We start from the raw sequence: 71,717 nt of genomic DNA, 5'->3' as shown, positions 1-71,717 counted from the left end.
TGTTGGCTAAACGTAACCACGTGTGTGTGTGTGTTGGCTAAACGTAACCACGTGTGTGTGTGTTGGCTAAACGTAACCACGTGTGTGTGTTGGCTAAATGTAACCACGTGTGTGTGTTGGCTAAACGTAACCACGTGTGTGTGTTGGCTAAATGTAACCACGTGTGTGTGTGTTGGCTAAACGTAACCACGTGTGTGTGTGTTGGCTAAACGTAACCACGTGTGTGTGTGTGTTGGCTAAACGTAACCACGTGTGTGTGTGTGTGTGTGTGTGTGTGTTGGCTAAACGTAACCACGTGTGAGTGTGTTGGCTAAACGTAACCACGTCTGAGTGTGTTGGCTAAACGTAACCACGTGTGTGTGTGTGTGTGTGTGTGTGTGTTGGCTAAACGTAACCACGTGTGTGTGTTGGCTAAATGTAACCACGTGTGTGTGTTGGCTAAACGTAACCACGTGTGAGTGTGTTGGCTAAACGTAACCACGTGTGTGTGTGTTGGCTAAACGTAACCACGTGTGTGTGTGTTGGCTAAATGTAACCACGTGTGAGTGTGTTGGCTAAACGTAACCACGTGATAAATGGTATAATTTAGGTGATTTTTAAAGAAACCTGACTTCTCTCGGTGATGATCTTATCTAGCAGATAACAACAAGCGAGAAAATAAGAAACAAACATCTGGTCTCATTCTTGAAATGTCAGTGAATCTGTGAGTACATTTGCATATATAAAAAAACTTCGGTACTAAAAACTCACACTGGATTCATGAATGCAGCCATACGTGCTTTGCTGGGTTTTGATAGCAGGCACGTGTGTATGTTCATGAATGCCAATCAATCGCCAATTGAGCAAACGAAGAGAAAGAGAGTGAAAGAAAAACTTTTCTGACTCTGAGACTGAAGTTGTTTTAGGTGAAGTGGAGTTGACAAAAACATTTAATTTTCTCCTGTTCGCAGTGGTGTGACAGGGACAGGTGAATCAGAGGCCTGGAGGGAGGTATAGGAAGATTAATGAAAAGACACGACAATGAGTCTCAGTTTGTGCTGCAGCATTCAGACGCTGAGGTCAGAACGTGGTGTGAACAACATGAACTCATAGATCCTCCGGCCTCGTATCAACAGTTCAGCTGATGATGGTGTGAAGGTGTGGGGGGATTTATTCTTGGCTCTTCGTCTCCTCGTCCCCTCTGATACCATTTTATGTCCCTCCATGAACCCTGACGTCCTCCACGGCTGCTCTTTGAACTCTTCCTCATGTCTCTGCCTGTGGGGACGCCTCTTTCAGTTCTTGCACCCTAAACATATGAAACACCCCGCCCTTAAACATCAGACCTGCTGCTCAGTGGACGACTCTTAACATATCTTTTTAACAAAGCCTGTAACTAGCTGCTGTCTGCTTTAATATTTAATGTTTTTTCTTTTCAGAGTTAATTTATTATTATTATTATTTTTAACTTCTCCTTGTAGAATGTTATATAACTTTATGGTTTGATCTCTTTGCTGTGTTTGTATCTGCCGCTGCATTGTGAAACACTTTGTGCTGCATTCTGTGCATGAAAGTCGCTTTATGAATCGGCGATACCAGCCGACAGCTACATCAGAAGGAAGGAACATGGAAAGGTGGAGAAGTATCAAGGGTTGAAAGAACAGCTGGAACAGATGTGGAAGGTCAAAGTTGACCCCTGTGGTAGAAGGAGCACTCGGGGCAGTGACCCCCAAACTGGGAGAGTGGCTCCGGCAGATTCCAGGAACAACATGACACTACGACACTGTTAATTAGGAAGTACTCGTTTGAAGACATCAGGGACTTGATTATTGTTGACAATGTTTAGTTTTTTAATATTCATCAGATCCTACTGATCACACATGAGTAGGAGAAATTAAAAATGTCAACCAAACAAAAGTTCAGGTCTCAGGAGAACATTGGACTTTTGCAGATTTCCAATATGCTGATATTTTCAACTCATTTTGGCCGATTGCCGAAACCAATATATGTGCTTATTCTCTGAAGTGGACCTGACATATTATCATTAAGCCTGCTCGTATTGTGACGACCCTGCTGGCAGACACAGACAAAAAATACAGCTTTTTAAAATGTCTGCTGGGCAGAACAAGAAAATACTACTTTACTTTCTGTGTAAGACGCACCATCATTATTTCACTGTTACATTTTTAACCTCTCTAACTCCGCCAGGACACCGACGTCCTCACTCCCCCCCTCCTCTGTTAAATGGTATCTCCCAGGCGCACTACGTCATCAAACCATGTGATGTTTGGTATTGCCGGATTCAGGAAGCTCTCGACTTTTCAAAAATAACATTGTTTTTCTTTTATTTATTATGTATTTGGCACCAGAGCAGCCTAAACACACAAAGTCCAACATCACGATGAGTGGTGACAAGTCATGTCATGCCGTTTTTCGAAGGGAAAAGTTAAAGGATTACTCACGATCTTATGTGGAGCTGTTAGCAGGGACTTAGCTGGTTTATAAAAGGTAAGAGTCTCACTCCTACCACTATTTTTGGCTGAGATACACCGTCTAGAAAGTGGGATCATAACTTTCACGTTTCATATGGCTTTATTTGGTGATATTTTATGGTGTTTCTGTGTCATAAACAACATCAGCTATCATAATCACACCTGATTTCAATAAGGTACAATGTTTGAAGCTGGCTGAGTGTTGTTTGATCACTGATAGTACTGTTTTGAAGCAGAGTGACCCACTTGTCATTTGGAGCTCCGCCTGGATCTTTGCATGGTAAAAACACTGTAGAATGGTCATACTTTGAGCAGTCTTCTTCAAATTTGAAACAAGTGTTCATTGATAGTGTGCCTACAGCCCCACAGTGTCATTTACCTGCTCAGATGAAGCCACAGACAGTTATTCATCCTGAAACACATTTTTTATTTTATTTTAGGCAAAATCTTCAATTTTTTACTGACTTCAGAGGCCCATTACTCTGTCTCTGTATCACCTAGAGTGTTTCTGACACTTTCACAAGAAACTTCAGGGAGTTTTCTTTCTGACAAGACCTCGTGCATGCATGTAGTCAGAGCGGTTCAGAAGCTACAGTCATTTTAATTTGGGTATGTCATTTTAGGCGTTTTTGCAACAAAATAAAGGAAACAGTAAAATTCATCCGTCTCTAACGGGCTCTGATGATGGTCCAGTCCTGTCAGTCGCCAACACCAAGAAAAATCTGACCTGTCCCAGTAAATTAAAGTCACATAATTAAAGCGGCGTCTTATCGGCCGGTCATATCAGCAGAAATGTTCATTTCAGGCCAATGTCCATATTTCATTTTAAAGCTGTTATCAGGTGATACAGATGGCGTGTCAATATCACAATCAGAATCAAAATCAGAAATACTTGATTGATCTCCAGGGGAAATTGCTATTACAGTTGCTCCAATGTAAAGAATTAAGGATTATAAGAAGGACGAAGATGAAATAGAAGTCTGTAAATGTAAAGTAATACAATAAATTAAAATAGAAATAAAAATGTGCATCATGCTTCAGTGTTTAACACGAGTACTGAAGGTATTAAGAATTAATATATTTTCACACAACACACAGATATGTGTATTACATTTAACACTGTAAAACCTAGACTTAAATTCAGAAATGTTAATATGCTATTATGTTCACTACATCAATAGAATCATACTATAAATAAGAATAACACAAGAAATACGCAGTTATGTGCATTATATGTTGAATAAATGTGCATCCAAGAGGTGTTGGTGAGAATAAAGTCATACTGAGGAATACTGCAGCAGCTGAAGTATTGCACAGTAAAAAAAATGTTTACTTTTGTACAAAAAAGTGTTCAGTATGAAAGAGATGATGACAGAAGGTGGTTAATTTGTAAGCTCTCACCACTCGGTCTGCAGCCTTTCAAAATAAGAGTGGAGCTCAAACAAGTTCAGATCCTGGTTTTGATGATCTCGATCTGAAGTGTTTCCTGTCGGCTGAGATGTGAAAGTTTGTAGATCAGGAAGTTCAAACACTCACCTGCTGTCAGAGAGTCTTCATCAGCACAGACAGACAGATGGACATGTAAGTGCAGGTAGGTAGACAGATGGACAGGTGGACAGACGGGTGGAGAGACAGACGGGTCATCAGCTGAGAGAAGAGGGGAGAAAACAGTAAATGAGCAGTTTGGAGGGACCTGACTAACACCTGGAAGTGACTGCTGTAGTGCTCTGATAAATGATGTAGGGTCATGACTAACACCTGGACAGCCTTAATACCTGTTTGGCCCCTGACTAAAACCTGACAGGGAATGAAGAGTTCTGATACTTTGCAATGATTGCATGGTTCAGACTAATACCTGAGAGCCCAGACTTCTGAGCAGTTCTTTTTAACATGTGATCCAGGTCCCAACTAACACCTGGAAATGAATATGAGGAATTGTCTGGAGGGCTGGAGCTAATACCTGGAAGTACCTGGACAGCCCTATGTGTGGATCTGGTTAATGTCTGGTGTTATGTGGAGGGCAGGAGTTTACAGGTGGGTGCTGACTAATACCTGGGAATGAACAGGAGCCCTGACTGCAACTAAAATCTGATGAATGGTTTTAGCTTACACTTGGGATTGTGTGGAAGGTGCTGACTAATACCTGGCGAGATGAAAACTTTGAGCTCCTTGTTGTTTCTTCTTCAGGTGTTTTAAGGAGTTTACAGTGACAGTTCTGACACATGCAGGACTCTGTGATGATCATCTGTGTTTCCATTCCCACCTCTTCCTGATCTGACCTGGGATCAGATCTTCTTCTAGTTAGTTTATTGGCGGGTGGCAACCAACGTAATCGGTGCATTACTGCCACCTACTATGCTGGAGTGTGGGCCAGAGTAACTACCTCCCCCAAAATTACAACACAAAACTAAACTAAAAAAAAAACCCTAATAATAATAAAACTAAATTATTTTCACTAATCCAGAGTTCACTTAAAGCTTAAATAATGCGTAACATATATCCTCCTGATTAACGTTACTCAGTATGCATTTTCTTCCACCCCACATTCCCTGATTTCCCTGATCAACTGTTCTCTATTTATTTCATATCTTTCACAGCTGTACAGTTTCCATATCCTGACCACATTGACATAAACCAGCTGGGTGCTTCCCCATTAACTGTAATGTTTAATGTCCCAGTTGCAGTCTTGCTAGGATAATTTGTTCCCTCTTGTTCTTGTTCCCAACCAGTTTCATTCCTCCTACTCTGTTGGATATGATATAAATGGCGTGACTTGTGTCCCTCATCCTAGAGTTTCTGCCGATTATCCATGATTTTATTTTTGATTATCGCTATTGCGATACTTCTAATATATTTTCTCTCTTTAGGGCCTGTTTGGCTGTTTCATTTCCTTCTACTCCCCCATGGGCAGGTACCCACATTAATCTGTAATAGGTCTCATATATTTCAAACAAAATATCTGGCCTGCTTTATCATGACATGAGATGGATAGATACAAAGGCTGATAATGGGTCTGTACAGACTCCGACCTTTTTGACTTTATTCTCTTCTATCCACTGCAGTGCCGTCATGATTGCCAACGTTTCAACAGTTGCTGAAAAGATGATCCGGAGTTCTTTCTTCTTTTTTTAAACATAAACAGTACAGGCCAAAAGTTTGGACACACCTTCTCATTCAATGCGTTTTCTTTATTTTCATGACTATTTACATTGTAGATTCTCACTGAAGGCATCAAAACTATGAATGAACACATGTGGAGTTATGTACTTAACAAAAAAAGGTGAAATAACTGAAAACATGTTTTATATTCTAGTTTCTTCAAAATAGCCACCCTTTGCTCTGATTACTGCTTTGCACACTCTTGGCATTCTCTCCATGAGCTTCAAGAGGTAGTCACCTGAAATGGTTTTCCAACAGTCTTGAAGGAGTTCCCAGAGGTGTTTAGCACTTGTTGGCCCCTTTGCCTTCACTCTGCGGTCCAGCTCACCCCAAACCATCTCCATTGGGTTCAGGTCCGGTGACTGTGGAGGCCAGGTCATCTGCCGCAGCACTCCATCACTCTCCTTCTTGGTCAAATAGCCCTTACACAGCCTGGAGGTGTGTTTGGGGTCATTGTCCTGTTGAAAAATAAATGATCGTCCAACTAAACGCAAACCGGATGGGATGGCATGTCGCTGCAGGATGCTGTGGTAGCCATGCTGGTTCAGTGTGCCTTCAATTTTGAATAAATCCCCAACAGTGTCACCAGCAAAACACCCCCACACCATCACACCTCCTCCTCCATGCTTCACAGTGGGAACCAGGCATGTGGAATCCATCCGTTCACCTTTTCTGCGTCTCACAAAGACACGGCGGTTGGAACCAAAGATCTCAAATTTGGACTCATCAGACCAAAGCACAGATTTCCACTGGTCTAATGTCCATTCCTTGTGTTTCTTGGCCCAAACAAATCTCTTCTGCTTGTTGCCTCTCCTTAGCAGTGGTTTCCTAGCAGCTATTTGACCATGAAGGCCTGATTCGCAGTCTCCTCTTAACAGTTGTTCTAGAGATGGGTCTGCTGCTAGAACTCTGTGTGGCATTCATCTGGTCTCTGATCTGAGCTGCTGTTAACTTGCGATTTCTGAGGCTGGTGACTCGGATGAACTTATCCTCAGAAGCAGAGGTGACTCTTGGTCTTCCTTTCCTGGCTCAGTCCTCATGTGTGCCAGTTTCGTTGTAGCGTTTGATGGTTTTGCGACTCCACTTGGGGACACATTTAAAGTTTTTGCAATTTTCCGGACTGACTGACCTTCATTTCTTAAAGTAATGATGGCCACTCGTTTTTCTTTAGTTAGCTGATTGGTTCTTGCCATAATATGAATTTTAACAGTTGTCCAATAGGGCTGTCGGCTGTGTATTAACCTGACTTCTGCACAACACAACTGATGGTCCCAACCCCATTGATAAAGCAAGAAATTCCACTAATTAACCCTGATAAGGCACACCTGTGAAGTGGAAACCATTTCAGGTGACTACCTCTTGAAGCTCATGGAGAGAATGCCAAGAGTGTGCAAAGCAGTAATCAGAGCAAAGGGTGGCTATTTTGAAGAAACTAGAATATAAAACATGTTTTCAGTTATTTCACCTTTTTTTGTTAAGTACATAACTCCACATGTGTTCATTCATAGTTTTGATGCCTTCAGTGAGAATCTACAATGTAAATAGTCATGAAAATAAAGAAAACGCATTGAATGAGAAGGTGTGTCCAAACTTTTGGCCTGTACTGTATTTATTGTTTTTCTCTTTTCATCAGTTTTTTCATGGAATTGTACATACATAAATAAACAAAACATACGAAGAACATTATCTTGGCAGTGTAATATAAAAATAAAATAAATAAGTACACACGCTGCACATCGTCACAGTACATCACATCACAGCATCTTTTATACATTCAATTTTCCCGAGCCTCCTCGATGTCCGCAAAAAGCTCTCCCAAATATTTTTAGGGATCTTTTTCCTGAGTACATACGTCAGTCTTTCAGGCGCCAAACTTGATGTTAGGTTCTTTAACCGTAGTCCGATAGAAGGGCAGTTAAACATTTTTCTAACATAGGGCAACTGACCTATGGCTAAGCCCCGCCCTCAGACGCGATGAGCCAATCACAGTGCGTATAGCCATTCCCATACACTGGGACATTCTCTGCCTGGACGTCCATTGAAATGCATTACAGAAAGTCAGTTTGTTGGGTTTTATGAGCTTTTTCTGAGATTTGAAGTTTAAAAATGGTCAAACGGTGTGCATGGGGTACATGCAACTCTGACACAAGGTATCCTGAGAGGCTGGGCGACCAGGTGTATTTTTACACTTTAAACCACATCTCAAGCGAGAAAAGTGTCTCCTTTGGATAAAGTTGTGTGGTAACGTTAGACCACAACATCAACTCAACGTGAATAAGATTAACAATGATGTCTACATCTGTTCTAAGGTAAGTCAACATTGTGTTTGAGGCAACATATTGTCACTTTGCTGCAAAGAAATATAAAGTTATCTTTAACATCTCTAGCTAACGTTAGCTAAAGTTAGCCTAACGTTAGCTCCTAGCTGCGTTGTTCATCATGTCACCTTGTTTGCTGGGAGTTCATTAGCCTATTTTGTTCTAGTTTTGTACTTTGGTGATGGTACATCATTGTTAGCTGTTGTCCAAAGGGCTCTAGTTAAGCTAACGTTAACTTCTGGAGCTTAGCTTCATTAACTTATCTGTAATGGCAGAGATAACAAAGGTTGGCAAACGTTATGCTGAATGATTCAGTGTAAATACTGTAGCACCAAACTAACGGAGAGACACTCTTGGTAAAGATGGTAAAAAGGCCGTTATCCTTTTCTCATATTCTGAGCCAAAAACCTTAACTTCAGTGGCACTTTAACTTGTTGTCTTTGATGGTGACGGCAACCAGATGCGGTTCACAAGCGTACACTGTGACCTGTAAATGTTGGCTTGTAATTTAAGCTTTTCATCGACCTTCTCAACAATAAAATGATGAATATATCCCTCCAATGCGTAGTTTAGGCCCTTTTGGTTACTTCTCAATGACATCTGATCGTTATGTCCCCAAAAATCATCAGTTGCCTCCTGTGAAATGCCGTGTACTGTGACACCTGCCATAGCGCCGGGCACTGAATGTTGATAGTTTGTCCAGGTGAGTGGAGGGGGGCGTGGCTTAGCCATAGGTCAGTTGAACATCAGGCCTGATACAAACATAAATCAACCATTCTTTTTTCCCTATTTGACAAAATACAGTTTTCTGGGTTTATATTAAGTATACATAACTTAGGACAGAGAGGTGTAGGAGATGAGGTCATGTGAGAAATATAATGCACCACAGATTTCCAAAAAGCTTGAATTTCTTTACAGTCCCACAGGCAGTGATATAAGCTCCCCTCATGTGTATTGCATTTATAACACAAATCTGGTACATCAGGGTCAAATGTATTTAATTTCTTTGGAGTCATATATGTTCTCATTATCCAATTGTATTGTATTCATTTTAATCTGGAGTTAATTATTTGTGTCTGTGCCTTAGAGCATATCCACTCCTCCTCCTTGATGTCCTGGATCCAACTCTGTCGTGTACTTTCAGTATTATCTTTGTGATGATCTATCATTATATTATAAAGTTCTCTGACTAAGTCTTTGGCTGAACAATTCTGAACGGAGCACATCTCTAGTGTGGAGAGAGGAGGTTGTTGAGTTGAGTTATTTAAGCTTGACCTTATAAAGCTCCTAAGTTGTAAATATTTGAAAAAGTGGCGCCTTGTATTTCACTCTTAGTTCTTCAAAAGACATCAGATTACCATCAACAAATAGGTCACTTAATTTAGTAATGCCTCTCTCAAACCACTTCTTAAATCCCAAGTCTTTTGTTGCAGGTTTAAAATGTCCATCACCCCAAATGGGTGAGAAACATGTCGGGGTGTCCCCTAAGTATTCATGTACATCGTACCATACACTGATAGTGTTTGTTACCAAGGATTGATTATATTTTTCTTTAATGTTTTAACAGGGGCTGAATAGAGAAAACTATCAACGCTAAATTTCCTGAGGCAAGCGATTTGATCTGCAGCCAAGCTGGTGTATCTTTATTCGAAAACAAGTACACTGCTGCTCTTAATTGGGCTGCCCAGTAATACCATTGGAAGTTTGGTGATTGCAATCCACCCCTGTCATATGGCAAATATAAAAGGGACAGTCTAAGTCTGGGCTTCCTGTTGTTCCAAATAAAGTCTGAAAGGAGCCTCTTAATTTGGGAGGAGAGTTTGGATGGAGGAGCCAGTGGTATTGACTGGAAAATGTATAAGAATTTTGGAAGTATGTTCATCTTAATTATATTTATTCTTCCAATCATAGAGAGAGGCAATGATGTCTATCTTGCAATATCCTCCAACACTTCAGTTAGTATGGGGACAGAATTTGCTGAGCTGAGGATTTTCAACAGGGTGGGGGATCTTTGGATTTCTTCTCTCCTGTCATTTAGGAACATAATTGGCGGTTTATCCTTATTCACCTTAAACCCGGAAAAAACACCAAATTGACGTATTAATTCCAAGAGGGATGGTATTGATTGGCCTAATTGTGATAGGAATAATAGGCAATCATCTGCAAACACGGCTAAATGATGCTCCAGGTCTCCTGTCATGTCCTGAATGGAGGGGCGTGATCTAATTGCCAATGCTAGTGGTTCCAGAGAAATTATGAAGAGCAATTGCGAAATCGACGAGCCCTGACGCACGCCACGTGATAACCTGAACAGTTGTGAGATAAGGTCATTGGTATATACCAGAGCAGAGGAATCCTCAGATAGAATTTCAATCCATCTACAAAAGTATTCATCAAATCCAAAGCCTTTCAGCACTTCCATCAGATATGACCGTTCAGCCCTATCGAAGGCTCTTTCTGCACCAAATGACAATATGGCTGCGTCAGGGGACCCTTCACATTCATGTAGTATGTTAAGCACTCTTCTCACATTATGAAACCCTTGTCTATTTGATACAAAGCCATTCTGATCTGAATGTATAATATGAGGGAGTATTTTCTTCAGTCTCATAGCTGGTGCTTTGGCAATAATCTTTGCATCTGAATTTAATAATGACATCGGTCTAAAGGCCCTGACACACCAAGCTGACGGTCGGCCGTCGACCAAAGTCGGGCCGTCGGTGAGCGTCTGTCAGCCTAGTTTTTGCGGTGTGTCCCGCACCGTTGACACTTTAGCGTCAGCGGCTTTTCGGCCGATTGAGCATGTTGAATCAGCGGCGGAGCTTGTCGGTGAGAGAGATCACTCTGATTGGCTGTTCAGGTTTTATTTCCTCGCCCCTGTAGCGAGTGAATCTGCCTGTAGTGAAACCGGGGCTAACCGGTGCTTCCTCCTCAGGCTCCACTTCACTCAGCTGCCCCACAGACCCGCTGCTTCTTCCCACTTTAACCTGAATAACAAACCGGAGCTAGCTGGGAGCGGCTAGCGGAGCGTTAGCCGCAGCATGACCGGAGGGAAGCACAGCCAGTTAGCCTCCGCTAGTCTCTGAGCTAGCCCCGGCTCTCCGTTTGGATCCAACCGGAGCACCGAGCCCTGGTTTGTTATTCAGGTTAAAGTGGGAAGAAGCAGCGGGTTTATCGGGCAGCTGAGTGAAGTGGAGCCTGCGGAGGAAACACCGGGACCGTCTGGATGTAATAGTCCGTGGAGGTGCTGCGGTGCTCGGCTGCACAGATAGGAAACCCCTCGGCTGACAGGATGTACCACTCTCTCACTCCGCTCTCTCTCACGCAGGCGCAGAACGTACGTGCCACTTGGCCGTCGGATGTAGTCCGTGTAGTGTGTTCAAATGCAACTGACACAGGGCGACGTGAGGCAACGTAGACGACGCAACAGTTGGCTTTCGTCGCCGCTAGTTCTTTGATGTCAGTTTGGTGTGTCTGCACCTTATAGGAACCACATTCTGTTGGGGGTTTCCAGGATCCGGTATAAGTGTGATCAGGGAACTTCGTAATGATGGGGGCAAACACCCCTCCCCATAGGATTCTATGTACATATCTAACAGTGGCTTAATTAGTTTCTCTTTAAAATCAGGACCTGCTGTTTTACCACTCCTCATACTAAGAATAGCACAAGAGATATCTTCCAATCAAGTTCCTGTTCAGTGTTTTCAGATATCCATGGAATATTAGCCCCTCTAGGAATGTATTGATCTATTATATTCCCTTGGTATTCAGAACGATAGAGAGTAGTTGTTCATTGTTCATCTCTCTCAGATCTGAGGTTAAATTTCCCTTTTCATCTTTTATTGTATTTATAGCTCTCTCTGAGTCTATGTCTTTAATTTGACCAGCTTCTCTCTTTGATCATTAAAAGTTTGTTTCAGCCTCAATAAGCTGTTTTCAGCCTTCACAGAGGAGAGCTCTTCATATCGGGCTCTGAGGGCAAATCATTCTTGTCTCATTTGAGCTGAATTATCCACATTGCCTATTCTTTCCAATTATTTCATTTGTGAATCCAATTAATTCATTTTCTGTTAGAATGTATTAAATGTGGAACTTGTGTCACTGATCATTTGCCCTGTGATACAGGCTGTAAAGGCCTCCCATCTGCTGACTGCAGGTGTTTGGTCTGTATTAGTTGTGAAGTATGAATCTGTGTTCCCCTATGAATTTAATGAAGTTAGTTCAGTTAGGCTGAAGGCGCCATCTAAAGGATCTTTTGGTTAATTGCAGGTCTGTGTAAAATAAGGATGAAGGTGAATGGTCTGATGAGACGATACTGCCACATACACATCACACACATATGAGAGAGTAGGAGATCAACAAATAGCTTAAACAGGAGGAGGTTTTATTTGTTGCACAGTAACATGAAAACTCCTGTTTAGTTTTCATTCTCCAGGATCACAAAGGTTCAAATGAGAGCGGTCGAGCAGAGGGTCCAAAGTGCAGTTCAGTCACCTGCAATTAGAATTTTTCCAGTGAGAGAAGCAAATAATGAGAGATTATCATCGTTTGGGCCATTTATCAAATTCATCTCAATCACTTAGAAGAATGCCCTTCTTTCTTCTTTGAGTGAAGCTCAAACACTGAATCAGTCACTGTCTCCCCCTGCTGGCTCCACCAACACACTACAACCAACATCTGTCTATCTATCTATCTGTCTGTCTGTCTGTCTGTCTGTCTATCTATCTATAACATTTAATACAGTTACAGCATAAAAAGTGTCAATGTTTAATAAAACAACTTAAAGTCACATTTCAAGTGAAACATACAGATCCAAAATCAGTTTGGTCACATGATGACGTCATTTCACCTTTTCAGGCACTTTAAAGGAACAATTCACCTCACACAGTCTGTTGTTCATCAAACATCAGTGTCGGAGTGTTTATCAGTAAAGTTTAACCCTGTTGTTTGTCTCCATAAAGTCACAAACACCTGACACTCTGTCGTGTCTCCTCTGAGAACAGATTCCACTTCAGCGTCTCAGAACATTTACAGTTCAAAAATACAAAGTTCAGCAACATGAAGCTTAACAACAAAAAACTTTTTAAGGCACTGAAGTGAAAAATATAAAACTTTCACAGCACACAAAGTTTAGTTTTGAGGATTTAGAAAAAAGAAAAATACATTTTCATATTAAAAGCTTTAAACCTTCACAACACAAGACGCTCTCACTCTGAAGTCGTCGGATGGCAGCGATTGGTCGATTGGTCGGTGACTTCTGCATCAGACACTGACGAAAAAAGTCGTCCCTTCACATTGGCATGTTACGCTGTCAGTCGCTGTCTGTGTGAAACATCGTTATCGGGACAACGACATCACATCATAAGTCCAATCAGGGCGGGCAGGAGGGCGGGATGGATCCAACAACCACCGACTAACTTTCACCTGTGAGGCCGGTGTTCACAGTTTGTACAGACAGAACGTCAACAACCAACACACCCAGGGTAACTTGGACGCCATATGTGGACATGGGAAGTCCATGACCAAACGTGGACATGTGACGAGGTCACAGTGAGGATGATGATGGACGATAAGGTCACTTTGTGTTGAATCACTTTGCCGTCCTGCTCAGCAGCACGTTAGTGTTTCACACTCTCAGCTTTGAAAGAAACATTTTGAAATAGCTTCCTTTTATTTTGAAATGTTTAACATGAAAAACAAATAGAATAAATAAAGATAAAAAATAAAATGAATAAAACACTAAATCCAGATGATGAAATACTTTCAGACTCTGAGATGTTTCTGTCATAAATGAATCGTCTGTTTCCCTTCTTATTGATTATTTCCTCTTTGTTTTGTTGTTGTTTGTAAAGCTTTGAGTATCTAGAAAAGCACGACATAAATCCCATTGATCATTATCATTGTTATTAAAGCTCATCATTTTAATTTAGGAAATTAAAATATTGATTTCTGTCTCAATTTTAACATAAAAAGTCTGACTATCACACACTGGATTATGATTTAAATAATCTGGATTTCCTCTGTAATGAAAAATATAAGCTTTTATTTTGAAATGCTGGATGTTCTGCTCCTCCGAATATTTAAAAAAGTTCATGACAAATTTTTTTAGACACTCTGATAAATCAAGATGATCATGGTCCAAATTCAAAATTAAGTTGACTTTTAATTCTTTTTGTCCTCCATATCAGAGCATCAGTTTGCTGTTAATGAAACACTTTAGATTTATATGTTTTATTTCTTTATTTAAAGGTTTAAATTGAAGGTTTAACTTCCTGTTTACAATAAATTTGATGATGCTATAAAACTGCAGGTTTTTACCTGAGGACAGCAACATGATGATGGAGTGAGGAGTCAGCTGATTATTAAATAACATAAGTAAATATTTGTATAGAAGCTGCGAGCAGCCACAGTTAGTGTTGTTTTTAATTTTGTTGTGTTGAGAATTTTGGGATAATTAATAAATAATAAATCTCAGGATGTAAATTATTATTATTTTCAAAGAATAATAAAAACATTTGTTTAATGATAAAAATATATTTTTTTAAAAATACTTCATCTGATAAACTAAACCTTTGTTTCCTCTGAACAAGATCAGTCTGTCGTTATTTGACATAATAAATAATCTGTGCGCACTGACCTGACAAACAATGAGAACAATGATCTCAATATTATTCCAGAATAACTGATTAATCTCGTTGTCTCAGGATTATTTAAAGAGAATTACACTGACGTCATTATCTCATGTTTAGTCTTTGTAACACTGACTCCATGTTTTAAACACTAAAGTAAGAAAACAGCTTCGAGGTTTAAATATGTGATGAAACACTTGTGTGGTTTCAGATTATTAATGTGTTAAATTAACAGGAAAGGAGGAGCTCTAACACAGTACAGTAACACTGCAGCACCATCATAATACTGCAGTATGGAGGTAGGGAGGAGGAGGAGGAGGAGGAGGAGGGAGGACGAAGGCAGCAGTCTGTCACTCAGGATCCTTTTTCTTTACCTGCACACCTGGAGGACAGATACAGAAGAGGAGGAGGAGGAGGAAGAAGAAGAAGTTAGGGCTTCCTCACATCTTACATAGTTCAATATTCTGAACAAAAACAGGTCGGTTAATATTTTCAGTCTTTGGACTCAAAGAGAATCACACGTCAGAGACTTCTGTCAAAAAGAAAAGAAAAAGAAAAAAGTTCCGTCTAGAAAGAGAGAAGAGATTTCACCACTGAAGTTTGAACATTTGTGATTTGTGTTTCTGTTTTATCATCAATAATATAAACTTTTTGTCAATAAAAAGAGGGAGGCAATATCAAATCATTTAAGCACTGGGGACTTTTATTTTGTCTGAGGGGAGGGGCATACAGATTTAAATGGTTGGAGTTATTTATTTATTGTTTTTTGCCACCAACTTTTAAAGAAACCACGTAGGTTGATCTGGAAGGTGTTTTCTTCAAAAGTTTTTGCTTTTTTTTTTTTTTCTTTTAAAAAGTTTGAGTGATTTTTTTTTTTTAAATTTTTTGGCAATTTTTTCTTTCAAAAACTTTTGGTGATATTTTCTTTAAAAAGTTTTGGTGATTTGTTTTATTTAATTTTTGGCAATTTGTTCTTTCAAAAACTTTTGGTGTTATTTTCTTTTAAAAGATTTGGTGATTTGTTTTATTTAATTTTTTGGCATTTTTTTTCTTTCAAAAACGTTTGGTGTTATTTTCCTTAAAAAGTTTTGGTGATTTTTTTTTGTTTTTAATTTAATTTTTGGCAATTTTTTTTCAAAAACTTTTGGTGTTATTTTCCTTAAAAAGTTTTGGTGATTTTTTTTTTTTTTTTAATTTATTTTTGGCAATTTTTTTTTTTTCAAAAACTTTTGGTGATACTTTCTTTAAAAAGTTTTGGTGATTTGTTTTATTTTTATTTATTTTTTGGCAATTTTTTTCTTCCAAAAACTTTTGGTGTTATTTTCCTTAAAAAGTTTTGGAGATTTTTTTTTTTAATTTATTTTTGGCAATTTTTTTTTTCTTTTTTCAAAAACTTTTGGCGATACTTTCTCTAAAAAGTTTTGGTGATTTGTTTTCTTTTAAAAAAAATTTGATGATAATTTTTATTAACTTTCTTTCTTTTTGGCAGTGTGTTAAAGAAAACATGCCTTTCAAACTTGATGCAAGTTTGAAAGGCATGTTTTCTTTCAAAATCACTAAAATGACACCATTTACCAGTAAATAACTGTAAAAACAGAAATTATCATTGAATTTTGAAATTTCCGACACGTCATGTGTGACGACTGAGACTTTTTCCAACTCCAGGATTTCATCTTCAACTTTTAACTTTCAAACATCAAAGGGTAAGTTTTAAAAATCTAATAAGTCATTTATGGTGGGGGAGGGTCATGTGTTTTCCTCCAGCCACTCAGGGAGGGTCACACTGCAGACTCCTCTGATAAGTACAGAACAGTCCCTAACAGAGAGGGCAACAACTGAACATTAAACCAAACATATATTTATATGTATCATCTCCAGTTTCTACAGAGACGTGCTGCAGCCTGAGTGAAAAAAAAATCTACTGAACAACTGATTCAACAGAAAAAAGTTGTTTTGAAACCACAGTTAATAAATGAATAAACAGATTTGTGTGATACGACAGGTGCATTGTGGGAAATGTAGGATCCAGAATTTTTTTAATAAAAGTCAAAACATCTTCACCTTTGGTGTTTTTAAACTGCTGTGGTATGAAGAGACTCAGTGTCTGTGCCGTCTAACAGACGTAAAGAAATCAACCCAAACAATTAGTGAACTGTAAACAAGATGTTTTTCTTTTAAAATAAGAACGAATTATAGATCCAATAAAAATAAGAGAAATGTGTTTGAATGTTGCTTCGTGCACGAGGCTCAGTGAGGACGATGTTTTAAAAGAACCTGTGATTTTCTGACGTTCATTCATGATCTGATACATGTTGGTGCAAATTAACAAACTTTGGAATAAATAAAGATTTTAGGACTTCAGAATAAAGGAAGACCTGACGTCATCTGGAGCTTAAGATAATAATTATAAACTTTTCTTATGGTTTAACAGCATTAAAATCTTAATATCATAATAATAGTCATAATATCTTTGACTTTTTCTGTCGTCACGATTTCATTCTTCTCCAGATTTATTCCCTGACACTGAGAGAGGTGAAGAACATAAAGCACAGATATAAACTGTATCTGGAGGGAAGCTGTCAGGAATAGTTTGACTATAGAATATAAATATATTAAATACTTTAACAATAACTGATCTACAAATTAAGACAAACTCAGAGTCTTTGAGTCCATGTCCTTGTTTATATAAAACTTTAGCAAAAGAAGTATTTACAGGTTGAGAGGCATTGGTACAAGTCAACAATCAAGTGCAAACTAACAGATGAAAACTGTCCGAGCCGACAAACAGATTTCACACAAACACAAACTTCCTGCCCAGACAGGAAGAGGAAGTTTAACACGTCCTGTGAGATTTCTGTCGGTCCTATTGGACGGTTCTTCACCTGCAGCGTCCAATGAGGAACAAACAGATCCTGCTGAGGATCCTTGAGACAGTCTGTCCACAGGGCTTCTGTTAAACTACCAGCAGGTGGCGCTCCAGACGGATCAAAGTGGATTTACGGATGTTGATTTCTGAAAATGAAAACTACTTGGAATTCATAAAGTCTAGCTCAAATTTAAAAAGCTCGTTTTTAATTATTTTTTCGTTTCACTTTGTTTATGGAGAAAAAAAAATCTCTGTGCAACTTATTAAAAAAAATAAAAAAAAATTAACCCAAAGTTCAGCTGTGCTTCGAGGATTTTTTCAATCTTAATATTTAGTTTCAAATTTGGTGCAACAGCAAAAACAAAAAGTCACATTTTCACCAAACTAAACTTCATTTGTGATCAAAACAAAAAACAATTCCAAACTGTGATTTTGTCGAACTTGTTATGGCGACAACATAATAAACATCTCTGATTGGCCGTCACAAAGAGCTGGAACAACCTGCAGAGTTTCCTCTTCCTCCTCTTTCACCACCACCCAAAAAAAAAAATCAAACCCCACAGATCAACCTTTCATTCCCACATTAAATAAAAACAATTCATATATTAATATTTATATTTTTGGGTTCCCAAAAGACAAAAACTGTTTTTACAAAAACAGAAAACAACAAAATGACGTCTTTGTTTTCTTTTTGCCTTCGTTTCACTTCCAATGAAATCAAACTGTGATTAGAAGAAACAGAAAAACTATTTAAAGTTTTCTCTGCACTTTGGGAGGTCGTTACTTTTTTGTGTTTTGTCTCCATGTCGTTCGCAGGAGCTGAAGAACAACGAAGCTCCAACATTTCTCCGTCCTGAGATCAGTTTCCTACAGAAAGTCTGATTATCGATGAATCATTTTCTCTTTTTCATGAAGGAATTATTTGTCACTGCTGAAAGAAAACACGACAATCTCAATTTTAATCCTGATTTCTTGAGAGTTGATAATGGTAAAGTTTAGTCCATCCAACAATGCATTCATACTGATCAGGTCGCAGCAGGCCGAGCAAAGTGCTCCAGACGTCCCCCTCCTCAGCTCCTTCCTCCAGCTCCTCCTGGAGGACCCCGAGGTGTTCCCAGACCAGATGAGATCTATAATCCCTCCAGTGTGTTCTGGGTCTGCCCCGGGGCCTCCTACCAGCTGGACCAGGAGGATCCTGATCAGATGTTGAACCACCTCAACATGAAGGAGCAGCGGCTCTACTCCGAGCTCCCTCCAGATGTCTGACTCCTCCACCTATCTCTAAGGCTGAGCCCAGACACCCTACAGAGGAAACTCATTTCAGACGCTTGTATCTGTGACCTCATTCTTTCAGTCACTACCCCGAGCTCATGACCATAGCTGAGGGTTGGGACGCAGATGGATCAAACTAAAGCTTTGCCCTCTGGCTCAGCTTCCTCTGAACCACAATGGTCTGGCCCATCGCCAACATCTCTGCGGTCACAGCTTCAAATCGCCGGTCCATCTCACGCTCCATTTCACCCTCACTTGTGAACAAGACCCAGAGAACTCTACGCCTGGGGCAGTAACTCTCTTCCAACACAGAGGGAACAATCCACCGTTCTCCATCAGAGAACCATGACCTCAGACTGAGACTCTCATCCCGCCCGCTTCACACTCGGCTACAAACCACCCCAGAACAAACATTATTTGTTTTTACCCAAAAGAACAAGCATAGACCGAATATTAATGAGACCGCTGCACTCCTCTGTTTTTTCACTCAACTTCTCTGTCGTCTGTTTCCAACCTGCACAAGGTGACACGCCACCGATGTCGTTATTATTCGCACTTCAGGTCGAGGAAAACCTGCAATTCTTTGGTTCCAGTTAGAAATCAACTTTTCAGGTTCTGAACCAGTTTACTTTTGGTCCAAACCCATGAACCACCCCACGCTCACACATGGTGTTCATAACGGCCAGTCCATCGGGTAGCAGTAACTCAGTCCATAGGGACTTTGGCTGGGAACCAGAAAGTCGCCAGTTCAAGTCCCTGTATGGACCACATATAGAGCATGGACTGGTAGCTGGAGAGTTCACCTCCTGGGCACTGCCGAGGTGCCCTTGAGCAAGGCAATGAAGCCCTAACTGCTCGGGCCGCCTGTCCAAGGCAGCCCCCTCACTCTGACATCTCTCTATATAATGTAAGCAAAAATTTAATTTTCCCTCGGCGATTAATAAAGTATATCTTCTTCTCCTTCTTTATGAGAAGCACAGAGGTCCAGTGACAAAGCACCGGTCAGGTTCAGTTAGTCTTCCGCGTGTGTTTGTGTTTGAGATCCCACAGTAATGTTTTTATGATCACTGAGAAACTAACGCCGACCTCTCTGGTGTTCTGTTGTTGCCTGCAGACTCTGATCAGTAGAAGTGGGGAAAAAGTCAATACAGCAAAGTATTGCAATTTAAACTAAAATAAAAAGTTCCTAAAGAGAAACTTCAGGGGTTTTTTGTGTCGTTTTCAAATGTGGGTTTCAATAACTTTTCATATTTACTTAATATCTGAGCAAACAATGAGTTAACGTCACTAAATAAACTTCAATATTAAAGAAATCATTTTGTTTGTGAGTCCCACAGAAAGTTAATAGACACTAGCTGCTTAAAACTGGACTGACTCACATGATCGAGAGGCCTGAAGCTGCAGCACGTCGATTAGTCAGAAAATAATCTGAAACTATTCTCTTTTCTCCAAACATAAATGTCGGACACTTTCTGGTTCCTGCTGCTCTTTTCTTCTGCTTTTGGTTTTATTTCTCAGAAAACTGAATATTTGGGGCTTTCCGACGGTGAGTCGATACAACAGGACGTGAGGACGTCACCTCGGACCATCAACAACTGCGAATTTCATGATTTTCTGCTTTTTTATTGACCAAACTCTTCATCAATAAGCTGAGAGAATACTCGAGGGTGAAGACAATAAGTCGGGGCCTGAAAGAGATCAGGTAATTATATATGTGCTGCCTTCAACTGAATGTTTAAGACTCGTGTCTCCGTGTCGACCTGGAGGATTCAGGCGGTTCGTATTATAACCAGACTCTGGGGCTCAGGTGTTCGTCACCTCCTGCAGCGACATGGAGACAAAAACAACTCAAACTTCCTCCCAAAGTCAATCAGCAACGTAAACAACAGGATGCAGCTCGACGGACGAACACGACTCGTCTCTGACCGACTGACTCGCCCGTCGTACTGACAGAAAAACATTCAGGACGCCTGCGCAGGACGTCTTCTTCAACAAGACGCCCGCGGCAGGACAAACGTTAGTCATTATGATTCATTCATTGTTAAAAAGCTGCTCGGCTCAGCGAGCACAGTCCCGTCACAGCTGCGGCTGATCTGAGGTCAGTGTCTCTGCGTGATGAGGCCGCCGCCCCTCCTGTGTGAAGACTTTAGAGTTCCAGCTGTTGTGTGTGAACCGACTGTACACGTCACACCGACACAATCCTATGGCTTCTGTACAGATGAGAAGGAAAGGCACCGAACACAAACGTCTCAACGTGGACGCCGACAGGAAGCCAAGTTTGACCTGTGACATGTTTTCACTGAGCAGCTCCACGCCAACAATAATCAATCATCATCAATTTAAAAAACAAAAACATTCTGTGTAAAAGATGTCATCAGCTGATAAACAGCTGAAACTGTCAGATAAATCCAGCTAATGATATGTATTGATTACATTATTGATACTGATTATTATAAAGATTATTTTTCTATCATTGATCCTAAGAAATGTCAAAAACACCGTAAAGCCCATGTTTAGTCCAAAAGTGACTCTTCTAACGATTCGTTCGGTCTGATCGATCAGCTGAAATGGTTCCCTCATGTCATCAATAATGATCAACACCTAATGAGAATAAACACGTTGATTAGTAATGACGATGTCACAATTCCACCTCGTAATCTCAAAAACAAACCAAAAAAAAAAACAGTGTGTAAAAAGCCACGAGACGCCACAGCTGTGTCGCACAGCCACACCTTTGAATGTTTGGTGGCCTCTCGGTGCTAAACTGCCGTTAAACACACGACGTCACCACCTCACAGACAGTGTGTGTTGTAGCTGCTGCTGCTGCAGTGGGCCCATCACACATCACATTAAATCCAAGAACGCTTGCTGTGATTGGCCGCCAGCAAAACCACACAAACTGTCTTTTGTTCTAGATTTGGGCAGCGAGAGGATCGATCATCATTTGACGGTAGACGTTTTGATGCGGCCTGGTGCTGAGTTACTTATGACACCGAGCACTGACACAGACGCACTCTCACAGGTCAGCTGATCACTCTCTGAACTTTAACAATCTTTAAGGTTTTGAACTGATGCTAAAATCACAAATCTACAGTCACTGTGTCCTGCGACAATCAGGTGGCAAAATATCTAACAGGGACTGTTCCTTATTTATTGGGGGGGGTGTTTGGTTCAAAAAGGGCTTAGGGGCGGGGCATACAAATTTAAACGGCTGTATTTCGCCATCCACATTTTGGTGGTTTACACCACTCATCAGCCAGAAACTGTAAAAACAGAAATTATGGTTAGATATTCAAATTTCCGACGGTCCTTGGCCACATCATGTGTGACGGACGCTTCCATCTGAAAACAAACAAAAACAAAACAAAACAAAAAAATAACCAAATCTGAACAAATTCGATCGATGTTTTAGAAATCTAATAACTCATTTATGGAGGCGGGTCATGGATTTCCCTGCCATCACTCAGGGAGGGTCAAGGAGAAATATTCGAGGTTCAAAGGTCAACAAACAAACAAACAAACAAAAAACCCTCACACCCCAGCCGCACCCGTCCTCCGATTAATAAAGAACAGTCCCTGAATTAATTCATTTAATATCCACAAAATGTGAATGAATTTCCCGAACAGTGCAGCTATGGAAGTTAAAAAGCCTTTTTTTAATAACGGCTACATGATAAAACACAACGACACTTATCAACCGTTCTTCAGGGTCAAAAATGTTGGTTTTTGGTTGTTGGTTGGGCGTAGCTACTGTGACGTCACCCACTGGTTTGTTAACTCTCATTTTAAAGCCTCTAGTTCAGCATTACCATATTTGGGCGAGAGGGCGGAGCTGTGGATCTGATCTCGCTCCCGTACAATTATCACAAAGTGGGAAATTATCTCTAGAGACCAAACTGTTTTTGTACCAGGCTGTAAACATGTTTATTTCTACATGTGAACATGGACGTCTGTGGGGACTGACTCACTGTTGGAGCCAGCCTCTAGTGGACATTAGAGGAACTGCAGGTTTGGCTTCATGTTTCAGCCTCAGAGGATGATGTTAAAGGCTTCTTAACTTGTCTCGACTTCTTGGGAAATTCTGTCTCCTTCTTTGTGGACATTAGCAGTTAGTAGTTAGTACACAGGGTCGTAGTGCTCGGTGGTCTGCTGGAAACAGACTGAAGCTGTTTGGACTTCATGACGAGAGAGGAAGATGTTTGAGGAGTTATTCTGTTTAAAATAACTCAGTGATTTATTACTCTAGCATTTATTATTATTATTATTATTATTACTGTTGTCTTTGATTTGTTTCTTATGTAAATATAGTTTGAAAGGGCCGACAGATCCAGGAAAATGCATTTATGAAGCTTGAACTCATCAGTATCAAACCTAATGCGCTTTTTTTGTTGATGTGTGATTGTATCTTTGAATCTTATTTACCCTCTCATTCTGTCTTTAATCTGTATTTTCTCATTTTATTGTGTAAAGCACTTTGAGTTGCACTCGCTGTATGAACTGAGCTATACAAATAAAGTTATTATTATTTTTCATGTGTATGACACTAAAGTAAAACTTGGAACTTGGAGGATGAAATGAATTCTGAAGCTGAAAAAAAAACAGGAACTCCATAAATACAAATCAATATAATATAAATCACTTCTGTTATGACACAAAAACTGTGAAATTTTTTTTAACGTCCTACATTAAATAGTAAATTTGATTGTTCCAGCAACAAAGAAATCATTTAAGTTATTTAAGAATCTTAAACATGTCAGTTTTTTTATGTCTCAATAAACTGAGTAATTAAGTTTTGGACTGTTGGTCAGACAAAACAAAACATTTGAAAACGTCACTTTGGACTCTGAGATATTTTTTACAGTTCTGTGACTTTTTAAATTATTTATTTATCAAAAATAATAAAGATGATTGATAATGAAAATAATAATTAATTACAGTCTTTATACAAAGGTGATAAATATGTGATGCAGCCAGACGCAGAAACATTTCAGTGAGCTGATGAACCCGCCGACGGCTGCACAGTGAAAACATTCATCTGATCAGTATCTGATCGATCTGCAGATTCTCCTCCAGCAACAATAATCAATATATGATCAATAATCAATAAGGCTTTTCCTCTTTTCACTCAGTTAGTAAAGTTAAGAGTTTTAAGGCAGAGAGGGCTAGACAGGAAACAGACAGACAGACAGGTGGTCAGTGCTCTTCCTCCTCCTTCCTCCTCCTCCTCCTCCTTCCTCCTCCTCCTCCTCCTCCTCCTCCTGTTGTGCTTTGAGCAGTTAGTCTGTGAAGTGGACGGCAGGAGGAGGAGACGTGACGCCTCCCTGAGCTCTGAGGTGGAGGAGAGAGGAGAGGTTAGTGTTCAGGAGGAGAAGCAGAGTTAAAACCAGACGTTAGGAGCCCTGCTCTCCTTCATCACCTCCTCCTCCTTCTCAAGTCAGAAGGAGCCAGTTCCGAGTTAGAGCAGAGGAGCAGGAAAGAAGTAAAGTCAGTCTGGGCGCTCCTCTCTTCATAACGGGAGGAAGAAAAGAGAGGTGAGGAGGTCTTCTTGTGAGGTGAAGAGCCTGTGATGGAGAGCAGAGACAGGAAAGAAAAAAGGAGGGAAGGAGGGAAATAAAAAGTCTTCTCCTCCTTTTCATCTTCAGCGTCTTCAGCTGAGCTCAGAGACTGAGCTCAGGAGGAGGTGAGGAGGTGACAGAGGGATATAGAGGAGGTCTGCAGGAGGTCAGGGGGTCCATACAAGACTGGGAGAAGGTAAGCAGGTGATCGGGAGAAGGTCAAGAGGAGATCCTGTCCTCCTTTGGTCAGAAAAGCAGGAGGTGAAGAGGAAGCCAGAGGGAGGAGAGGGTGAGATGGTCACAAAAACAGTGAGGAAGTGAAGAGGAGGTCAGAGGAGGGTCAGGATGTCCTGAAGTCCAGATGAAGTCAGGTGAAGTTTGAGGGGAGGACGAGAGGAGCTCAGGAAGGAGGAGGTGCAGAGGAGGTGAGCAGGGGGTCAGGAGCTCAGGAGGAGGTTGGGAGAAAAGTTAGGAGGTGGTGATGATGTCAGAAGGAAACTGTGAGCTCAGGGGGAGGTTTGGACAAAAGAAGCAGGAGGTCAGAGGGTCAGGAGGAGCGAGGAGGAGCTGAGGAAGAGCTGAGGAGGAGCTGAGGTGGAGTCAGGAAACCATCAGAGAGCGAGGGGGAGGAGACGCCACAGAGAGACAGAGACAGAGATAGAGAGGGGGAGGAGTCACTTCACCAGCACTGACTTTGGCAGAAACTCCTCCATTTCCATCTCGGCGCCTCCATTCGTTCTCGGCGACGCAGAAGTCGCTGAGGAAGACGAGGAGGAGCTCGGGGACGAAGATCCGCCGGACGCTTTGGGGAGGCTGTACATGTAGACGGCACCGATGACGAGCCCCGCCCCCGCCGTGAAGAGCAGGTCCACGTGGAAGCCGAACAGGTAGACGGACAGCACCGTGGAGACGATGATGGAGAAGGAAGTGGCGAAGCCCTTCAGGATGTTGTCGGCGTACTTCACCACCACGGCCACCAGCAGCCCGCCGAACGCCTGGTTGAAGATCACGCACCACACCATGCCGGTGTAGCCGAACAGGAAGCCATGCTCGGCGATGGCAGCGCCGTCATTCCACCACAGTCCCAACATGCCGAGCGCCATGCCGAAGATCCCCAGCTGCACGTTCCTCATCCAGACGGACGCTGAGCTCCCCTTCAGGATCTTCTCAAAGTAAACACCGGCAAACCCTGATGACAGGCAGCTGATCACCACGGCAACCAAACCAACCGTGTAGTTCTGGTTGGAGCTGCCCGACACCGACGCCTCCTTCTTCCCCTCCTGCTGGACCTGAGAGGATCAATAACATCTATCAGATCGTTCAGATAACTTTTCATAGTGAAAAAAAAAACATGATGTTTAAAACTAAAAATAAAACTTTGAAAACTGTGAAGAGACGTTTTTAAGTTTTCATCAACCAATAAAATCTGATCAATAATTTCATTGGTGAATAAACTAAGTTTTGTTTTAAACCAATGAGCTGCAGAATGAAGACGAAGAAGAAATGCTCAGATATACTTTTAAAGTCATTACTAAAAGTGTGTGTCATATAAAAACTAAAGTGATGGTCAAAGTTGTCACAGTGAAATTTAAGGTGTGCTGATGGATTCACGTCATCAACTCATGCATTGAGTAACATTACAAGTTAACGTTCCACCTTAAAAGTTGCCGGCAGTCGGCCCAGTGAATGAAGTGATTTTTTTCTCTTTCATTTTATAGTTGTAGTTTACTGATGTATGAACAGAGGTTACATAAAACCAGAGTGAGCGTCCTCTACTGACCAATCAGACTGCAGGGTTTCTAGCTCCACCTTTTAGTACCAGATCTGTGTGCTAGGTACCCCAACAGAGGGGGGACCAAACATGGGGACGCTAAGGAACGCTTCTGTTGGTACCATCCACAACTTTCACTGTGGAGACAGAAACTATGAACTGAACTGCTCGGTGGAAACGGGGCTTAAAAGTACTGATACCACAGAGTAGTAATTCTCTGCTACAAGTTACAGTCCTGCATTCAAAATGTAACTTAAGTAAAAGTACAAAAGTAATGGCATTAAAACATATTTAATCCTCTGATAACAGACCTGATCCTGTTTAAAATCAATCTTAAATAAAAAAGATGAAAGCTAGAGCGTTCATTCTTTTTGCAGCAGAAAGCTGAGCCTTCTGACTTTTGCACCCTCACGTTGTCCGCTTGTGATGATGTCATGACGTTAAGCTACAGGCAGCAGTGAAACGTGCGGTGGCGCCAGAGGAGCAGAGACGCAGGTTGATAGGAACGTCTGATGAGCTATTGGGTTGTACAGATTTTAGGAATATGAAGCATTTGAAAATCCTCAAAGAAATGACATCACAATAAGCAACATACCAACAGAGGCAGCAGAACGGCTCACTTCAGAATAATTATACAGGACACTGCCTGATGAAGTGTCCTGTATCAGAAATTAATAAACACCTTGCAGCCAATCAGAACTGTGCTTTCATCCAGACCATAGTTTATATTAACATTATTAATTATTGATGCATTAATGTGTCGATCAGTTTAGATGGAGCTCATTTTAATGACTTTATATCCAGCTGACTCATCTATAATGATTCATCACCGTTTATCAGTAATCTGCATCTGTAAAGTGAGAGAAGCTGTGAGGTAAGCAGTGTTGACAGGTGAGCTGCAGGTGAGCGGACGTACCTGTACGATGGCGACTCCAGCGAACAGCAGCAGCAGAGAAACCCACTGAACTCTGGACAGAGACTTCCTCAGCATCAACACACTGAACAGAGCTGTGGTGAGGATCTTCAGCTGGTACGTCACCTGAGAGGAAACACACACACACACACTCCACACTCAAGGCCTGATATACACCATCTACAGCTCGTTATGGTCACTGAGGGCGGGTCCAACTCCACTGTAAAATTCACCTTAAACTCCTCCCCATGTCCTCAGACAGGAAGTAAACTGAGAGCTGTTGTTCCACCTTTAGTACATGTACAGACGTGGTCTCATTTGAAAGGTCACACTCAAAAGTTTTTTACCCAACAGTCAGAGTCACTGTCCTTTTAAGATAGGAAATGTGCAAGTTTGCAGGAAAGCCCAATCAGTCTTTTTTCAGCATTGGCAGACACACAGAGGCGGAATGGCGAGTTGATCCAAGAGGGAAACACAAACCTGACAGACACTGTAAAGATGAGCAACTGGGGAGACAAGGAATTGCGCGCCCTCCTTGTCCTCGCAAACGAAGAGGCCATTAACCGTCAGATGACGGGGACGGTGAAGAACGGGCCGACTTACGAGAGAATCACCGAAGGACTGACCAGCCACGGCTTCCCTCCCACGTCACTGTTTACGTCACACGCTGAGCTACACGTTTTGTTACTTGCTCACGCCCCCCATTGCCCCGAAAAAGGCACATTCTGTATAAACAAAAGTAGGTAGGCGGCATTTTGCTGCACTCCCCGATTTTGTTTTTATACTGCCAATGCTGAAAAAACACTGATTGGGCTTTCCTGCAAATTTGCACAACTCCTGTTTAAAACGGGCTTCTGTCACTGAGATAAAGAAGTTTCAACACACCGAAATATTTTTTTTTGTTATCTTCAGCTGAATCTTTTCTTGAATAAAGCTGCTGCAGATGAAGAACTGGGAGAACTGGGAGGTGTCAGCTGGAAAACACAATGTGCCTCCACTGTAGTTATATTCAAGGCAAAACTAAAAACTCATATGTATTCCCTGGCATTTGACTGTCCTTAACTGGTCCTTGTTGCACTACATTATGCTGATTTCTTTGATTAATTGATATCTGATGTTGACTCACATGTTCTTGACAGCACTTTGGTCAGCTCTGGTTGTTTTTAAATGTGCTTTATAAATAAACGTGATTTGATTTGACCATATGATGAAGCCTCAAACTCAAAGTAGAAAACAACATCACAGAGAATAAACATGTTGCACAGGTTTTTCTGAGGTTAAAAGAATGAACTGAATGATTCTGAGTGAAAAACTGATCGACACAGACAGAGATGTGTCTTCAGGAGCTCACTGTGTATAAAACACTTGCAGAAAACATAAACTGATCAGAGACGACAGAGGAGTCGTTAGTTCATCATGTCTGTACATGTGTAACCGTCTGTGGGACAGTAAGGGGTTAAAATCTGCTGTGGAGCTTCAGAGTGTAACATGAATTGAACCAATCAGGGTATCTTGCTTTTTACAAGGTGGTTCCATCCAATCGGAGCAGAGTGCAGCAGTGATGTCACTGCAGTACATATTAACACTAAAAACTGTCGTTATAAAGTCGACAGAGAAAACAGAACTAAACTTTTAGCGTGTGATATAATCAGTGCAGTAACACTGCTCCTCTCTGAGCTCTGCTGCGTTCATATTTTCCTCATTAATGACAGATTATTTCACCCACCTACATCCCATCAACACGTCCCTGTGTGTGTAACAAGCAGAGTGTACGCACACTGTGACCCCACCCGTGTCAGCTTATCTTACTGTCTGCATAATGCGGCCATTAAATAGCAGGAAAATGCCACAGCCACACCTCATTTTAACACCTACACACCCATGTGCACACGGATGGGCATGAGTACACTTGCTACTCACACAACATGGCTGCTGGCCATGAAAATAAAAACTGCGTCGGTCTGAAACAATGACAGCTGCCCTGCTTGGCACCAAAAGACTCAGTTTATCTTTCAATCACAGAAATCAGCTGATATATTCTTTATGTTTCTTCATGTTCAGCCCAACATGAATGAATCTCCTAACAGGGGCCGTGTGAGCCTCATGACCGTCAGCCAGTCAAATCCTGTGACCTTCATTTCTGTTCAGAGTACCGGCCATGTTTGATTTGAGACCCCATCAGAATCTGCACACTGTGAAGTAAGTACATAGTGTGTGCAGTGTACTGATGGAAGTTATAGTTCCCAACCGAGTCACTATTTCCTCCTGCTTGTTTTATAAAAACTACAGTGATCAGCTGTTTGATGACATCACTGATCGAACTGAACCAATGGGCTCAGAGCTGAGAGTCAGACAGCACTGAGAGACAGGCTAACATGTCGTTATGGACGATATGAAGTCTGACCTGGAAGGTGGCAGCTGGCAGGTTGGAGATGGCCACGTACTGCAGGTTGTTCTGCAGAGTGTAGATGAGTGACGGGACGGCTAGTTTCAGAGTGTCTTTGTACTGGAACAAGATGGAGTCCACCAGGAACAACACCGTCTCCTTCACATTGACTGTAGAGACAGACACAGAGACAGAGACAGAGACAGGGTGTTACTGTTTGTTCTCAGTCAGAGTCAAGTTGGGATTAATTAAAATATCCATCTTTTACACTTTAACACCTAAAGCACATCATACACATTACTCTGTGTGTGTGTGTACGATCCGCTTACATCTCTTCTGCAGCAGGATGATGAGCAGACACGTCAGGACCTTCAGGACCTCCGCCATGACGACAGCTGACGTTGCGAAGAAGCGGTCGCCCGGCAACGTGCGGACATAGCGGATGCTGAGGATGAGCGATGCATTCTGGACGACCAGCACCGCCAGACTGATGTACTTCAATTTCCTGTTTGCTGCAGAGAAACACCAAAACAGACAGCATCAAGTGAAAGGTAAAGCAAAGATGCCGTTCAGTCTGTTCATGAACAGAAGCACGTCAGAAAAGAGGCAGCAGCTTCTCCTAAAACTGATTTTGTTAAATGATTTTATACAACAGTTAGTTCCAACCGAGTAATCTGATTGGACGAGAAGCATTCCGTGAGTGCTGATATAGAGTATAACATCACTGGGACGTGTAACAGCAAAATCACTCCGTTCACAGGTGTTATAAATATAAATACAGCAGTTAATTAACCAGCTGTCACACTCACTACACTGACACTACAGCGTTACACCAAGAAGATGGATATTTTCCCCAAAATTGCATTTGAATTAAATTGTGAGAGGTCGTCAGGAGAGGACGAGGAAAAGGAAAGCCAGGACTCTTCAGTGCAGACCTCCAGGTGTGTTTGAATCCGGCCGTGACGATATACAGTACACCATCACGACCTCGAGTGTGATACTGCTATCATAACCCTGTGATACTGCGATATTCTCTGAGGTGGTTATCTCGTTGCAAACCTGCAGTCAAAGTTGACTTACTTTAACTTACACTAAAGACACACTTTAGGAGAATAAAATCATAACATCACAAGATTAAACACATAAATAAACCAGTTTAAACACTGAGTATGACTTCTGTTTCTCAAAATCTTTCCAAACACCCATGGTCTCTTTACAGAGCATAAAATAACGTATAGAGCAGGAGGCGTGGACTGGGCCGACACATACACGTAGTTGCTGGAATAAAACCAGTAATACTGTTAAAGACATGTAGGTGAGTGTGTGGAGGGTTCAGTCAGTGGTAGGGTGCATCCGAGGGTTTGAACAGCTGAGTGTATCTGAGGATACAGAGTCTGGGTGCAGTGCAGCTCAACACCTGACACCCGTGATGCTGAGGTGAGAGGTGGTCAGAGGACCAGCAGAGGAAGAGATATAATAATATTAATAACACATTTCATTCATAGCTGCCTTTAAACACGACCCTGATCCTTCTCATAGGGAAACACAGACTGAAACATGCTGACTTTAACTACATTTGACTGACGATACTGTCACTGAGGCTTTGATGACTGAGTGATGTTAGTACTGTTACTGCAGTAAAGTATCTGAATACTTCTTCTTCACCTCTTCAGCCGCTCTCTGCCCCACTGAGTGCTTAATAACACAGAAACATCCTGCAGCTCCTGAACACAACAGAATGAATGCGGACAAACCTGAAGACACATTCACACCACCAGAGCCTCAGGGTTACCTGCAGCAGCCGTACAGGTGTGACCAGCCAACACACTGTGTCCGTGTGTGTGTGTGTGTGTGTGTGTGTGTGTGTGTGTGTGTGTGTGTGTGATTTGACCACACCAACCGCACCTGAACCAAACCTCCACGTCACCAGCTGCCAGCTCTGTGACAGTGCACCACTTACACACACCTGGTGTGTTCACCTGTAATAAAGCTGTGTGTTGGTGTGTTAGCATTACACACACACACACACACACACACACACACACACACACACACACACACATACTAGTTTAGATAAGTAAACAGTGGAGTTAGCCTAGCCTGGTGCGTTAGCCTCCCCCTCTGCTAACATGCTAACACTTCATTTCAGTTTAAATTAAAATACCGGCATTATCTTTACTTGTTAAACGCGTGGAGTGATGTTTAATAATTAGTTAGTCGATATGCTAGTTAACTTTTCTGGTTAACTTTCCAGAATAATGACCGTCACCATTCAGTCAGCTAAGTTTGGGTAGTTAGCTGCTAGTTAGCTAACCGTTAGCGCCCTGTGTGTTCCCACGGAGCTTCACACTCACACAATCTGTGTTAGTTTGTTTAAATTCATCGACAGATAATTAATAATTATTATAAAACTATCAACACACCAGTGCTCCCATCATGCAGGTACCAGGTGACCCCAGTTTCAGAGCCGTGCGGGCCGTGTGAAGTTAACCCATCCCCCGGTCCTCCCTCCCCGGACTGATCCGCTCACCTTCGCTCTGACCCCGGCTCGCTGCCCTCTCCTCCGCCGCCTGGATGTGCTTTCCTCCGGCCATGCTGCGCTCCCTCTGCCCGCCGTCCGGACCGAGCCTTCACCCCGCTACTGCTCGGCTAACGCTCCGCTAGCCTCCCAGCTAGCTCCCCCGGCTCACAGTTTGAGACCCAGCCGCAGATCCGGTTCGTTGTCCGGGTTGAGGCGGGAGACAGCCGCGGCTGTCAGACGGATATGAAGCCGGAGCTGAGGTTAGAGGAGCCCGGGGAGCACGAACCTGCAGCACCGTGATGAAAACACAGAGTGGAGGAGCTGAGGTGTCCAGGAAGTGAAGAACTACAGCTGCAGAGATAGGACTGCTAACAGGAGGGATCACTCTGAGGAGGAAAACCTGACCTAACTGAAATGTTTCCAGCACAGAAATCAATCAGAAGGCTCAAGTGTGAAGTGTCAGTGAGAAAACAGTCAGAGTGAGACCTCTGTCTGCTCCTCCTCCTCTCTGCTCCTCCTGACAACAATCACTTCCTTGTTCTCCTGCAGGTTAAAATGAAGGAATCCCATTGGCTGCTGCGGGAACACCTCACCTGTCAGATGCTATGGATGTTCAGCGCCACCTGCTGGTGTCAAATATGAAGGACATGATTTAAATTCATTTATTTTAGGACGCTAAATTCATGTGACGTAATTCAACACGTCTGCTTCATGATAAACGTCACCAGATAAGAAATGTTGATATTTTGCAGGTTTGTGACGTCTTGAGATTTTAATCTGAAAATATTGCTGTTTTTAAAGGCTCAGAATTTTCACACTGTTAAAACAATGTATGTGTTTACTATAAATGTGTAAATATATTTATACGTGTTCAATATAAAGCTGCTGTTTAAAGTTGTTCTCCTGCTCATTCTTGTTTTAAACACTATGAATTGTGGGTAATGCAGTGTCAGAGAGAAAACACAACACGACATGATGAAGTGACAAAAACTGTTTTATTCAAACATTGGATCTTTTTTTCTTCTTTTGATCCATAAATTCATATTTAATATAAATAAACAGCAACAAGTGACCAATGAGCCACTTTGATCATAAAACCAGACGATAATACACAAGTATTTACAGTGACGTCACATCTGAACATCAACGCCGTCACTGGTTTTCATCTGAAACGGAATCAAAAATAAAAATAAAATATCTTTGTCCTTACGTTAAATTAAAGTTCTGACTTTAACGTCAAACTAACTTCCTGTGTTTTAGTTTAATTTGACCTCAGAGCTGAATCATCTGAGCTGCTGCTGCTCCAGCGTCACTGAACACACTCAAACATTTTTCAAACATTTTTTGACAGGTGTGTCACCGTGGGGACGTGTGCTGTTAAAGGTCTGTGGAGTTTGACTCCACGGAGGAATAAAGATCAGTATCAGCTGAAGTTTCTTTTATTTGTTCTGTGTAAAAACTCAAAGGCGGCGTGGAGGAGGGGCCTCGCAGCGGCTCCCTCTGTGTGAAAAAGGCCAGAGACACCTGGTGAGATGTTCACCTGTAACTGAAGCTCCACAGGTGATCAGCTGATGTTCATCCCTTCATACACACCAGCTGGTTTCTACTCTGTGATCTGGATCATGTGTGACGGAGGTAACAACTAAAGAGTGTCTGCAGTTTGTTCAGTGTTCTCTGATGCAGAAAAAAAAGATCTATATCTTCAATACAAAACATAAATACTAAATAAATACCTCAACAGGAAGTGTTTCTGCTGCGCTCACCAACAGATAAATTATAACTTAAAAAAAGTAATCAGCTGACTGCAGTGTGACGAGAAACAAAAATCTAAATAAATATAGTTTGACGGATCACAGCAGAGTTTCCTCCACGTTTCAGCCCGTTAACTCTTCGATGAGCAAACTGAACACTTTGACCTTCATCATGATTTCACAGGAAGTGAGGTCAGCAGATTAAAACATGAAGGAAACCCTGAACTGCTCCTTTAAAATCCAGTGTGAGGTTTTAGTTTGTGTCGCCGCCCTGCTGGCTGAGAGTGGAACAGTCTCAGATCAGCCACAGTCCTGTCAGAGACGTCCACCATCAGAGAGACGTACAGAGAAGACGACATGTTTACTCAGGGTCTGTGTTTATTCACCCAGGGGCCCATGGACTCAGGGTCGTGTCCGTCCCTGTATGTTCAGGTTGTGCAGTCATAGAGACTGGCTGGGCAGAGAGCTGCAGTCCTCCTGCAGGTCTCCTCTCTCCTCCTCCTCTTCCTCCCTGTCTCCTCCCTCCATCCAGGCGTGAGACAGGATCTCCTCCAGAGTTGGACGCTCCTCTGGACGGTAGGACAGGCACCAGCGAATCAGAGACTGGCATTCTGTAAAAGGTGACGTGAGACTGTGATTAAATGTGACAGCAGGACGGAACAGGGTGAAGACACGCGTCTCATCTGCACAGAGGACAGAGTGGTGGGCGGAGCCTCTGCTCACCTTTAGAGACCCTTCTGGTGAAAATGGGCGTGGCCCTGACGATCTCCTGGTCGCGCTCGAATGGGATGTCGCCGCACACCATGTCGAAGAGCAGGACGCCCAGAGACCAGACGGTGAGAGGGACGGCGTCATAGGACTGAGACAGGATCCACTCAGGAGGACTGTAGACTCGAGTACCTGAGGAGGAGGAGGAGGAGGAGGAGGAGGAGTCAGTACAGTCTGCAGCTGCTACGATCAATAATTTTTCAATTATTACATAGTTTTAGTCTTCTGTCTCTTTACCTTCGAACTCGCTGTACGGCGTCTCTTTGAGCGGAGCTCCTGACCCGAAGTCGATAATCTTGACGTCCAGCGTCCTCGTGTCGACCACGATGTTCTCATCCTTGATGTCTCGGTGCACGACACCGTGGGCGTGAAGGAACCGCAGCGCCTCCACAATCTGACGGAAGAACCTGACGGGAACAAAAACACAGAGAGCTTTAACACCACAGAACAGACAAGATCACAGATAAGAATCATGAGTCCTTGTCAGACAGGATAGAGTCAGTACCTGAGGGCGAGGCATTCGGGCAGCGCTCCTCTCTCTGTGATGAAGTCGAACAGGTCCTGACACTGAGGCGGTCGCTCCAGAACCAGCAGGAAGCCCCGCCCCTCCACCTCGAACCAGTCCAGCATGCGGATGGCGCCCCCGTGACCTCCGACGTCTGACAGCCGCTGCAGCAGAGCGATCTCCATGGGAACAGGGCCGACCTCGCCGGGCTGAGGGAGGAGAGAACGATGAACATGAGCCGCCACACTAACACACACGTCTGTCTTTGTTTGAGCCAAAAGTCCAAAACACACCAATATATTTGTTTATTTCCATAAAGGAGAAAAACACCTGAATATTTTTGTTCTTTCAAGGAAGTTTGATTTCTTACTGATCCGAACATAAATAACAAAAACACAGAAACTAACAAATTAAAGTTCATAAAAACTTTTTATGATAAAATAATAATAATAATATTAATATTAATGTCTGCTATGATAAATACATCAGATACTTTTAATAACTCAGTCAGGTAAAGTTCACATAAACAAAACTTCATCATAAAAATAACACCTGAGATACACACAAAAAAAATCCCCGCCTGTTATTATGAGTCATGCAGTTATTTTTTATTCGTCACAGTTTCACACAGAAGCTCCAGTTTAGTGTCTCTGGGTGTTTTTCTGCCCTGATCTGCGCCTGCAGGTGTGTTCAGGTGTTTTTACTGTGGTGGTGGGAGTTCCCAGTTTAAGTTGAGAGGAATTAAAAATGAGTTTGTCACTGAGGGGAAATCCTGCGGCGTCATTTACTGAACCATGACCTCATAGGTTTCCGTGGGAACTGAGGGGCCGGCCCCCACCTACGGCTGTGATTCACCTGTCTGACCAGCAGAGGGCAGAGCTGCCCCGAGGTCTGTGTCTCTGCTGAGTCTCAACGCAGTTTAATTAAAAAGATAAACAAAGGTTTAACTTTATGTGCAGCCGAAACTGTCAGCTGATCACTGAGTCACAGACTGAGACATTTTCAGTGTGTCAGACTCAGTTTAATGTCACAGTAAACAGAATTTATTTGGGTTTTGGACTCTGACAAACTGTTTCCAGACACTTCAGACTGAACCAATGATAAAAATAATAGTTGTGTCACTCACCAGTCTGGCCCACTGCTGAACTCTGTCACTGGAAATCTGTTTGATGGCAACCTGGAGGGACAAAAAGGAGGAACAACCTGTTTACATTTACAGAAGCAGTAACTGCAGAACAGTGACATCATTTCCTCCTCTTGTTATGCAAGATTAAAGTTCACCTGAAGAATAAACAACAGCTAATAACTTTCAAAAACAAACTGCTTCACAGGATTAAAATAGAATTTAAAAATAAATATGGAACTGAAATAAAACAAAGACTGCAGACAGGTGCAGGAGTAAAGGTGTGAGTGAGGCGCAGTCTGACCTGCAGTCCATCTGAGAGCCTCTGGCCTGAAAACACTGAACCGAAACCACCGCTGCCGAGCAGAGGACCACAGCGATACTGACTGCAGAACGGTTCCTTCACTGAAGACGAGAGAGAACACAACATCAGTCAGCTGTCAACATCTTATACACACATGATTATATGGAAGTTAACCTGCACAAAGACAGCAGGTTGAAACCATCAGACACGTCCTGGCCCTGCGTTACATTGATGCGTATCTGTCGTCTGTCTCTGTGGTCATAAGTATCTCATTTCACCCTCACACTGACACAAAGGAAATATTTAAGAAATAAATCTGTTAAAGACGTGCTGAGAAACTTTAACATCACTGCTCGTGTTTCCACAGCGTCTCCAGCTCATCCTCAGTGTGATGGCTTCCTGTTAGTCATCGCAGTAAACTGAATATTTTTGGATTTCAGACTGTTGTTTATCATGTGACCTTTGACTCTGACAAACTGTCACAGACATATTTCACCACTGACTCAACCTGTGACACCAGTTTGTTTACAGACTGATGTTTATCTCACATAAACAAAAATAAAATTAAAGAATAAAGTCTGAAAACAGAAAATAAAGTTGACAAAGGAAAAGTTTGAATTAGATGAAATAATGTTTGCACACGTCACTGAGGAGGATTATCAGTGTAAACATTTACACTGTTTGTTTGTTTGTTTGTTTGTTGTGGTGACTGTTGGCGCCCTGCTGCTGAGTGACAAGAAAAACGAGTTTCAGTCAAACAAAAGAAACTGATTATACTGAAAGATAAACTTTAATTCAGCTGCTGCAAAGTTTTTTATTTCTCAGTTTCATCCCAGGAGTTAGACGCTTCTCATCTTTAACGTTTGATTTTAAACAGGTGAGACGTTTAAGCGTTAAAATAAAGTCCAGTAACAATGGGAACCGTTTCATCTGAGCCGAACCGACAACCAAAAGAAAAGTTACCGAATTAACGGAACCGACGGTTGTTTGTTTTAACGATAATCTGGACTTTTAGAAGTCGTTATATTTTGAATGTAGTCTGGCTGAAGCCTAAACACAGACAGTAGCAGCTGAAGTAAAACACGTGGTGAACATTAACTCTGATAAACTCACGTTATCTCCGTTAACCTGCTTCGTTTCATATTAAACGTATTTTTATTTTGATGTAGTGTTTCTTACCGTTCTTCCCTCTGACCTCCTCCACTTCAAACTCTGCGACTCTTTTCTCAAACATTTTGTGAATACTTTCAGTTGCAGTTGATAAAATCCATCGTGTCGTCGGTTAAATTCCTTTGTGGTCGATTTTAAAACTTGTTATTCTGCTTTGAACCGACCGACGCCTCCGTCTGTTTCCCGCTTTAAGCTTTTTAATCCAACTTCAGCGAAGAAAACTACAATTAAAGTTAATTTCTGCAGCTGAAACTGAGCAAACGTTAAAATAATCTCCTAAACTTGTCTGTTTAAACTCCCCTGACTCATCTGACCGCCTTCTGCTTTACGTTACTGTTTTGTTCCATATTTATACCCCCTCGCGCCTGACTCTGTCCAATCAGCGCTCAGACGTGTGCTCAATGTTTTGAACCGACCCGCCAATCACATTCAAGCTACGGTTCCTACGTCACGTCATGAATATTTAAATCCCGCGAGAGGAATTCGTAGAATTCAGAGCGGCGGGCGGAGGAAGCGCGCGCTGATGGTGATGAAGATGATGACGGGAAACATGAGGACTGTTTCCTCAAAACACACACACACACACACACACACACACGCACACACACACACACAGACACACAACGAGCTGTATCGAAATAAACCAACGGTTTTGTTTCTCTCTGTGTCGCGCGCTTTCTTCTCACTCACGCACGCGCGTACAGAAAGTGAGCTCGAGGCCTCGGTTCAAACTGTCACGGGTCTAAATGAGCTCAGTTTCCTGTTCCTGTCAAAATAAATGTGTCACTGCAACAGTTTACAAGAAAGTCCAAAATAAGACACCACAGAAGAAGAACTCTTTTCTTCTTCTTCTTCTTCTTCTCTGACAGTGCTGATGACACTGAGAACACGTAGTTTAATCTATAATATTACATCATCATTAGTTTATGTTGTAATAATAATCTGTAAAGTTTCTGATGTGAAGTCAAGTTACACAACATCTGTAAATCTTTCTTAAATCTATATTAAATACGGTTTCCAGTCCAGACTGATTTAATATTCAAACTGATAAACTTTATTGTTCTGTGTAAATCTCCACTCACGCTGCAGCAGGTTGTGATGAAGTCGTGACAGGAGCCTGTTTCCTGTCACTGTGTGACATCATCACCTCAGCCAGTGTTTGGGAACTGAGGACACTAACTGTTGAAGTTCATCTGACTTCAGTGTCTCAACAGTCCCATGATGCACCTCTCCGGGCTCGACGCTTCATCATGCTCCACACATGTTCAGAGGGAGACAGGTGTGGACTGCAGGCAGGTCAGTCTGGTACCTGCACTCTGTCCCTACGGAGACACGCTGTTGGGACACGTCACAGTGTGTCCCATTGTCTCGCTGGAAGAAGACGGGACGTCCCTGAAAGAGACGGCGTCTGGATGGCAGCGTATGTTGCTCCAAAACCTGGATGGACCTTTCAGCATTCATGGAGCCTTCACAGGTGTGACGTTACCCATGATGCACCTCCATCCATCACAGCTGCTGGCTTTGAGCTTTGAGCTGCTGGTAACAGTCTGGATGGTCCTGGAGGACAGGACGTCCATGATGGACTGCTCCTTTGTGTGAGGAGGAACAGGAGGAGCCCTACAACATGACCTCCAGGAGGCTACTGGTGTGCATGTTTCTGACCACACCGTCAGAAACAGACTCCATTAGGGCCCCGCAGTGGGCCCTGGGTTCCTCCTGGTGCAGTGGGCCCTGGGTTCCTCCTGGTGCAGAGGGTCCTGGGTTCCTCCTGGTGCAGAGGGTCCTGGGTTCCTCCTGGTGCAGAGGGCCCTGGGTTCCTCCTGGTGCAGTGGGCCCTGGGTTCCTCCTGTGAGACGGTAGTATCCGTACACACACTGAGTCACATGATGAGTTGATGTAATAAAATTCACACACGTTGCATCAGCCTGTGATTTACATGTTTGACTTTCAGTGTGATTTTGAATCCAGCCCTCAGTGTGTCGATGGTTTTGTTTTCCACCGACTGTTGTCATGCTGTTTTTAAAATACTATTTTTAAATGAATAATTGGAAACCTGACACATTTTTGGAACTGCATCGCTCTGTGGTTTCAGCATCTGTGAATAAAAACAAATCTTTGCAAAAAAAAAGAAAATTCACCCTCATCACACAGATGTTGCAGCGTAGTGGATGATCGCAGGTTTACGATGCAAATGTTCTGATGTTAAATTTTTGTCTCTGTGACCTTCAAACGACCTGTGTGTGCCAACCTGTCCCGCTCTCCTGTGTACCAGCACTGTGATGTCGGGTCAACTCTGAGTTTAAATGTTGATTTATAAAAGTAAAGAAAAAATTCCAGCTTTTGAAATCTAAGACTAAACTGATAAATATACAAAACATAAACAGATGTTTGTTTGTTGTGTCTCAGTAACACAAGTCAACCTTCTGTATGTGTGGAGCATTAACACAACAGCAGCACTGACTCTGAGGATCTACCTGTTTCTGTAACACACACAACACGTCACGTGTTTTCATGGTGACGACAAATTGTTCCTGATAAACATCATAATTAACACATAATATTTCCATAATGTTGAAGAACAATAAGATCTTTTGTTTCCTGCTTTTTGTTGTGAAATCAAAAACTTTATCAGGATTGTTGCTAACGGTGCGAACAGAAACGCTGTCAGGACATTTGGTGGTTTGATATGTTCAGTCTGGGCGTCTCTGTGACGTCAAAGGTTTGGGACACTGACTTTGTATTTAACTTTTCACAATCTGCTGTTTGACACTTGTTGAGAGATGTTTTTACACATGACGTGTTAAATAAAGGAAAGAGGAAGGATAGAAAGACGAAAATATGGTGGAGGATTTTGCAAATGTGTGAGACACAGAGGAGCAGCCGGAACAGGAGGAAGTAGGTGAATAAAAGACAGGAGAAAGGAAGTCAGCAAGAAATATGAGGATACACAGAAGAAGGAAGAACAGATGAGGAAACAAAGGTAGAGGAGGAGGAAGAGGAGGAGACAGATCAAAGTGTTTGAGTGCAGAACAGAAAAAAATATCCCAAACATTTTGTTGTTGTTTTTTCAGAAACATTTTCCTCTTTTTATTCCAAGAAAAAAAGGTCTTTTCATCCCAAACGATAAAATAAAATAAAACAAACTTATATTATTAATAATAACAACAATAATCAATCATTAAGAGGATAAGTATGACAATTTTTTATCTCCTTTTTTTAATTTGTCGCTTTTTTCTCTATGATGATATTGGTCGTGGTCGATTAAACATGCAGCTAAATAAGTCCGATGATGATGATGATGATGATGGAGGTGGTGATGGTGGAGAGGAGGAGGAAGAGGAGGAGGAAGAGGAAGACAACAAGGAGAGAGACAGAGGAGGTGAAGTCAGTGCTGGCTGTGGATTTCCCAGATGATGATGATGACGATGGTGATGAAGGAGAGGAGCTGCGCAGCTTGAAGAACAAAATAAGACTTCAGGTGATAGCTTGCTCGCTAACGAGCATGCTAACGTAGCCTCTGATTAGCATTCCTCATTGAAAACAATGGGTCTGTTAGCCGCAGAGCTAATGTCTGCTGACACCAGAACAAAATCCCAAATGACGTCTGTGAATTTCAAAATAAAGTTTAAATCACAACTGATCCCAAATCAGCGTTAAGACTGAGCTCCATCTGAGGGGAGGGGGGGGGGGGGGGGCCGGAAGGAAAGGAGGGAAGGAAGGAAAGGAGAGGAGACGAGTGATGAGCGGATGAGTTGAAACGTCTGCAGAAAAGAACAAGTGTGCATCTCTTTGATGTTTTATTTTTTTCCCTGGTCGATCTCCTTCTGTGGGTCAGAGGTGAGGAGGAGGAGGAGGAGGAGGAGGAGGGGGCAGGATGATGGTGGGGGCGAGGAGGGGAGGTCAAAGGTCATCGTTGTGTGCATGTGTGTGTGGGCCGGCTATCAGCTGCTGTCAGGTGAGGGCTCTCTCTCTCGGTGCATGGCGGCGGCGCTCTGGTGTTTCATGCTGTCCAGGTACTCCTGCTGAGAGACAGCCAGCACCGACGCCAGAATCTCATCGTCCTCCCAGTCCGTCAGACCTGAGACACACACACACACACACACACACACACACACACACACGATCAATATATAAATAAGGTTGAATATAATTACTATGATCAGATTATTGTTTGGACTCTGAGCTGACTGAGACGCAGTGAGGACGGACGGCGGTGCGTTCATCAGAAACACTTCCTGATGATGAGCGAAGAAAACACAACGACGGAGCAGAAACAAAGAGAAACTTCTTATTGAGTCAAAAACTTTCTGTTCTCTGATAAAAAAAATACTTCAGTGTTCACAGCTGTGCTGAAAACATCTGATAACACACACACACACACACACACACACACACACACACACACACTGAAACTGTGTATAATTGTTTTCACAGAGCAACACCAGCTTCACCTTAGATACCCCCCCACCCAAACACACACACACACACACCCTGCAGCTTCCTGCTGACTATAAACAGCAGCAGTGTCAACATAACAAAGTAAAAATACTCTCTTACAGTACTCAGGTATTTTCTGGGAGTTTTTGAACATAACTTGAGTTTTTATTTTTCTGTCAACTTTAACTTTTACTCCCGGGTCTGTGTGTTTCTAATGTCCTACAAAATTAGTGACTAAGTGGGCGGAGCTAACAGCTTACATCACAGCCTATTGTTTTAATTCTCTTTTTATTGAGGCAGACGACTCAGTTTCTATCAGACACGTTTTTAATCTTATTTTTATTTGTTTTGTTGTTCAAAAGTAGCAGTTAGCGGCTAACTCAAAGAAGAAGAACAGCAGCTGTTAGCAGTTAGCAGCTAACTCAAAGAAGAAGAACAGCAGCTGTTAGCAGTTAGCAGCTAACTCAAACAGTGAGGTCCAGGAGCTCCTTACCCTCCGAGCAGAGGACGAGATCAGCCGCCATATAACAGGGACGCTAAATGATTGTTATTGACATGTGATGTCATTGTTATTGTTTATAAAGAGCTGCTGACACGTATGTTATATGTCACACTAGAGGCCGACGCTGTTGTGTTACATGTCACGCCTCTTTTGATCATGCTGTCTGACATCACACACTGGAGCTACATGATGCCGCCGTCGTTTAATTCTGTGTAAAAATGCAAAGGCGGTGTAAAGACGGGACGTAGTAGCAGCTCTGTGGTGCCACCTCTGTGTGAAGAGGGTTAAAGAAACCAGATGCAACCATGGCGGGAAAAACATTTTGGTGGACACACGGGCTTCATACACAACACAGATGTTAAAGAGCAGCAGATGCAGCAGGAAATACTTCCTTTCTAAAGTACCTGAGCTGCAGGTGTAGCTGTACTTAGAGTTATAATTAGTATCTTACCAAATGCTGTAGGTGACATCTCCTGCATGATGGCTCTGTACTCCAAATGATGACGACTCTGATTACTGGGACCTACACACACACACACACACACACACACACACACACACACACACAGGTTAAAGTCAGGTGTTCCTCAGTGCCACAGACTTCAGCTCCACATGCAGTACTGTCAGAGTATTTTTACAGTCAGGGGGTTGAGTGTGTGTGCTGTGTTCATGAGGCTCCTCACAAATGTGTGTGTGTGTGTGTTACCTGGTGCGCAGGGGGAGGGGGGTTTGCTCAGGATGAGGGCAGCTCCGGCGGGGGAGGGGGGCTTGTTGTTGGTCGACGGGGCGGTCGTGAGGTCGGAGTGGGAGTGGGAGGGGTCGGAGTCCCGTTGCCGTGGCGACCGGGCGCTCCAGTCGTCCAGTCCGCTGGAGGCCGCCGCCGTCGCCGAGCTGCAGGTGGCGCTCGCCTTACGGGGCTGACGGAGAAAAGATGGTTAATACACAGACTGCACAGCAGCGAGCTGTTGGTGCTCCCTTCATGGTGTTTGTCCCTCCTCCACTGTGACTCAACGACTGAAGTGACCGACGCAAGCTGAACAAACCAGCTTTTGTAGCGCAGTCTAACTTTGCAGCGTTCCCATTGCAAAACATTAAAAAAGGAAACGGTGGTGCAGTGGACGCGTCCCTGAATCTGCTGCAGCTCATCAGCTCTGCAGTCTGACGCCAGTGGTTCACGACACCAGGTGTTTGTGTGGTGGCTCCTTCAACAAGCTGATTGGGGACTTTAAACAGTTGTAACAGGTGAACGTGATGCTGATGTCATCGTTTCTGCTACGTGCAGGGGTCTCCTCTGATAAAACATTCATAACCAAACAAATATAAGATCAGCTGATCTCAACGAGCTGAACACTGTCCTGTTGCCTGAAACCTTTTCACACAGATCCTTAAACTGTTAGAGGTTTTAAAGTCTGACTGAAATGAAGTGATCACGCACTCAACACCATGTTCAGCTGACTGGTCACAGGAGGAAACCAGTCAAACCAGTTGTATGACCCCCCCCCCTCCCCTTACCTGTCTGGCCTGTTTCTCCTGGTCCTGCAGCCACTGCAGGTATGACTCTCGGGCCACCTGCTCCTCGATGGCCTCGTTGGTCGCCTCCCAGTCCGTCGCTCTCTTCTTGTCCTCCAACATCTGCTGCTCAATCCACGACTCCTCCGACGTCTTGATGGCCGACTTCATCAGAGACTGCTCTGCATACTGGGGGAGGGGAGAGAGGGCGGGGTTATGGAAAAGGCACTGCTCTAAATTACCCATGATGCTTAGGAGGATGTGAACAAGAGAAATAACTTGAGCCCTGATGTTTTCAGTCTGTAGTGTCCGTGTGGTCACAGTGTGACAGCTGACTGATTGGACGATCAGACGATCACTATGAAATGAAAACATGATGATCCTCAGGAGTCTCTGCAGCCTCTGTCCTCTGGGATTTAGAAGTGGATTTAAGGACGTTTATTCTGGATGACCAACGTGTGTTTCATGTCTGTGTGTTCACATTTTACTGAGTCAAGAAGAAAAAGAAGAAGAAGAGGAGGAGGAGGAGGAGGAGGAGGAGGAGGAGTTTTCATGGTTTAAGAATTTTCAGTTTTGCTCCAATCACCTCTCTTAGTATTTACACTTCCTGTTCAAGCCAGGAATATCACGCCGTTCTGTATAAAAGGTATGGCCGTGAAATGGGAGGACAGAGTTGTCTCGCCTATAAGTCTGCATCAGAGGTAGGAAGAACACCGAAACGACTGTATAAACGGGACCCACCAATGGGAGATTTAAAAAGCAGCTGTTAGCAGCTAACTCAAAGAAGAAGAAGAACAGTGGCTATGTCATGCTGTCTGACATCACACACTGGAGCCGCATGATGCTGCCGTCGTTTGGTTCTGTGTAAAAATGCAAAGGCGTGTAAAGACAGGACTTCGTAGCAGCTCTATAGAGACAGACTGCAACTTGTCATACTCTGAAAACCACACCCACCGGAGGGGAAAAGTGTCAGTGTCACATTATGTGTCCAAGAGCTGAAGCGCTAACACAAAGACACCCTCTAAAAACATTCGATACCCCCCGTCATCATAGAGCGTGTGTGGTTGAGGTACCCCTGGTTTGAAGGCGGGCAGTCCCAGTCCGACCCCGATTGTGGCCTTGTTTGGGTTCACCACAGAGTTGTAGTGGATGTTGCGGTGGTAGCTCACTCTGATCGGCTCATCGTTGTTCTGGTGGATGCCGTGGAACGTGTTGATTGGCTCTGCAGGAGGAAGAGGAGGAGGAGGAGGGTTCAGGCTGGTGGGATGTGATTGGCTGACAGATGTGAGGCTCGTTATTGGACGGACAGACTCACCTGTGCTGTACTGGTACACCTCCACCGGTCTGTTGTACATCTCGGCCATCGCCTGCATCTCGATGTGGTTGCCGTGGCAATTGTTTTTCCTCTTCCTGTTGATGTATGTGGTGAAGTCCTCCGTCACATAATTGGAGAAATAGTCGGCGTTCTTCATCTGGAGGGAAACAAAAAACTTTATAGACACTGACGGGAGGACAAGATGTTTAAATGCAGGAGGCTGCAGCAGAATTCAGAGCCACTCACCAGGTAGTCCATACAGTGTTTCCTGACCACTTCATGCATGTCCTGGTCTCCGTACACCTGATCAGCTGACAGACAGACAGACAGACAGACAGATACAATTCAAGTCAGGTTACATGGAAAACTAAAACACCTTCATTCTCTGCGTAAGAGAAGAAGAAGCCGGTAACAACATGGAGAAATCTACATCCAGAGCCGTGACTTTTTGGACGGACCAAATGTACAGAGCTGTAAAGTTGTCCACCATGGTAGCAGTTAGCTGCTAGCTAACCGTAGCTAACTTGTTTGTCCATTGTTTGGTCTGTGACGTAATAGGTCAACAGGAAAAAGGTCCAATACTAACAAGCTGAAAGGGGGCATATCTCCACCTATCGTAGAGGAGTCGCACATACTTGGCTCAATAAATGGATTCCCCTCCCGTGCTTGTATACTGGGACAAGGACAGTAGGCCAGTTAGATGTCCTCGTCCAGCTGGGACTGGAGCTACACAAATGTGGGTAGATTTTCCATTTGGAGAGAAATCTCAAAAGGCTATCCACCACACCGGCGGGTAAATGTCTGAACCAAAATAGCCATGTAATAAAAAAACTACACTAAAGGTCTCTTCTACGTTTTGGTGTCATTTAGGAGCGCACTGCTCTGTGCACATCTAAACAGTCATATCTTAGAGAGCTCATAGTGCCATATTATCCCACCAGAACACTGCGCTCTGAGAACGCAGGGTTACTCGTGGTCCCTAAAGTCTCCAAAAGTAGATCAGGAGCCAGAGCCTTCAGCTATCAGGCTCCTCTCCTGTGGAATCATCTTCCTGTTACGGTCCGGGAGGCAGACACCGTCTCCACATTTAAGACTAGACTTAAGACTTTCCTCTTTGATAAAGCTTATAGTTAGGGCTGGCTCAGGCTTGCCCTGTACCAGCCCCTAGTTAGGCTGACTTAGGCCTAGTCTGCCGGAGGACCCCCCTATAATACACCGGGCACCTTCTCTCCTTCTCTCTCTCTCTCTCTCTCTCCTTTGCTACCACTCATGTCCTGTTACTGCATGTCACTAACTGGGCTGAGGTTTCTACCATTTTTCCCATTTAAGGTTTTTTTTGGGGGAGTTTTTCCTGATCAGCTGTGAGGGTCCTAAGGACGGAGGGATGTCGTATGCTGTAAAGCCCTGTGAAGCAAACTGTTATTTGTAAACTGTTGATACTGTGGTGATGTGCTACAAATAAATGAGTGTGTGGGAAACTCCTGATAATAAAAATAATAATAATAATGCGCTGTGTTTAAATCGAACTGGAACTCGTTACTGTGAGTCAGGCAGAAGACACGATCTGATCTCCAAGGATTAATTCACACCTACACACACCTACACACACCTACACACACACACTCACACACAGGATGATATGTTGGGAGATTCCCTCTCTGTGTTTCTGACCTGTAACTGCTGTTCAACCATGTTCGTTAGTTTTGTTATGAGTGTGTGTTCTGCTTTTTGTGTGTGTGTGTGTGTGTGTGTGTGTGTGTGTGTGTGTGTGGTCGATCAGCTTCAACAACATCACCACTAACTGACTTCACACACACACACACACACACACACACACACACCGCTGATGAGAAAAAGGAAGTTGTCGGGGAGGTTCTGAGAATCGCCGTGGTGACGGACCATGTGACTTGCTGGAAATCATACCAAAGTGATGCTCATTTGCATACCGCTGCCTGCAACAGGAAGTGTGTGTGTGTGTGTGTGTGTGTGTGTGTGTCCTGGTTCATGGAGTTCACTGTGTTTGACAGGCAGAGGTCATGTGCTCGGCAGTGCGTTCATGAGGAAAAAGTTTTTATCAAATTATCTGAGCAAGAAAAGATTAAAATGTTTTATTGACGAGTTTTTAGCTGCTGCTGAAGTTTAAACGTTACTGTGTTGTTGTGTTGTTGTTGTTGTTGCAGCTTTTCTCTCCAAATACTGAATCTGACACTTCAGCTCAAACTGTATCAGACTGCACTGTGAAGGTTCGTGTACCAGTGATGAACCGTCCTGACCCGAGGTCACTGTACGCCGCAACATGGAGAACACGCCGATGCAGACTGATGCACGTAATGTGGAACCAAAGTTCAAGCACAAGTTCCACACAGAAACTTTAGGCCGTGCACTGCTGGCAACATGCTGAGGTCAGTCTCACTATGGAGAGGAAACAAGAAGAGGAGATGAGACAAGGAGAGGAAAGGATACGAGAGAGGAAACAGACAGAAAAGAAGAAATGAGAAGAGCAAACATGCAGAAGCAACAAGAGAAGGAACAAGGAGAGCAAAGGAAACAGGAGAGGAAACAAGGAGAGGAAACAAGAAGAGGAGTGGGGACAAGAGAAGAAACAGTGCAGAGCAAACAAGGAGAGGAGACAACAGAGGAAACAGTGCAGACATTAGAGGACACAAGGAGAGACTAGAATCACAGACGTTTGTGCCATATTTGAAGAACTTCCCTGGAGGCCTTCTGACAATATCGAGTTTACAAGGATGGAACGGACCGACGGGCGTACAACCTGAAAACATAAAGCCTCCGGCCTCGGCTACTGCTGGTGTGGAGGCATAAAAACAAGTAGAGGAAACAAGGAGAGGAGAGGAAAGAAGGAGAGGAGAGGAAAGAAGGAGAAGAAAGAATACAAGAGAGGAAAGAAGGAAAGACAAAGGAATGAGATGAGGAAGCAAGGAGAGAAAAGAAAATGAGAGGAAACAAGAAGAGGAAACAAGGAGAAAACACAAGCAGAGGAAACGAGGAGAGAAATTGATACAAAGAGAAGAGAAATAAATGAGGAGAGGAAACAAGGAGAGCAAGGAGAGGAGAGGAAACAAGGAGAGTAAGGAGAGGAGAGGAAGCAAGGAGAGCAAGGAGAGGAGAGGAAACAAGGAGAGCAAGGAGAGGAGAGGAAACAAGGAGAGTAAGAAGAGGAGAGGAAACAAGGAGAGCAAATATGGAAAAACATGAAAAATGTGCAAACAAGGAAACTATAAAGGATAAATGATGTCCAGTTTCACAGGAGGAGGCAAGGAGAGACAACAAGGAAAGGAAACAAGAGAAGAGGAGGAGGATGTATGGTAAATGTAGGTGAGTTGCTGAGAAACACGACACAGATAGACTTCTGCAGAATTAATAATAAACCACACACATACGCAAACACACAGATACACAGGAAACCACAGCGAGCACTCTGATTGGTCAGCCTGGACGTTATTCTAGGAAAGGAGGCGTGGCCGGAGAGGAGAGAACCGCGTCCATCCTGTTACGTCGATACAGTTTTTATCTGAAGCTCACAGCTGCTGACACCACCCTGACCAGCAGCAGCAGGGCTGAAGCCTGCAGAGCATTCTGGGTACTGCAGTCCATCACACAGTGACGGCTGAGATGTTAAAGACACGATCAATACAGATGTTTTAGTTTGCTTCTATTGATTATCCATCATATTAGAATTTAACTGGTCTCATCTGATCAATAAGCAAGCAAATAAAAATCAATAATTAAACGAGTTCTCAGACGTCATGTGGGAACAGACGTAGAGAAAGGTCGTTATCTTCAGATTCATTCAAATAATCACACAGTAAATAAACACTTCTCTAAAACCACATGCACGATACGTGCACAGAAAAAAAAATCTGAGCTGTGCACATGATTCTCAGCTCTGCATGCACCAGTGCACGTAACTGTACACGTAATTGAAATGGTCATTAAATTCGTGTCACTGGGTCACATGACATGAAAGTTATTGAAAAAGGAATTCATAAAACCGCATTCACAGTGGAAGAAGAAGCAGTGGTGTGTGTGTGTGTGTGTGTGTGTGTGTGTGTGTGTGAGAGAGAGCTGACTCTGGGTCATTCCTCAGTGACCGGACACTTTGATCTCTGACACATAAAGAAGCTGACCTTTTACATGTTGTTTGTCAGCTGACCGACCTGAACTCGACATTATTGATCTCAGACACACAAACAAACAGGAACTGCTCAGACAACAGAGTTTTGTTTCCTCGCTTTAAATCACTCTTTGAAAAACACGTTATTTCTCAACTAAATGTAACTTATGTAAAAATATTTTTGGTGTCCAATCAGGACAGAGCTCCTGTAGTTTCACCTGTAGAGCTGTTTGTCGTACAGATAAGCCTCGTTTCCACCGAGCAGTTCGTTACGGTTCAGTTCAGTTCATAGTTTCTGTCTCCACAGTGTAAAGTTGTGGATGGTCCCAACAGAAGCGTTCCTCAGCGTCCCCATGTTTGGTCCCCCCTCTGCTGGGGTACCTAGCACACAGATCTGGTACTAAAAGGTGGAGCTAGAAACCCTGCAGTCTGATTGGTCAGTAGAGGACGCTCACTCTGGTTTTATGTAACCTCTGTTCATACATCAGTAAACTACAACTATAAAATGAAAGAGAAAAAAATCACTTCATTCACTGGGCCGACTGCCGGCAACTTTTAAGGTGGAACGTTAACTTGTAATGTTACTCAATGCATGAGTTGATGACGTGAATCCATCAGCACACCTTAAATTTCACTGTGACAACTTTGACCATCACTTTAGTTTTTATATGACACACACTTTTAGTTATGACTTTAAAAATATAGATTCATTTGGAGCGGATTATGTGAAGGTCATATATTCTAATCCTCACTTCCTGTGGGCTACAGCAACACTAAACCCCTGAGCTTGCCTGAGAAGGACTAAATGCACAAACCATGTCTGAAGGCTTACTGCTGGTTCCAGAGGTGCTGGACTGAAAGGGTTTGGTGGAGACGAGGCTATAGTGTGAAAGTGTGTGTTTTAGTGTGAGTGAGTGTTGGAGACGTCTAACTTCTCTACAGTATAAAGCAACTAGGTGGAGCTCAGCTGTGGTTCTCAAAGCGGCAAAATATACGGACAACATTTAGTTGATATTATTATTATCAGATCAGACTCGTTATCAGCAGATAATCAATATTAAACATTCTGTGTTACAAACTGTGGCAGGTTAAATGATTGATGTGACGCTGGAACCAGAGGTCAGACAGGCCTGCAGAGCTTCAGACATCCTGACCGCAGGTTAATCTGAGCTGTGTGACACTTTCCTGTGTGCTCACAGTTTGCTCTGAATCTGTGTCACACTGATGAAGGTCTGAGGACCAAGGGTGTCATAGGCTGAAGTGTGAGCTCCACTGAGACACATCTGTAACACTGAGCTGAAGAAATAAAACTGACTCGAGTTCAGATTACTACTGAGAACGGTCAGTCAGCAACCCAGACAGACAGACAGACATACAGACAGACAGACAGACAGACAGACTGCTGCTGTGTGTTCGTCCACCTTAAACCCATATCTGACTCCCAGTCATTCACACACACACACACACACACACACACACACACACACACACACACACTGATGGAGAAACAGTGGAGTTTCCTCTGTACACACACTGTCTGGACACAAACACTCAACACATCTCAGATGTTACAGTAAACTGGGTCAGAGGTCACTTTGATACAGGTCACACACACACACACACACACACACACACACACACACACACACACACACACACAGTTCACAGCACAGTAAGCTAGATGCTAACCTCAACATGCTAACAGTGCTAACATGCTATGATGTTCCAGACACGTGGATACAGTGTTGGCAGCAGGTGAAAACTGCTCAGTAGTGCGTGAAGCCAAAAACACTCCATTTCTGCAGTATGACACGACCCTGATGATCAGCGCTGGGTCCACAGAGCCGCCACACTTAAGACTTATGGCCGCCGAGCACGGCCAAGTGTCTGACTCCCAGTTTAGCACTCTGCTAACGTAAAGAGGGATAAAATTATTTAATTGTGCGGTTTTTCTAGACTTTCTGAAAGTTATCAGACCGACTGGATCAAAGCCTGATAGTGACAAGAGTCACTTTGAAGGGTTTGTGGAGCTCAAAAAAATTTATCCACTGATTTACAGACGTCTCTTTTGCCATGTAAGTCAATGGGAAAAAAGTTTTTCCGGGCCTGATGGCATCACGTGATGTCAGGACCCTGGAAACTGCATTACCACTGTTTGGCCACTAAGAAAATTGGCTCCAATCCCGATGCACCTCCTGGGGGTCTGTGTTCACAATGTTCACCATCTGAAGCCTCTTTCACACTGCCTGCTCATGGCAGGAAAATCACGCCATTATTCCGCCTCACCGTTCTGTATAAATGGTACGATCGTGGAAAGGGGGGGTGGAGTTATCTCGCCTTTAAGCCGGCAGCAGAGGTAGAATAAACACGCAATCAGTGTCTGTGTAAAAAGAACAGCAGGTAGGACGGGGTCATCATTGGATGACATGTCACTTGTGCAACCTGTTGCAGGAAATTTGAACAGCAGCTGTTACCAGTTAGCAGCTAACTCAAAGAAGGGGGACGTCGTAGCAGCTCTGTATTTTGGCATGTTAGCATGCTAACATTAGCTGATCATCAGTCACCAGAGTCCAGCTGAGGCTGAATGTCATCAGTTCTGCAGGTATTTAGTCACAAACCAAAGTACAGGACACATTAACATGTTGACCTGATGATGTCATCAAAGTTATCACAGTTTATGCTGAGAGGAGGGAACATTAATGATGAACCATATTTCATCACAATCCATCCAACAGATGGTGTCACGTTTACGTCTGGACCACAGAGACACAACACCAACATGGCTAAAGAGTCATCAATAAACAGACCAGACTGTCACCTGATTGGCTGATGAGCTCTGCAGTGACACTGTCGAGGTCAGTGACCTCTACTCAGTTCAACTTCTCCAAACGTCACTTTTCCATTGATGCAACGAGGAAACAGCCGCAGCGCTATTTTTAAACAGTCTCAGTCAGCTGGGTCATGTGACCGATGGACAGATGATGCGTCTGATCGACAGATCATTGATCATATGCGTGACAAACAGCTGTGTGAACACTGACTCACAGCTGGAAAACACCAACACAGTGCTTCAGCTTTGAACCTTCTGATTGGTCAGTGAGTCAGAAAGGGCGGGACTAACCTGCCCGGCACCATTCCTCCCAGTCCTCCCAGTCTGTGTCCAGCCCATAACTGACCTTATGATGACACACAGACTGTGTGGTAAAGCTGGAGCCACCTGAAGGCGTCTCATCATGTCAGTGCGTCAGAACTTCAGTCGTTTGTCTGAAACTATTTCTTCATTGAATCAGAAAAAACTGTGTTAACTCCTGATGTGCGTAAACACTCGTGTACCTAACTGTGCGTTTTCCCTCTCTTAATTAATCTCTTATATATGTGTGTTTTTATTTATCAACATTATTTGTATTGTATTAAATGTTTTCCTCTATGATAAATTATCATTACTGCCCAGTTCAGACCAAAGATCGGCGACAAGACAAAACTTTTGCAGAGAAAAGTGTCAGCGGTGTGAGCTGGCCGGCTGATGATGTCACCTGACACTCAGCTGGTCAAATGGCCAGCGGCTGGTTTTAAAGCAGTCACCTGTTTCAACAGCCAATCAGTTTGTAGTGAAGTCTGCTGGTCAAGTCAAAATGACCCCAGACTTCAGTCATGTTTTATTTTTCATGATTTTCTGGAAATTGCGTTTTTTAAATTTGGTGTGAACTTGACGAGTGAGTCGACGGAGCAGCATAAAGACCTCAGCGTGTTTCTGTCAGGACGATCAGACTGACTCAGGATCAGCTGATCTAATCACAGGTCAGGTGTCGTCCTGTTTGTTTCCTTCAGGAGTGAAACCAACAACATGCAGCCGGCCCGACAGGATGTTTGGACCAACTGGAAAACACCCTTCAGGGATGACTGGCAGGGTTACTGCAACAACACATGCCGTAACAGTGAAGAGGAGGCAGATCAGATGGGTCGTCAGCTGACTGTGTAATGTGATTTCCCAGTTAAACCAGTTCAACTGGCTGCAGACTCCAACACATCAACATGCATTCAAATTTATCATCTGTTTACGTGATGTTTTCATCATGTGCTGCGTTCGAGGACCGTCATTTGCATTCAGCTGCAGCAGGCTGACTTTTACACAGACATGAAGAGATTAATATCAGACTGATGGATGATTCAGAAAACAATCAGGATGATTGATCAGGGCTAAAGACAATTTAAACTAATCACAGACTGAAGGACCTCAACGTGGTCGCTCACTCTTTACTCTCCTTCTTTGTGTCCAGCTGCAGTGCATGCTGGGAGCATGCTGGGAGCACGTCTCTGGCAAATCAGACGTTGCTCAACAGGAGCCGTACTGTACGTAACAAACACACAGTGTGTGTACTGTCTGAACTCTGCTCTGTGTGGACCTGCTCCAAGGAAGCTACGAAACAAGGTGACGTCAGTGACAGCTGCTGGACAGAGTCATCATCTGTCTGGGGACCAACGACAAGGGCAACAAACGCACACATTTAGACGACAAAAACATCGTCAGAAACCAGATGAAAAGATTGAGTCAAAATGTTGTCTCTCACTATGACACACACACACACGCACAGTCAGAAGATGAACTGTGACAGGTCTGAGAGCAGTGAACCTGTCGCAGTGTCACACAGTCATGACGGCGTCCTGAAGCGATGGAGGGATTTTACACTGTCTGGTGTCACTGACGACCCAAACCAGCAGAACGGACCACTGAGGACACAAAGGCGGGACATCCTGTCTCTCTCTCTGTCTGATTGGCTGAACCCAATATCAAACGTCTTAAGATGTCAGAAATGTTCCTGTGAACAGGTCATTTCCTGTCAACTCACATTTGACGTGTTAACATGTTACATTTTTACCTGTTAAGACAACATTTTTTTGACTTAATACGAAGGTCAAAATAGACGCTTAGAGCCTTTGTGTCACGTCACTGTGCGTGTGAGCCGCAGCAGTTCAGCGAGGTAGCCGTCACACACTGCTCACGCAGCAGGCAGAGTGGCCCAGGCGTCACCTAACTGCAACCCAACATATTTATGAAATAATTAATTTCATTGTAGAAAAACTGTCAACATATCATGTGAGCAGCCAACATTTACTTTACGACATTTTAAACCGGTGGTTCCCACCTGGTGCGACCACGAGGTCCACATTTGTTCAAGGTCCACACAGTTTAAAACATTCAGCATCAAACTCGTGTTCAGACAGTTTTCTGTCTCTGCCACGTGTCTGTCTGTTGGTCACTGACTCTACAGCAGGAAACAGCACTTCAAAATAAAAGCTCTGTGCCAGAAATTCACTGTACTACACAATAAAGTGTGTTTCTTTACAAACTTGCAAGTCACATAAGGTCCATTCAGAATGGACCCGTGACCCACTTTTGGACTGCGACCCATCTGTTGGGAACCACGTGTCGGGGCGGTTTGAGACGACGGTGAACAAAGTGAAGTCAGAGCCGTGGTGTTAGGAAATGACCAGCATGAGTGGGAACTGACAAAAGTGGTAACGCTTCAGATGTGTTACAGCGGGGCCAAAAGGAGTGGCGAGAAGTGCTGTGTGCTCTGACAGTAACATGCGAGTGAGGAGCGCTGCGTCATTACAGCATCAAACAGGGGACGAGCTAGAGAGGTCACTGAATCTAAAGGGAGTCACTCATTTTATTGTTGGTTTGTTTATTGACTGGTAACAGAATACTGCTACACCGCAGTATGTCTACTGTGTCACGAGGTGACTGACAGGTCGGACAGGTTTCATCTCACAGCAGGAATGTGACCTGATGACGCACCCACGTGTGTTTACATGGAACAAATGCTTCAAGTATAATCAGCTTCATGTAGTTTAATTATCTGAAAATCTGTTTTTTTTATCTGTTTTTTTTAGTTATTGTCTCCCACAGAGATCATCTCATGACTCCTGGTGGAGGCCCCGCCCCTTAGGTTGGGAACCGCTGATCGGAAATGTCACTGTGTTCACAGCGGGGGAGGATGCTGATCTGTGCACGCACACACTGAACTGGACTTTGTTTAGCGTTTGATGTCTCAAAACTGTTTTCACACCTAGCTGTCCACTTTCTGTTTCAGGTCTGCAGGTGTGTGTGTGTGTGTGTGTGTGTGTGTGTGTGTGTGTGTGTGTGATTTCTGTGAAATGGAGCCAGAGTAAAGAAACAGGTCCGTGAAAAGAGAAGTGAGAAGAATCAGAAGTCGACTGAGAGGAAATGTCCTACAGTCAGACATGTTTGTTCTTCATTGAAGGTGAAACCTGAGAACACTAATGTCCACCTGTCTGTCCTGTCTGTTCGTCCAACAGTCTCAATGACTGACAGACAGACAGACAGACAGACAGATAACTCACTTCCTCTGACCGGATTTTTCAGAGCTGTGACAGAGATGGGGTCGACAGATACACCTGTAATCGTCACTGTGAATCTAACATCACACACTCAGGTTGCCATGATATGAGATATTCATGGTACGATAACCATCTCAGAAAATATTGCTGTGTCATGGTGTAACAGAATTATTATTATCAGTCAAAATGATCCTCCTTGCGAAGAAAATTCTCCCTTTGAAAATAACTACAATAAAGATTTTAGAGATTTTGTCCAGTTGCTTTTTTTTTTTTTTTTTTACATATCGTACATAAGCAAATGTACACAATATAACCGACAAATGTAGTATCACAGAATACCGTTTCAACCCTGCACCACACTGAGAAACATCAGGACACAACACATGGCCGACTTGGTGTCAGCCTCTGGTTGCCAAAACTCAAAATATGGTTGCCATTTTCAGTCCCATGATAATCAGAGTTATTAAGACGCTGTGCAGCTACACATCAGCGTCATAATAAAAAAGTGACATAGAAGAAAGTTTCTAAACTTTCTTACGGTCACCAGACAAGCCCTGATTTAGTAACTTGCTGCTAAATGACATTTCTTACAGATAACGTATCGTCTCTATTTCTTTTTATTATTATACAAGCACTCCTGTTTCTGCACATACATCTGTATATATTCATTTATCATTGGTCTGTTCACTCTTCTTTCACCCTGTGCATAAAATTTAATTTATTTAATTAAGATAGTTTGCTTTTGTTGTTGCACTGAACAGGAATGCATACAAGTTCGTTGTACTTGTACAATGACAACAAAGATTCTGATTGACTGAACAGAAGTCTCTGTAGTTTGTGTTTTACAGTGTTTAAATCTTCAGTCATCAGTTAAAGTGTCTGCCCTCACTTCCTGCCGTACCAACACGCCAGTAAACGCAGCAGCACGTCTGCAGCACTCTCCGCCTCACCTTCTGACTGTTACAACAATATTAAAACATCACTAATGCAACAGATATTAATTATGTATTTAATTTGGCTGCACATTTTGCTGCTTGCTGTCCTTCTGCTGGTAACCAAAGGTCAAGAATTGGTTGCCCATGGCAACCTGGCAACTGTTACTGCTAAGACCTGAACATGGAGCTTCACTATACCTTCAGACAAACTCAGTCAGTCCCTCTGAAGTCTCAGCGCAAGCTAACACAGCACAACGTGATCTCATCTCTACTCGTCATATTTTACAGCTTGGACAGAAGCCTCGCTGCAGCAGCAAACATTAATCTCACACTGACACTCAAACAGCTCAACTCTGTCCTTAAACCTGTTTAACCTCTCTAACTCCGCCAGGACGCAGACGTCCTCACTCCCCCTCCTCTGTTAAATGGTATCTCCCAGGCGCACTACGTCATCAAACCATGTGATGTTTGGTATTGCCGGATTCAGGAAGCTCTCGACTTTTCAAAAATAACATTGTTTTTCTTTTATTTATTATGTATTTGGCACCAGAGCAGCCTAAACACACACAGTCCAAAATCACGATGAGTGGTGACAAGTCATGTCATGCCGTTTTTCGACGGGAAAAGTTAAAGGATTACTCGCGCTCGTATGTGGAGCCGTTAGCGGTGACTTAGCTGGTTTATAAAAGGTAAGAGTCTCACTCCTACCACTATTTTTGGCTGAGATATACCGTCTAGAAAGTAGGATCACAACTTTCAGGTTTCATATGGCTTTATTTGGTGATATTTTATGGTGTTTCTGTGTCATAAACAACATCAGCTATCATAATCACACCTGATTTCAATAAGGTACAATGTTTGAAGCTGGCTGAGTGTTGTTTGATCACTGATAGTACTGTTTTGAAGCAGAGTGACCCACTTGTCATTTGGAGCTCCGCCTGGATCTTTTCATGGTAAAAACACTGTAGAATGGTCATACTTTGAGCAGTCTTCTTCAAATTTGAAACAAGTGTTCATTGATAGTGTGCCTACAGCCCCACAGTGTCATTTACCTGCTCAGATGAAGCCACAGACAGTTATTCATCCTGAAACACATTTTGTATTTTATTTTAGGCAAAATCTTCAATTTTTTACTGACTTCAGAGGCCCATTACTCTGTCTCTGTATCACCTAGAGTGTTTCTGACACTTTCACAAGAAACTTCAGGGAGTTTTCTTTCTGGCAAGACCTCATGCATGCATGTAGTCAGAGTGGTTCAGAAGCTACAGGCATTTTAATTTGGGTATGTCATTTTACGCGTTTTTGCAACAAAATGGGGGTGGAGTGCAAACCGCTGGGTAATGTTAGCCGTGTGATGCTAACAGTTAGCCCTGTCACTGTGTGTGTGTGTGTGTGTGTGTGTGTGTGTGACTTCAGGCTCCTGCAGCAGCCTCATGATGAACAGAAAGTCAATCAATACACGCAGCTCTACAATGAAATGAGATTTTACCAGTTTAATTGTCAAATTTGTGGTAAAGTTGCTGTGATTGGATTGACTGACTTTGTGTTCATTTTTGAGATCACAACATCCTGAAGGGACTGTTCAATTTCATATTTACACTCTGAGACCAAAGTTTTTCTTCTGTTTTTAATTCCCTAAACGGTGGAAGTCACTGTCTCTGGTTATATAGTGATGAGCTCTCTTGGTACATTTAAAAGTAAATTAAAGACGTATCTTTTTAATCTAGCATTTTAATGCGTAGCAGCATTACAGTTCTGATTGTTTGGTTTTAACCACTGGTTTTGACTTTATTTTATCCCTCCGGTTTATTTATTTTTTTTTTTTTATTCATTAACTTTTTTTTTTTTTTTAATTCTGGGAACTTTTTATCATATTTTTTGTTTGTTGGTTCTGTTTTATTTGGTTTGATCTTTTAATATTTTATTGTCTTGTAATTTTCTAGTCTTACAAAACTTCATAAATAGTTGTTTGTGTTCTCATATAAATTGTGTCTGTGTCCTTCCAGTGTCGCCATGTGAAGCACTCTGGGCTGAGTGTTTGTCTGAATAACGTTGAGTTGTTTCAGACTCTGCAGAGACATCAGAGCTGCTGACATCACTCTGTTCTCCTCCGGATGATGACCATGAACACTGACTGAAAGCTCCTCACAAAACCAAAAACAAATGGTTCAATTTTCACAGAGTCAAAACTGCAGCTGATGACGACACAACTACAGTTCACCAACTGCATTTATCTTATTTCTTTAAATAACATCAGAGGATCTCCTGCTCACTAAATACTCTCTTATCTTTCCTTGCTGAAATTTTACTTCTTCAATTTCATGTTTCAGATTTTAAATAATAGTTTTTGATGATATTCGGGCCGTCGTCGGAGCGATTCTGTCTGAAACAGACTGAAGGAGAGTCGTTGTGATTCAGGTCGACACTGAAACTCTGGAACAAACTGAGTTTATTATATAACAACAGGAAGACAGGTGTGAGTTTACAGGTGTACACACACACACACACACACACACACACACACACACACACACAGTGCAGTGACATAACTGCAGCAACATAATCGCTGTTATCTGAAACACAATCTGGACTCTGCTGAAAGAGCTTGTCTTAGAGGCAGACACAGAAACCTTCATCTTTCACTGTGACCCACATTGACACATACCTTCCCACCACACACACACACACACACACACACACACACACAGTGAGCAGCAGTCTGTTAGAGTCAGAGCGCCCTCTGCTGTCAGAGCAGAGTCACAGCATCAGACAGTGTTCACACAGTTGGACAGAAACACTGCAGACAGGTGACACGTCACTGTTACACCTGGACAGCACTGTGTCACTGTGTTTATTAAGGAGGACAGTGTCACATACGTCCCATTTAAAAGGTTATAATCTGCAAACCAACACACACAAAACATAACACACAACCCTTTGAACAATGACCACCGCAGCAGCTGCAGACCTCACAATAAACTCCTAAAATAAAATAAAAATTCATTGTGGACTAAGAGGCAGAAACCACTGAGCGACGACACACTGACCGCCACCGATGGACAGGTGAGGCCATAGTTCGTTACCATGGAGATAACAGGTAAGTGTGAGGCGGAAGTTAGGGGCACGTTTGGTCTCATGTTGAGGTGAGAATCAGACGATATCAGGATATCATGTAATATAACAGTGTTGAATGTTGTGCCTACTTTGGATTGGCGCTGCGAACACAGACCTCAGACAGTAAACAGCCTTTATATACATGATAAATAAATAAATTAATGAAATGCACTGTTGGTTTGGACCCACAGGAAGTCGTCTCAGTAGGTCCCTGATAAAATGTGTGTTTAACTGGTGTCTGCTGGGACATGGTCCTGATTATGTCTCTATTCTTGTGTGTTGAAAATAAATGTATGTAGAGATTTTGCATCGTCACAATAACAGAGAATAAACAGAAACATTAATAATAAAAGGTCCAAACGATACAAACACAGATGTATTTAGTGTTTATAACAGAGTTCTTTCTCATTCTCTATTTTAAAATCCCATACTTTCTTCAAATTTCTAGACTGATCAGATCAGATCAGATGATTCAGACCACAGGTGAGATCTGAGTGCAGACCAGCAGCCCACAGTGAGGCTGTTCAGACCTAAACAAAGTACCACCAGGTGCCACAGACACTCATATTATTGCTCCACACATATTTTTAGTCTTATTAGAACCAAAAATAGTTAAAAATGTTAAATAATTTCATATAAAGGTGTCTGAACAGCCTTGTTTATCCACTGTGTCCATGGAAACAACGATGACTGCAGCTATAAAGGCTTCCTTTCACAGAACAGATGAGGTAACTTTGATGATAACAACTAGGGCTGGGGAAATCAATTCAGCGGAGTATCGCAGTAACGTATCGTCACACAGTGCCAAGTACTGATTTTTTAAATTATATAAATTATTATTATCATAAATACAAATTAAACTTTAGGTAGCCACTAGAATAGAATAACCAGCTGCTTTTTCAGTCACTAGAAACTTTTTGTTGCTGAAAAAAAAAAGAAGTGAGATGAACAGACTGAAACTGAAAAACACACGTTGACACATTTTTCCTTTGGGGACAAAATGTACAGTTGACAAAATGTAATAAATCGCAATGTGTTTTATCACAATGAATAAATGAGTTACAGTATTAATTTATTCATCTTCATCCTGTGATTCTGACATTTTATGTTTTCTTTTCACTGATTGCCACAATGAACAAAACAGGAAACAACTAAACTGATCTTGTGCAAGATATATGACGTACGATAGTAAGTAGCATCAGCTGATGACGATGGTGTTTCAACACGTTGTGTTATGTGGACATTAAAACATCATCAGGTCATCGACATGAGTCACTACAGTATCGATCAGCAGCACAGTCACATTATCACACTGGAGCACTATCAGGAGAAAAAACACGGCACGTCTCCTGGACGGTAAAACGCCATCACTGACATGAGTGAATAATCATCAGCTGTCACAGCAGACGTTGTGATGTAAGATAACAGGAACATCTGTAGTCATATCCTACATATTTGTGAATTCAGGCGTGTTTAATGAACCTTAAAATACAAGGTTATTGTCGACTGGCGGTCCCCGGGGACCTCTGTGCTGCCCCGCCATCTTTACCAGGAAACGCCAGCGCACTAGGCTTCAGAGAGTCGGGGACGAGAACAAGTGGGCGGTTGGACAGGTGTCAGATTGACACCGACACATCACAGACAGTCTGATAATAACTTTCAGAACACAAGTTTCATTGTCAGCAGTTTCCGTGACACCATCAGAAATACTTTCAAAACTAGTAAAATCACCTGACGCCACTATTTACTGCCGTTCAAACTGTCTTTTGCGATACCTATGTCACATGTTGACACTGCGGTGAAGCTACATGTTCGATATCTGTGAGACAGATTTAAACACTCAGATGTTGTGTCACATCACTCTGTAGCAGCGCTGCACATTCACAAGTGTTTGTGTAACTCCAACAGAGTCAGGCGTCTTCTGAGTTAAAACCATCAGCTGATCTCAGCTCAGATTCAGAACACATCAACATTAAATGATTCTGGTTCTGAATCAGCAGCTTCAGTTTTGAAAAACGAGGCTGCTGTTATTTTAATGAGTCAGATACATGTTGAATAGATCATGTATGATCCCAAGTTTATTAATGAACCGGTTCTGTCTGCACAACTTCAGCTGGACCTGTTGATCTGAACTTATATATAAATGAAAACATGAACATATAAACAGGTTTGATTTAATTCAGACTGAATAATCAGATCAGATGAGCTTTTATTTTCAATTGTTGGAACAGACTGAGTGACAGGATGAACTGAGATGATGATGTTGTGTTTTATTTTGTTTCTGTTGAGTTTAAATGAAGTTTTGTTTGTTTGTTTGTTTGTTTGATGATGAGCCACGAGGCACTTCAACAGGTCTCAGTTTGTGGCCGAGAGAAACTTGAACTCAGAAGGTGTACAGTTGTATTTCTCTGTTTAATAAGGACAACAGGTGTAAGAATATCATGTTTCTCTACATGTTGTGAGCTCCTCTTGTGTATTCATTAGTCTGAAAAAGCAAAGACAGTTTGCAGAAAGCAACAAACTCAACGCACCACACACTCACACCATCATGGAGCCTAAACCCTGTGAAATTTCAGGAAGGTTTAATAAACAAGATCCCAGCTGAACCTTGTATGAAGGCCACTTACTGTCAGCTTTATTCATTTATTTTATGTTTTGCCAGTTTATCAGCTCCTCTCTTCACATGCTGCAGCACAACACTGTCTTATTTTGTCCATATTTCTATGAACATTAATTTCCCCCATTTCACTGTTTGTCTTGTGTTTGAAACAGAGCCTGACACTGGAGTGTAATGGTGTCCTGTAGTTTTACTCACATTAAGATTCTCTCTTGTTTCGGTTATTGCTCTACATGCTTATAAATATAATACTCAATAATAACTTTGTAATCTTATGTCGTGTTTTTAGAGGAACATCTGTCCAGATGAGAAATGCATTTACAGCCTGTTGATTAATGTGCACTGTCTGAATGAACACATGAAGTGATGCAGTGATTGATCCTTCATCAAACTGCTTACTAATAAATACAGTTAAACACAAACACAACACTGTTCACACCTGTTGTAACACTGACACACACCTGAGTGTATAATGAGGTGTGTGTGTGTGTGTGTGTGTGTGTGTGTGAGAGAGAGAGAGACTCACCCACGGCTCTGAACAGACACGCTCCGTCTTCCTTCATCTTCTTGATAACGAAGCCTTTCTTTTCCCGCAGAGCTTTTTCAAACCAGTGCTCCTGCTGAACACACACACACACACACACACACACACACACACACACACTGAGTCAGCCAATCACATCAACACACGTGACAACAGCTACAGACTACGACTACATCTAAATTAGCTGTCAACATTAACCCCACAGGGAGCAGGTCCTCGTCTACAGAGATCAAAATGTTGCACCGTCATGTTTCTACAGTAGCCCAGAACGGACAAACCAAACACTGACTCTAGATAGAGACATTCATGTGTTCACATTAGCAGCCCCTCCACTGTGAAAACACTGATTTATAACATGAACCTGTTCCTTCAGAGTGTTTCCTGGTGTGAATCAGCTGGTGTGTGTGTTTCTGAGAGGAAGAGATAATTCAGCTCCTCAACAATCAACACTGAAGGAATTCTGACCAGGAGAAGTTTCAGCTGGTTGTAATCTGTAATCTGTAATCTGTAATCCTGGGACTTTATTTTAATATCTGGAGGACACGTCAGAAACGTGTTTTCATGACTTGCCCAACGTTAAAGGGCCTGAGGACACACAGCAGCAGTTAGTTTGACAAACACTGTCTCTGAGGACGTGTCACTGACCTTTGACCTTCGACCACAACATTCTGATCAGTGTATTCTTCAGTCCAGGTGGATGTTTGTGTCGAGCTTAAAGAAATTCCCTGGAGGCGTTCTTGAGATATCACGTTCATGAGAATGAGGTGGATGCAAAGTCACAGCAACCTTGACCTTTGACCCTTGACCACCAAACTCTACTCACACACCACACATGGTTGACAAGATGTTAAAACATTTTTTAAATGCTGCGTGTAGGCTAGAAGATGAAATCCAAAAATTTCAACTGCATTATCTGCCCAACTGATCACAATATGCTCCTTTAAATGTGATCTTATTTGCATATCGCCCGGCTCTCCCTGACACTGACACTCTAATTACGATCATCTCCAGGATACATGTGAGAACATGAGGAGCCAGTTCACAGCATCTGAGCAGGCTGCAGGTTTCTGATTGTTTGTGTCTTTTCAGTCCCACCCGAGTGACCTCAGCTACAACAGTACAGTTCATCCTGTATCATCTGCAGCCGCTTTTACACTTCCTGTTCAAGGAGGGAATATCATGCTGTTACTCTGCCTCACTGTGGTGTGTATAAGGTACGATCGCACAATGGGGACACAGAGTTTGTTTTTTTATTATTATTTTTTGGGCCATTTTGCCTTCAATGGACAGGACAGGTAAGCGTGAAAGGGGGAGAGCAAAGGGCCACAGGCTGGACTCGAACCTGGGCCCGTGCGGCAACAGCCTTGTACATGGGGCGCCTGCTCTACCACTAAGCCACCGACGCCCTGAATGGAGGGACAGAGTTGTCTTGACTTTAAGCTGGAAGCGGAGGTAGTAACAGCACCGAAACGATTAACTCTCCACTGCAGGAGATTTAAAAAGCAGCTGTTAGCAGTTAGCAGCCCCCCTGCCACAGAAGAGCTTCTGTTTCACCTCTCAGACTTTTACTTTCATTTCAGTCAAACAGATGATCATTACGTCCGGGGATCTCCAGGCTCTGGACGCCTGCGATGACATCACGCACCGAACCTTTCATTTTCCTGACTCGACTGAGACGTCTGAAGGACGGAGACCTGACACCTCATCAGGTGTTTAAATGTGTCTCAGTTTCTATCAGGCCAACAGGCTCAGGATGACCCAGGTTTCTGTCACATTTACACGTCCAGTCACAAAACTAAGACTCCAGAAACCCGTCAGAGCCAGAACACAAGTGTGACAACAATTATTTTCAATTTTTATTTTTTAATTAATTAGTCTTTAAATGTCTCTAGCCCCTTTTACACTGCCAGAGTTCCCGCAAATATTGGGCCGTTTTGACGGCAAGATACGAGTGTTTAGCCGGATTGGCAAGTTGGTCCGAGGTGCCCAATTTTCCGCCTCGTAGGACACCTGGTCACTGTCTCTGTGAGAACACCTGGTCACTGTCTCTATGAGGACACCTGGTCACTGTCTCTGTGAGGACACCTGGTCACTGTCTCTGTGAGAACACCTGGTCACTGTCTCTGTGAGGACACCTGGTCACTGTCTCTGTGAGAACACCTGGTCACTGTTTCTGTGAGAACACCTGGTCACTGTCTCTGTGAGAACACCTGGTCACTGTCTCTGTGAGAACACCTGGTCACTGTCTCTGTGAGGACACCTGGTCACTGTCTCTGTGAGGACACCTGGTCACTGTTTCTGTGAGAACACCTGGTCACTGTCTCTGTGAGAACACCTGGTCACTGTCTCTGTGAGGACACCTGGTCACTGTCTCTGTGAGAACACCTGGTCACTGTCTCTATGAGGACACCTGGTCACTGTCTCTGTGAAGACACCTGGTCACTGTCTCTGTGAGAACACCTGGTCACTGTCTCTGTGAGAACACCTGGTCACTGTCTCTGTGAGGACACCTGGTCACTGTCTCTGTGAAGACACCTGGTCACTGTCTCTGTGAGAACACCTGGTCACTGTCTCTGTGAGGACACCTGGTCATTGTCTCTGTGAGGACACCTGGTCACTGTCTCTGTGAAGACACCTGGTCACTGTTTCTGTGAAGACACCTGGTCACTGTCTCTGTGAGGACACCTGGTCACTGTCTCTGTGAGGACACCTGGTCACTGTTTCTGTGAGAACACCTGGTCACTGTCTCTGTGAGGACACCTGGTCACTGTTTCTGTGAGAACACCTGGTCACTGTCTCTGTGAGAACACCTGGTCACTGTCTCTGTGAGGACACCTGGTCACTGTCTCTGTGAGGACACCTGGTCACTGTCTCTGTGAAGACACCTGGTCACTGTTTCTATGAGGATACCTGGTCACTGTCTCTGTGAGGACACCTGGTCACTGTCTCTGTGTGGACACCTGGTCACTGTCTCTGTGAGGACACCTGGTCACTGTCTCTGTGAGAACACCTGGTCACTGTCTCTGTGAGGACACCTGGTCACTGTCTCTGTGAGAACACCTGGTCACTGTCTCTATGAGGACACCTGGTCACTGTCTCTGTGAGGACACCTTGGTCACTGTGAGGACACCTGGTCACTGTCTCTGTGAGGACACCTTGGTCACTGTGAGGACACCTGGTCACTGTCTCTGTGAGAACACCTGGTCACTGTCTCTATGAGGACACCTGGTCACTATCTCTATGAGGACACCTTGGTCACTGTCTCTGTGAGGACACCTGGTCACTATCTCTATGAGGACACCTGGTCACTATCTCTATGAAGACACCTGGTCACTGTCTCTATGAGGACACCTTGGTCACTGTCTCTGTGAGGACACCTGGTCACTGTCTCTATGAGGACACCTGGTCACTGTCTCTGTGAGGACACCTTGGTCACTGTGAGGACACCTGGTCACTGTCTCTGTGAGGACACCTGGTCACTGTCTCTATGAAGACACCTGGTCACTATCTCTATGAAGACACCTGGTCACTGTCTCTGTGAGGACACCTGGTCACTGTCTCTATGAAGACACCTGGTCACTATCTCTATGAAGACACCTGGTCACTGTCTCTGTGAGGACACCTGGTCACTGTCTCTATGAAGACACCTGGTCACTATCTCTATGAAGACACCTGGTCACTGTCTCTGTGAAGACACCTGGTCACTGTCTCTGTGAGGACACCTTGGTCACTGTCTCTGTGAGGACACCTGGTCACTGTCTCTATGAGGACACCTGGTCACTATCTCTATGAAGACACCTGGTCACTGTCTCTGTGAGGACACCTTGGTCACTGTCTCTGTGAGGACACCTGGTCACTGTCTCTATGAGGACACCCGGTCACTGTCTCTGTGAGGACACCCGGTCACTGTCTCTGTGAGGACACCTGGTCACTGTCTCTGTGAGGACACCCGGTCACTGTCTCTGTGAGGACACCCGGTCACTGTCTCTGTGAGGACACCTGGACAGTACTGTCTTTTCTATCATGTCCACCGAGCACAGAAACAAACAATCATCCTTCATGTTTTAAAATGTGTTTGATGTCACTGTTTCACCTGTCAGGTAAATGAGGCATCTGTTGCCATGGTTACCGGTTTAATGAGAGGGGGTTCAACCTTTGACCTGAACCAGTTCGACACATGAATCATTCTAACACACCTTTAGAAAACAGCATTTCAAATGTACACAGAGATGTTAGCTTCTTGTCCCGTTAAACCTGAATAAGTAACGTCAGTTATTTATTTACGACACATTAAACGCCGCCATGACACCCAGCGTGATGTCTGAGAGTTCTGGATGCTAACAGTTATCACCTGTTACATTTATAAACGTTAATAGGAGCTAAAAGCTAACGCATCACAACACACCCGTTTACAGTTGGTCCCAGCTGTGTAGCATTAGCATTAGCTTTAGCTGTGTTAGCTATCGTTAGCTTCCTACCTGCTCCACGGTAGCCGGGTCCATGGACTGCAGCCTGGCGGCGTTCTCGTACTCGTCCTCGCTATTGTTTCCAGCTCCTTCTTCCGTGTCCTGACTGGAACCCACTCCTCCCGGTCCGGTCACCCCGGGCTGGCCTCCGCCGGCAAGCGCCGCCACCACCCCTCCGGAGCAGGTGCCTGCCTGCCGCCGCCTCTTGCTCAGTCCGGGCCCGGAGCAGCAGCTGCCGATGCCTCCGCCGCAGCCGACGACGCCCGCGGAGACGACGAGCTCCCCGCGGGACCCGGCCACCATCCCGCCGCTGCTGTCCCGACCGTCGCCCGGCCCTACCGGGGACACGGAGCCGACGGGTGGCGGAGAGGCCTGCTGCGGCCGGGAGCTCGCCTCGATGCTCCGCCTGTCGTCCCTCGCGGAGGGCGGAGCGGGCTGGTAGGACCACGGCGGAGGGGAAGCCCTCGGTCGGGCTCCGGTTCTCCCTGCGTGCGGGTGCGGGTGTGGGTGCTGGTGCGGGTCGGAGCCGCTCCGACGGTCGCTGTCATCGGCGTGGTCCGAGACGCCGACCCCGGAGCTGGGCTTCTTCTTCGGGAGAATCGTCATGGTGGTGTCTGTGTTGTGAGGGAGGCAGGGAGGGGGTCAGAGGGTGACGAGTCCTCCCTTTCTGGATCAAATTCTTCGGTGTGTTCGCCCTCCGGCCCGGCCGCTCGGCTCCAAACACCGACCTAAGGCTCTTAACGAACCGAAACGGCGAACAGAACCAACGTCTCGGCCTCTTTTCGACGGTTTAGTTGAACAAAAACAAAACGCGTCTCCCTCTTCCCGATCTCTCTCCGTCCAGTCCACAAAACATCAACACAATCTGACGGTGGCCAGTGACGTCACTTCCCGGTTGAGACGGCATTTTTTTACGTCAGGCCGTTTGGCGGATCTTTATTTTCACCGATCATCACACAGAAGGCCGTCTCTGAAAGTTTAATACAGAAAAGATAACAAATAAGACGTGATGACAAAAAACATTCCTTTGGTAAATCATGATTATGAGATTATGAAATAAAAAGTCATAATTGTCACAAAGGAGGTCACAATCTTGAAATGGTGGCATAAAAAGTTATGACGGAGCCTAACATATGAGGTGAAACAGTCATAATTAAAATATGAGATAAGACAAAATAATAAACTCGACATTATGAAATAATATGTGAGACAAAATTGTGAAATAAAATTCTAAATTATGAGATTAACAAGTCTAATTCATCACATGAGATATAAGATGAAATGTAATAAGTCATAATCATGAGATAAGTCAAAATTATGATTTAGGTCAGAAATAAAAGATAAAATATCAATAAAAAGGCGAAATTCTAAGATTGAAACGTCATTATTTAAAAATATGAGATAAAAAGGCGAAATTAATAAAGTCGAAATTATGAGATCAAATTATGAGATAAAGTTGAGATTAAAAAGTCAAAATTATGAAACAAAAAGTCAAAATGATGAGATAAAATGTCGTCTTTATAATCTTATTAGATACAAGCAAAATGATGAACTAAAAAGACAATTGTGAAATAAAACCTAGAAATTATGAGGTGGAAACTCATAGTCATGAGATTAAAGGTCATAATTATGAGATAATAGTCTAAATTAAGAAAGTTGAAGTGATCAATATCACTGAATAAAGTTGGAGCGACTTTTTCAGTCACTTTCTAAACTGGTGGCTTTTTGTTTAAAACATAAATACTTCCTCAGAACATTTCTTGAAAGGTTGAGTTTCACACTGAGCTGATCAAATGCAGCAGAAAGAAAAAACTCAGAGCTTCTTAATAAAATGAATTCATGAAAGTTAAAATGTCCAGTTTGTCTTGACTGAATTTTCATATCTTTATTTGTCATCACGCCCAGTTACAGTCACTGAGATGCTGTGTTCAGGCTCCCTCCAACAAAAGCTCTAAAGATGTATCAGACAACATCAGTGTAATAAACATATTAATAAAACAACAGCTGACATACGCTGATCTTTTTCCAGAGGAAATAAACTCTCTGTGGGACTGTTCTTCATTTTCATGTGATGACACGTGTGCAGGTGACAGGTAGGACAGGTGTGACAGCACTGTAGTTTGAGCTGCTGTTAAACTGTGTTGGTGAAAAGTGGTTTTAATTTTCCATCCTCATCATCACTGATCAGAGTGGTCAGAATATTAGAAACACAGCTCAGAGCTCAGACTCTGCCGGGGGACTGACAGTAACAGGATTACTACCCTGAGGGAGCGCTGCCTCCTGTTGGGGGTGAAAGGTGAGCTGTGTTTCTGATGAGCTGATTGGACAGCTGGCTCTGATGTAAACTGCAGGTGGAGGTGGGTGGAGCCAGTCACTCAGTGTGATGACAGACAGCAGCAGAGAGGAGAACAGGTTTGAAAGCCCCTGATAGCTTCAGTGGATAAGGGACTGTTTGTCATTCATGAGGCGGGAGAGGGTCGCTGCAAAGAGGAGGAGGCGTGATGTCACATCATTTCTGTAAAGATTTTTTTAGTCCTCAGTTATTTTAGAATATTTTATTTTTATTTTATAATATTAAAGGTGACATTTAACTTATTTTATGTGGGTCAATTGTATTTAAATTAGTTCTAAACTTAATTTTTAAACTATTGTATCCTTAGGGAGTTTTAATTGCACTGCATTTTGTTTCTTAATTTATTTTAACTGTAGTTCTTGACAAGGGTTACTTGTGTTTTTTTATTGTGTCGAACATGTACTGTATTGTATCGTATGTATGTCCTCGTGTTCTCCTGCCCCTGCGTGGAAGGCACACCCACGCTTTTTCCACTGTGTCGACAGGTGCAACGTTGAAATTCGCCCTTACCTTTACTCGCTCTCACGCATGCAAACATTTCACCCATCAGTACACTCAACACTCAATCACCCTAAGGACCACAATGGAAATAAGCTTCCAGCTTTATTGTGTTTTGTATCCTTTTGATAATGGTGGGCCTGTGTATGTATGGATACGTGTTCATTATCAATAAGGAAGTCAATCAATCAATCAATCAATCAATAAAGCATGAGATTTTGCTTGTTACATACACTTGTGGGTGCCTTCCTCAGCTACCTTAGCAGGTAGCTATAGCCATTGGCCAGGAGCAGATGTCATCAGGTGGTGCACAACCTTCACTGAGTGCTTCGGCCCTCAACCACAACACTCTCTGGTTGGTGGACTGGCAAATCAAGACAATTTTTTTGGCTTAGTGGAGGAGCAGACACATTTTATTGGTTGTATTTTGTATTTTTTTTTACCACCAATTTTTAAAGAAAGCCCACAGGTTTGGAAGACATGTTTTCTTTCAACATTTTAAGTTATTTATTTTTTTTGTCATGAAAAATGTTGACAAATTCTAAAGAAAATATTTTTCTTTTTAAAAAACTGCTATTTTTTTATTTATTTAAAATTTAGTGATTTTGTTTTTTTTTTGTTTTTAAGGAAAACATATTTTGTTATGTTTTGGTTTTGCTGAATTTTTTTTCTTTCAAATTTTTTGGTGATTTAAACATACATACATATATATATATATATATATATATATATATATATATATATATATATACATATATATATATATATTGGTGATTATTAAAAAATATGTATAAAGGCATGTGTTCTTTCAAAATCTTTGGCTTTTCTTTATATAAATTTTTTGTTAATGTTTAAAGAAAACATGTTTGGAGGGCATGTTTTCTCAGAATGGTATTTTTTATATAATTTTGGCAAATTTTTCTTTCTTTCTTTCTTTCTTTTTTTTTTCTTTGAACTTTTTTGGTGATTTTTAAGAGAATATTTATGGTGGGCAAATGTTCTTTAGTTTTAAAAAACAAATCTAAAAAAATTGTTATTTTTAAAAGAAAACCTGTTTGTACGGCATGTTTCCTTTAAGAAAAATCCACCAGTCACTGAGGGAGGCTCAAGAATAAATATTTGTAGCTTCGGGGAGGGTAAAACACAAAGTCACACTTCAGCCACCCGCCTCCTCTGATAAATAAAGAACAGTCCCTAACCTTCATGTGATCAGAGAAAAGAGATCGAAGCAGACACACAATCAAGATAGGATCCACAATTCAAAGTGTAAAATCAACACTCGTAAACAAAACAAACAAACAGAAAGGCAGATAAAACAGGATCACAGGGACAAAACAGACACATTCAGAGAAACAGCAGCATTCATTAATAAACTATCACTCAGCAGAAGTTTACACTGTCCTGAAGCTTCTGTGTTCACATACAGGATCTCCACGGTAACAAGTAT

General features: G+C 43.0%; 3 protein-coding genes across 5 annotated transcripts; all 3 read right to left on the bottom strand.

The window, feature by feature from the left end:
- Positions 1 to 12,331: 12,331 nt before the first annotated feature.
- On the bottom strand, positions 12,332 to 32,329 carry slc35a2 (solute carrier family 35 member 2). Of its 3 annotated transcripts, none has more exons than XM_049582459.1 (6): positions 31,871 to 32,328; positions 29,670 to 29,852; positions 29,359 to 29,510; positions 26,958 to 27,080; positions 24,964 to 25,559; positions 12,332 to 14,959 (listed from the first exon to the last, which is right to left on the bottom strand). In XM_049582459.1, the coding sequence occupies exons 1-6, from the start codon at positions 31,932 to 31,934 to the stop codon at positions 14,932 to 14,934; spliced, it is 1,146 nt and encodes a 381-aa protein (XP_049438416.1). In that variant the 5' UTR covers positions 31,935 to 32,328; the 3' UTR covers positions 12,332 to 14,931. The 3 variants fall into 3 exon arrangements, with proteins under 3 accessions (XP_049438416.1, XP_049438415.1, XP_049438418.1); XM_049582458.1 differs by lacking the exon at positions 12,332 to 14,959 and adding an exon at positions 17,240 to 24,043 and having other exon boundaries at positions 31,871 to 32,329; XM_049582461.1 differs by lacking the exon at positions 12,332 to 14,959 and adding an exon at positions 17,240 to 20,925 and having other exon boundaries at positions 31,871 to 32,329.
- Positions 32,330 to 32,837: 508 nt separating this feature from the next.
- pim2 (Pim-2 proto-oncogene, serine/threonine kinase) lies at positions 32,838 to 37,830 on the bottom strand. Its single transcript, XM_049582463.1, has 7 exons — positions 37,492 to 37,830; positions 36,313 to 36,413; positions 36,012 to 36,062; positions 34,886 to 35,094; positions 34,618 to 34,787; positions 34,336 to 34,512; positions 32,838 to 34,223 (listed from the first exon to the last, which is right to left on the bottom strand). The coding sequence occupies exons 1-7, from the start codon at positions 37,544 to 37,546 to the stop codon at positions 34,054 to 34,056; spliced, it is 933 nt and encodes a 310-aa protein (XP_049438420.1). The 5' UTR covers positions 37,547 to 37,830; the 3' UTR covers positions 32,838 to 34,053.
- A 2,709-nt stretch (positions 37,831 to 40,539) lies between these two features.
- On the bottom strand, positions 40,540 to 68,295 carry otud5a (OTU deubiquitinase 5a). Its single transcript, XM_049582472.1, has 9 exons — positions 67,432 to 68,295; positions 62,936 to 63,029; positions 45,492 to 45,556; positions 45,246 to 45,402; positions 45,004 to 45,152; positions 43,934 to 44,119; positions 43,128 to 43,338; positions 42,873 to 42,944; positions 40,540 to 41,560 (listed from the first exon to the last, which is right to left on the bottom strand). Exons 1-9 carry the CDS (start codon positions 68,023 to 68,025, stop codon positions 41,424 to 41,426), a joined length of 1,665 nt encoding a protein of 554 aa, XP_049438429.1. The 5' UTR covers positions 68,026 to 68,295; the 3' UTR covers positions 40,540 to 41,423.
- Between the last annotated feature and the right edge of the window lie 3,422 nt (positions 68,296 to 71,717).

This window comes from Epinephelus fuscoguttatus, linkage group LG7 (assembly GCF_011397635.1).
Source record: "Epinephelus fuscoguttatus linkage group LG7, E.fuscoguttatus.final_Chr_v1".
In the NCBI taxonomy this organism is placed as follows: Eukaryota; Metazoa; Chordata; class Actinopteri; order Perciformes; family Serranidae; genus Epinephelus; species Epinephelus fuscoguttatus.
This window is presented reverse-complemented; position numbering and strand designations above follow the sequence as displayed.

What these genes read in the sequence shown, in the direction of transcription:
- slc35a2 (XM_049582458.1), bottom strand. Translation starts at nt 31,934, where the DNA reads ATGGCCGGAGGAAAGCACATCCAGGCGGCGGAGGAGAGGGCAGCGAGC. An exon ending in GAGCCGGGGTCAGAGCGAAG is followed by an intron (nt 29,853 to 31,870) that starts GTGAGCGGATCA and finishes GTTTCTCTGCAG; the next exon opens with CAAACAGGAAATTGAAGTAC. An exon ending in CTGGAGTCGCCATCGTACAG is followed by an intron (nt 25,560 to 26,957) that starts GTACGTCCGCTC and finishes TGATCCTCTCAG; the next exon opens with GTCCAGCAGGAGGGGAAGAA.
- pim2 (XM_049582463.1), bottom strand. Translation starts at nt 37,546, where the DNA reads ATGTTTGAGAAAAGAGTCGCAGAGTTTGAAGTGGAGGAGGTCAGAGGG. An exon ending in GGAGGTCAGAGGGAAGAACG is followed by an intron (nt 36,414 to 37,491) that starts GTAAGAAACACT and finishes TCTCGTCTTCAG; the next exon opens with TGAAGGAACCGTTCTGCAGT. An exon ending in CCCGAATGCCTCGCCCTCAG is followed by an intron (nt 34,788 to 34,885) that starts GTACTGACTCTA and finishes TGTTCCCGTCAG; the next exon opens with GTTCTTCCGTCAGATTGTGG.
- otud5a (XM_049582472.1), bottom strand. Translation starts at nt 68,025, where the DNA reads ATGACGATTCTCCCGAAGAAGAAGCCCAGCTCCGGGGTCGGCGTCTCG. An exon ending in TGCCCGCCTTCAAACCAGGG is followed by an intron (nt 44,120 to 45,003) that starts GTACCTCAACCA and finishes CCCCTCCCCCAG; the next exon opens with TATGCAGAGCAGTCTCTGAT. An exon ending in AGGAGAAACAGGCCAGACAG is followed by an intron (nt 43,339 to 43,933) that starts GTAAGGGGAGGG and finishes TTTCTCCGTCAG; the next exon opens with CCCCGTAAGGCGAGCGCCAC.